We start from the raw sequence: 71,310 nt of genomic DNA, 5'->3' as shown, positions 1-71,310 counted from the left end.
TGCACGCGCACACGCCGGGAGCGATGCAATCTCCGTTCTCCGAGCAATCGGCTTGGAAGCGACAAGAGGGTGTTGCGCAAGTCGCGCCTTGCCACCCGATAAAACAATCACAGGCTCCTCCTCCTCGACACGCCCCGTTGACGCATGAACATTTTGTGTCGAATTCGAGGTGAATGCAAGAGTGTAAGTCGGGGGCAATTACGAATCCATTGTTGTTGTCGCACGCACACGTATAGGTGTTATCAAACGAATAACAATCGTACTCACAATCACCTTTACCATTATTTGGTTCACATGGATCTAAGTTTGATAAAACTGTGGGTGTAGGCAAGAAACAGATCAATATTAATACAAAATATTTTAAACATATAAGTATAGTGATATACCCGTTTCAAAATACCATTCATTTGGATCCGAAATACCACGAAACGGAGCACCACCTCCCGAGCAGGATCTCAGCCCCACGACTGCTCCAGGGTCCATCAGTATGTAATACCGCACGCCATCTTCCAGAGTCCATACGACATCAGGCAGGTAAAATGTAAGGGTGTCGCCCTCTATCAAGACTTCTTTTGCATCGTGCGTGTCCAGCTCGGCAACAATGTCAGGAGGATCACTTATGGTCGAAAATATTCGAATCATTCTAGAAACTGATGGAGTATGAATCTAACAATTTAGAAGCTCCTGACTACAAGCGGTCTGCAGTTGTACTAATATGGCATACCTTCTGGTCGAATTTCACTCTAAATATTCGCTGATTCGAAGGTACTTGGTTACCAATGGGAAAATTTGTATTCTGCACCACGTCTGGACTTGTGGCTAGAAAGTAATGCGGTGAATATTATTTACGACAAGAAAATAGACGGGATATAGACCTCCTGAAAGAAGAGTTATGCATCGCTGCTCTGTGCTTAATCTGCAAAGTTAATTAATAAAAATGTAATCGTATGGATCTATAGTAACCAGCTGGTGTATGTTCTTTACCTGTTTGTATCCAGAGCCACAAAACAAAAAATGTGCTGACCCTCTTGCTCATTAGTAGGTGTCCAATTGACTCTGATTCCTTTGTTACTTCCAATTTGCTGAATTTGTGTTTGTTGTAAACCCTGAGGTGCCACCAAGTTTATTTCCGAAAGTCTACAAAATACAAAAAAAGGATGCCTGACTAGGTTCTGTCGTCTTATTCACATTTAAGCATCACTTTGCTGTTGACGTCTCGATCACTTCTATCGATGTGCTAAACGTCCCCAAGGGTGGTATGGCGATACACGCCTGTTCTTCTTTTATCGTCGTTTCGCTAAAGCGCAGTAGTGTTCTGCATGTTTCTCCGTCCGTCTCGCTTACGAGAATCAGAAACTGCAAAGGTACTTTACTGAGGGGAGTGTTAGACGAAGAGCTGATGAAGTCTTCGAGAATCAGAGCGACAGCAAACCAACCCGTTTGAGTCGTCGTGTACTCGATAGTGCAAGGTTTCTAAGACACGAGTCGAGACCAAAGTAGAAGACTAGCAAATTAGCAAACAGCTGAAACTCACGGCGACAATGGTGGAACCAGGAAGACCTTCGCAAATGTCACCGCATTCGAGCAAACTGGTTCCTCGTCTGCATCGCACTTCGTCTCCGTCTGGATCATCGACGTGGATCGGAATGCTGTAGCTGCAACCTTTGAGAAGACGAATGATTGGAGTATTGGCGGATATTGGTGAAGAATTAATTAGGCCGTTGTCAGGCCGAGGATTCAAATCAATTGTGGTGGGCACTGACCAATCGTCGCCTCCACCTACAATCAAGGCTGAAATCCAGCAGCAACCTTTGTGGCTACACACACATGCACGCTATTATAGATAGTCGTCTAGCGTTACTCTTACATTGAAACACGCGAGTTTTGGTGGTTCTGACCTGACAACAAAGGGTCCAGAACTTTGAAAGGTATACTGGAACGTGTATTCTCCTTGTGTCCAGTCTTCTAATTCACTATAGTCGGTGCAAAAGTAAGGAGCTGCTGATATCGTTCCACTGCAGCCTTGAACACAGTCCCACGACTTTTCCCCGGGCTGAAGAGTTTGTTTCCGAATGTCTTCTTCAGTACAGACGGGAGATTGAGAAGATCTTCTCCATGCTATTTTGTACGAAAACTCGACCTTCAATAACACAACAATGCAATCAGACTTGTCAAACTCTCTTCCAGACTCAACAATTCTGACTGTAAATCCAGTTAGTGGTTCTAATCCCGAACTGCCTGATGTGAGGTCAGATTGAGAAACGGGTTTCCATGTGATAATGCCTCCACGAAAATGAGAGCCATCAACACATTCCAGCAAGCAACTCAGTGACAACACAACAGCAATCCAGACCATGTTAGACGCAGAATGAAACTAAACGAACGTCGCATGATTATGTGATAGGCAAACTAGGGCGTGGCTAACACCACTACTGCAATGTGTTTGAGTAGGATGTTGTCTACCCCATCTCTGCCCCAACTGAAATTGAGCAATATATCTGAGTAAGTCGCGCACCGAACGGCCAAACAAAGTTTGATTTGGAATCATACAAATATGTTAGGCAAGGGAAAGGGTAAGCATCACCGAATGTAACGGATCGGACCTCCTTCGCTAATCAGCAACGCTTTCAATGTGTTTTGAAAGACGTACGAACCATCAAGGCATACGCCAATTAATTTTTTCACTCTGCGTAAAGACTCTGCTAAACAGTGACTCTGCAAATACACGTAATGCTGTAGATTTAAATAACTACATTTATAGGAGTAGGAACGTTTCGAGGCTTGGGGAGCCAAACGTTACAATCAAGTGCAACAAAATTATGCTCTATTGCATTTGCAACGAGGTAGGAAAATTATTGGAGACCAAGAACCTCTTCAATTTGCCGCCACGTTTCCTTCGCTATTAAATACACGTACTGTATATGCAGGGGCGTATCTCATGACGTCATCAGTGGGGGTTTCAATTGTTAGGCAGACGATAGTATCAGCAACAAATTAGCTAGAGGATAAAATGTGTTTTAACTTAATGGTGAAGTATGGGCTGCGGTGATATAGGTCTGACTCCGTACACAAATGTTTCTCCACGGCAGAACGGGATTATGGAATTCAAGCTTCACTATAGTGCTGAAACTTTATAACTATCCTAGGCCTATAGGTATAGTCTAAAAATACAAAAATATTTGGTAATAAACGTACTCTCCGATAAAACTATTATAGAGATCTTGAGAAACGAAGGGTTAGAATTTTTAGGTTACTTACTAGAAACAAGACCTCGCAAGACATCACCTCACTTTATAGAATTAACATTAGAAGTTAATTTAATGGCAAAAATTTGGGGTCTGTGCCCCCATACCCTCTATAGCTACGCCACTGCAAGCTGGCAGTCGAGAGAAGCAAATTCGTGGTCCTGCTAATTGTGCAGTCGTTCTAAGCATCACTGTGTAGATTTATAGATCCTTGTGCATGTATATCGTAGATGCATATGTCCGGTAACTGCTTTGGAGCTCAAATTATTTCTCACGTGCACTACAACACACGGCAAGTTGGCAGCACACGCTATTCGTTACAAACTTTGCAGCACTAAAGACAATACTAAAGCATGATCGTCCCAGATTTTCTGGTTCCTCCTCTGGAGATCAGTCTTGCACAATAATTTATTGCATGATAAGGGTCCCTAGAATAGCGTTAGTGCTTTCTTAATTATAATTGCAATTAAACTCTTAGTTAAGTCTATAACCACAAATAGTAGTCCAGACCTAAGTAATTCGATGGAGACAATATCATGCATAATAATTAATTAATTAAAAACGTTACATAACGTTTATCTAAATATATATAAGAGAGCTGTCTGTGTGTTTGTCTGTCTGCCTGTGTTTCTATGCACTCGCGTATCTCCATAACGACGAGTCGCAGCGCTACCAAATTTTGCTCGCGCACGCCGAATCTATCGATCTCAACAGTGAAGGTATCGTCGTCTTCCAGAGTTTCTTGGAACAACGCGATTTCTTGCCGATCAAACCCGCTTTCATTCTCTCGCAAATTTCTCTAAAACGACTCAGTGGATCTCCACCAAATTTAAACTGCCCACTCCTGACCTCGGACTGTATGCACGAACGTGTAGTTTATTACCAGTGACGACGATAAGTGCAAGATATTTTCGATTATATCCGGGTCTTTAAAAATACGCCTACCTTTGTTTGCCTGTGTACGGCCGTCTAATGGCTGCCACGTTCGATACACCTGTTCCCTGCAACGGCAGCAACGTCTTGGAAGTGACGACGTCCCAACAGGACCGTCGAAATGGCTGCGAGACGAGACGTATCGTCTATACGGGAAATTGATTATCCAGTTGAGTAAGTAACTGCACGTGACTTCCAAGTTTCTGCTGCCCGGATATACTGGTACGCAAAACTATAGACGGGAAATTCGCTGATAGTTGCATTTGCCTTCAACGGGGTATTAACTAATTAGCACTTTCCAGTTCATTCGAACGCACGCTCACACCAGTACCGTCTAGATCAGACGAGGATCTACCCTAAGGCCCGACGTTCCGGGCGCCAAGGTTCTTAGGGGGTCTGCCACTCATTTCCCGGATGTTTCGCGGCAATGTCTAGGCGGCAATCAGTTAGAGCATTTTTGGACTAGAGCTATGACGCTAGTGTTGATGACTTTGCTAGGAAACATCCGCGTAGAATGGAATTAAAAACCATAGTGATGATGAATTTTTATCATATGATGCATGATTCTTGCTAATGGTATAGTCGTTGTCGCATCCGATCGTTGTCGCATCCGATCGTTGTCATCGCCTTTTATAGTCTAGTAGTTGTAGTTGAGATTGACCGGGCACCGGGCACCGAGCACCGGGCACCCGGGCACCGGGCACCGGGCACCGCGCACCGGGCACCAAGCAAAATTAAACGCTGGATTCACGCCTGTAGATCGACTGTACGTGTCGTCGTCCTTCGCAACGCTTTCAGCGATCGAAGATTTCTTGCTGATTGAATCAATTGATCAATTGATTAATTCATCAAGCCACTCTTGCGTTTCTCTCCAAATTCTGATTGCATTTGCACCAAGACCATGCCTATCTAAGCACACGTTTCCAGAACGGCCGGGACACTTGGGTAGATTTTTATTTGTCTTCAACGGGATATTAATTAACTAACAACCAACTAGTCAGCCCGGGCGAAGAACGGGCTACTCGATCTCACTAGCTTACATGGTAAATTAGCCAGCAACGCTACAGTACTCACAACCTTACTTACCGGTAACACCACAAGCATATCATCATTTGCTACTTGCAAGAACAGAGTCTGACTCCAAAGGTGTAATCCGGGCACTTACAAACTGAATGTATAACTGGGCATGCGCAACATTTTCTTCTGTTGTGTAGTAGTTTGTTAGTTTTGGGTGCGATATGGATGCCTTACCCAATGGCTTTTACCGAATTGAACTTAACAGAACGACGTGGGAAGTTCCAGAACGCTATCAGCAACTCAGCCCCGTCGGTATCGGCGCCTACGGGCAAGTCGTGTAAGTTCTTGCTTCTAACAACTTTATTCACTAAAACTTTGCAAACCTAATCGTATTCGTTGTATTCGTATTGCTAACAATCGCTGATTAGGCAACGTGACGACATTTTTGGCTTAGGGAACGTGACGTCAAAGCTAATGGTCGAAATTACCTAGACACACACTTTACACACTTGCGCGACAACTTGCGCTGTTTGACATGCAGTATACGGTTATTCGGAGGTGTCAGTCTTCATGATGCTATTACAGGATCTCTTTGTGTTGTAACAGGTCTGCTTTGGATGTGGAGACGCAGACAAGTGTTGCAATCAAGAAGTTAGCGAGGCCTTTTCAGTCACAAGTCCACGCCAAGCGCACGTACCGAGAACTAAAGCTGTTGAAAGTGATGGACCACGAGAATGTGAGTCCAGTGGTGTTGTTCATCTGTAGGGCATTTTCGTGGAGTATGTTTATGCAAGGAATAGAAAACTCTACATTATATTACATTGTACACACAAGTTGAATGGTACTTTTTTAATCATGGGAAGTACTGAACATAAAGTACGTCAATGCTGTGTGTGATTACATGATTATTGGTTTTACTTTCTATTTCTATGCTTAAATAATTAAGCGTTTAGAAACTTGGAGTGACAAGACAGACTTAGATCTTGCAATTTTAATTCAGTCATAGACAACCATCACCAATCCTCGTTAATCATCGTCAGTCATTGTCAATTTTTTTAATTAAAAAATTATTTGTATTTTGTAGTTTATTGAGGTCGACAGGGTTAGGTGATCATTTATTGGTGCAAATTGTTCTCATTAAGTACAGCAAAATGTCTTTATTATTGATATTACAGTGTTCTCACCAGTACCATCATTTTGACAGTTGGGAGAGGGAATGGACGTTTGGAGCAGGGAAAACAGCATTTATTGACAGTTGGGAACAGAATTGGAAGGCCTTAGCAAACATAGTGTGGGATGTTTTCCTACAAGATCCATCACCGATCGTAAGACATTAGTGGTCTTGATGCTTTTAAAGTTGCTACAGAACAATACATATTCTCATTTCAGACACATCCGGTACAGTACAGTAGTCTAAGGGAGTGCATGGTCTTCTTGTTGGTGTTTGAGGTGAATTCCTGTTGACCTTTCACACAAGAGGTGCTAATGAGGCTGTGGTTGCAGCAGGTGTTCTACTTAAATCTCATGTTTTGTACACCCTTATTCTTTTAGGTCAGCTCACAATTCCAGTTTTAATTAATTAAGTCAATTTGTCATTGTAATAATCTACTGTATTACCTGTCTGTCTGTCTGTGTTATGTTTATATTAAGTTCAATGAGGTTTATTCAACAATATTTGAGTGGCAATTATAATGAATAGTCTACCAATCGTGAGTAACTATATACATGCTGCCATTCTGACTCTAATAGTGATATGATGATGTTATATTGATGTTTGGTAAAAAATTCTGGCTAGAATGGTGGATATTATGTTGCAGGTCATAGGGCTGTTGGATGTTTTCACTCCTAATTCATCTCTGGACGATTTTCGGGATTTGTGAGAGTGTTCCTTCTGTGTCTATTTGTGATCGTTGTTTTGTTATGATGTATGTGCAGATACCTTGTTACAGCACTGATGGGAGCCGACCTGAACAACATCATTAAATTTCAGTCGTTAAGTGATGATCATGTTCAGTTTCTCATTTACCAGATACTCCGTGGTCTTAAGGTCAGGTGATAGAGTGACTCTTGAGGCACTTAAATTTTATTACAATTGTTGTATGGCATGTAACTTTCGATGCATAATCAGGAGACTGGCACGTAGTCTCAGGAATCTATTGCAAACATGGGTGGGGCTAGTCTGTATTGACACCAGATTGAAAGAATCTTGCATCCATATTATGCTACTGGTGAGTCACATCAACTTCCTGGAGTAGATGCTTCTTGTTTTTGTGGTGTCTTTCACCCAAAGCACTCAAACTGTGAGGAAGAGTTGTTGCATTTTGAGCAGAGATTGCAGTTTCAATGAGAGCAAGGGATCCTTGCTTTAATTAATTGATAAATAAATAAATAAATGCCCTTTAGTGCTATTTGTCCAAGAATGATTTGCTGATGATAATGTGTACAGATGGTTTGCTTCATGCTGAGCAATGAACGTAGGCAGAGTTTGTGAGTCAAGTTCTTTTGCTAAAGTAGCTACGGGTGGCCTTTCTGTGCAATTGTGTTATCTCAAGTGCATGAGCAAGAGTCTGTCTGTCTGTCTGTTTGTTTGTTTGTCACCACAAAATTGCCAGGTCTCAAATGTAGGCATCACTGAGTTGCGAGTGTCAACAAACTGTCAAGAAGAGAGAGAAACCTAATTTATTTTGCTAAGTGCTGGACATGTCTCACAAGCTGTACAAATCACTTACTGCCTATGCTTATCAGTGGCCCCCTTGTTTTCTGGGTGCTATTGCTTGGAAGTACACTATAATGCAGTGTTCGAAAAAGTGGTTGTCAAGTTGCCATTTGACGACTTAACTGACTTATTGTGGTGACCAATTATTCCAGCGAGGTTGCCATCCCGACGACTAGAGTCACTCAAGTTATGGTGGACCCAGTGAATTTTTGTTATTATGGTGTAGAGTAGAATAGTGAAGTTGCTCAAGTCAATCTGGGGTGGCCGTGCCTCTGGAGTCTTGGGATTTCGTTTACCTACCAGAACAATCAGTATCACTATTTGATATTTATGAAATATATGTAACAGTCCTAAACTCCTTGGTGACTGAAAATTGTGAGGTTGCCAAGATGACAATACGTCTGCCATAATTTCGAACACTGAGAATGGCAGTGCACAGGCGTATGTACTCTAGAGAGCGCTCATTTTGGGGTTATATATAAAGTATAAGAGCCTGCTTTCGACATTGTACGCAGCTGCTTAACTGTGACAAGTAACGTTGTTGCAATGCCCGAATTAAGTACTTTCCATTATACAAGAGATGTAATTCTGTGTGTTTTCTTTGTTCAGTATGTTCATTCAGCTGGTGTAATACATCGAGTGAGTTGTCACGGTTTACTATCATAAATATCTCTGTATATACACTCGTGTTCTAACAGGATTTAAAACCAAGCAATATTGCAGTCAACGAAGATTGTGAACTGAAAGTAACTCACAATTTCATTAGCAATGTTGTCAGTTGAAATTACATTTTCCCCAAGATTTTGGACTTTGGCCTGGCTCGAGCCACAGATGACGAAATGACCGGCTATGTGGCAACAAGATGGTACCGAGCACCAGAAATCATGCTCAATTGGATGCACTACAGCCAGAATGGTAATTAATCGTTTGAAGCTTAGCATCGCTTTCGTGTGCGCTTAGCAGCCGTCGTGTGCCACAGTTGATATTTGGTCGGTCGGTTGTATCATGGCTGAGCTGCTGACCGGTAAGACATTATTTCCCGGATCAGACCACATTGACCAGTTGTACAAGATACTTCAGCTTGTTGGCACACCAGATGCCGTGTTTATGAAAAAGATCACCAGCGACTCGGTAAGCTACAAGTACTGACTACACTACAATATTACAAGTGTGTGTGTGTGTGTGTGTGTGTGTGTGTGTGTGTGTGTGTGTGTGTGTGTGTGTGTGTGTGTGTGTGTGTGTGTGTGTGTAAGATCTGCGTTCCTACTCTAGGCTCGGTCGTACCTCCAGTCTCTTCCAAGCACGCCGAAACGACCGTTCTCCGAGATTTTTGTGGGTGCAAATCCTTTAGGTACACAAGACATGCTTATGCAGCATGGCAGGCAGTCTCTGTAAAGGCAATCATATATCTTACAGCTATAGATATTCTTGAACGGATGCTAGTGCTGGACACAGACCAACGGATTTCAGCCATTGATGCATTGGCTCATCCATATTTTGCAAAATATTCAGATCCTACTGATGAGGTAAGCTCAGGCTACTAATAATTAATAATTTCAATATTAATTTAATTAGTCAGTCACTCTAAGTTTTGTGACTACTTCAGTTGCTTCGAACACTGTGTGTATGTATGCATGTATGTTAGTCGGATACACTCATGCATACGCGCTCACACATGTACACATGCCGGAATACACTACAGTAATGGTTCGTATTCCCAACCAGCTTGCCACTCTTTACAAATTATCTCTCACAAGTTTGTGTTTCGGTAGCCAACGTGTGACCCATACGATGACTCGTTTGAAAAACTGGACGTTACAATACCTGAATGGAAAGGTGGTAGCTTTATTTACAAAATATTGTCGCCGATATCAATTTTTATCAAATACATTTAGAATTGGTATACAAAGAGGTTGTGGACTGCATTGAGAAGAAGATGGCAGGCAAGGTGTCTGGTGCATTACAAGCTGGAGCTGTGGCAATGGATATGTGATCTTTTTGCATCGTTTTATATCATAATTCGTGATACATGGAATCGTAGACAGTCTATCTTAGCATTTTTATGGTTCATGTGAACCAAATCATATTTGCCTTTTGCTTCTGCATCATGGCTTTCGTTTCATGATAAGTGCATTGTCGGGTGTGAATACATGATGTGTGTGCTGTGTCACTGTATATGAGCATAAACAAGGGATATGCATGTGTGTGTGCGTGCACACACACACGCACACACACACACACACACACACACACACACACACACACACACACACACACACATGCACAGACACAAGCATGCGCACGCGCACACACACACACACACACACACACACACACACACACACACACACACACACACACACTGGATGGCTTTCATTAGTGTTGACAGTACCACAAACGGTGCAAAGACTGGAGTTAATATCCTGATGTAAAAGAACATAAAACCATCGGCTGACTGTTGGCAACTTGCCGTAGATCTAATTTCCATCGTCCCACCCACGTTCACATTATGATCTGAGGTTCGGGAACAGATGCACTGATAACTTTGTGGGGTAGAATACGGCCACCATTGATGTAAAGTTCACCACCGATCTCAACGTCTTCACCAAGAACAGAAACATTCTCCATACGAACCTAAAACAGATTGGCACTTGTGTCAGTGTCCTCTAGTATGTAAATGTAGATATAAGGGTGGGTGTGTGCGTGGGTGCTTTTTGCATGCATGTTTGTCTGTCTGTCTGTCTGCTTGTCTGTCCATACACATTTCCATAAATGAACTATAGCACCACAGCAGTGTCTGTCTATCTGTCTGTCTGTCTGTCTGTCTGCTTGTCTGTCCATACATATTTTCATAAATGAACTATAGCACCACAGCAGTGTCTGTCTGTGCACGTGCACGTGTGTGTGTGTGTGTGTGTGTGTGTGTGTGTGTGTGTGTGTGAGCGAGTGAGCACGCATCCACGTGTGAGACAGCCAACATACCCACTGTCCTACCGTTGACCTCCAGCCGATGATCGAACTATTGAGCCAAGCGTGAGACTTGATCCGTGCACCTCGAAGAACAGTACACTTCGATATACAAACCCCTACAATCACCTAAGCATAGTACCACAAACAATAACAACCCTTGCAAATAAATTTCCTTACCATCTTCTATGACAACATCGGGTCCTAATACAACGTTCGGACCTATTCTGCAGTTGTTTCCAATTTTCACTGTGTCATCCTATGTGTCAGTAATCACATCATATTTTAAGTGTCTATAGCAAGCACATACTGATTACGAAGGTTTACCTACCACAAGAACATTGCCCACAACACCGTCACCACTATATAGCTTTTGGGGGTTATGATCTTGTAATGACTTGAGATACAAACACATGCCAGTGAGAAAGTCCTTCGGTTGACCAACATCCATCCAGAATCCTAATGGCAACAGCGATGACATTACAACAGGTAGAATACAATTGATGAATGGGTGCATGCAATAAACGTGTAACAATCATTAACTGATCTAATGATCCTAGGGTTAGGATAATTAATGCACATATTTATTGCTTCTGCTCTTTGATATTAAAATTCAGTATACTGAATATAAATCTGTTAACAATAATAATTTTTTATTTGTGTAATTAATATTAACAGAGTTGGTACTGAATATAAATCTGTTAATTAATATTTATTTTTTATTTGTGTAATTAATATTAACAGAGTTGGAACTGAATGTAAATATGTTAATTAATATTTATTTCTTATTTGTGTAATTAATATGTTTGTCGTGCTCAACCAGATCAGTCTGGTTTGTAAAGTCTATTACAAGTACCGGAAGCAAACCCTGCTTCAGAAGTACTTAGACCATCACGGCTGTCTAGAAAGAAGACATGACTTTACAAAGGATCCGAGTAGATCCCAGAAGCACTGTTTTCTGTAATATTAACATAGAGTTGGTACTGAATATAAATCTGTTAATTAATTAATTATTTTTTATTTGTGTAAGTAATATTAACATAAAGTACCAATGTAGATTTTTTAATTAATAATTTTATATTTGTGTAATTAATATTAACATAAAGTTGGCATAAATCTGTAAATTAATAATTTTATTTGTGTAATTAATATTAACATAAACTGGATTAATAATCTTTATTTGCGTAATTAATATTAACACAGAGTTAATCTTATTTATAATAGTTAATTAATTAAAACAAACTGTCAGAAAGATACCGTTCAAGTCAAATGCGTAAAGCTGTCCTCCTTCGGCCATACGAGGAAATACTTCCTTCTCAATAGAAGTCGGTTTCGGCTACATTTCACATCACACATTCTACATCACTTAGTCTGGTTGATAACACGTAAGACACATTGACCAGTTTTTCATACCTCTATCCTGTCCAAAATTGCAGGATTGAATATGTATATTCCGGCATTTATCTTGTTTGATACGAACACTTGGGGCTTTTCTACAAACCGATTTATCCGGCCATTCGGTTGATACACTACAACGCCATACTTCGAAGGCTCCTCGACTCTGGTAACCTGAAATGGTTCCATTATATCAATTAAAATAATCGATGTAATACATGTATTAGTATTAATGGTTTTGTGTAGCATACCACTATTGTGCCCTCTTTCCCATGTGATTTGTGAAACTGAAGCATTTCTTTGAATGGGAAGTTGCAGATGATGTCACTGTTCAGTACGAAAAATGGCTCAGAATCGGTTGTGAGGAGCTTGCGAGCAAGTGCCAGAGGACCAGCTGTAGAAAAAACAAGCACACACACACACACACACACACACAACACACACACACACACAATTTAAATCAATCAGCAAACACCACATAAACAGCCTCACTACCTGTGCCCATGGGTTCCTCTTCATGAGACATTGAGATCGTTATTTTTAGCTACAACACACCAATCACTATCACCCCTATCCATCACCGCGTATACCCCAATGTCATCTCAACTCTTTTCTCGTGCTCTTTCAGCTCCTTTTCCATAAGCTCAGCTCTGTAACTAACTGCCAATATAACATGGGACACTCCAGCCTGCACAGAATCGAGTCGCTAAGCCATTTCGGATAGAAATTGTAATAGTAAGCTTGCAGTCACCTCAACCAGGGCCTCCACCTGATGCATGAGCATGGGCTTGTTGGCAAACTCTACGAGGGGCTTTGGACGAGAAAGTGTCAAAGGTCGCAATCGCGTGCCATAGCCTCCGACGAGGATCAAAGCCTTCATTGTGCGATCAAGTGATTAACCCCGCCCACAGTTTGATATCAATGTCTTTACTTGTATGCAGATTAGCACGTGAACGTGAACACACATTTTGCTAAGATCGTTGATAGCATCTTAGTACATGTGCAATTTTTAAAAATATTTGTGTGTGTTAGCTACTTCATGCACGGAAAAGCTGCGTCACTTCTTACTGATATCAATTAGTCTCGTGCCTAATTTATTAGCCGTGACATTTTACCTGCGGCATTGTACTGTCGCCCTGCAGCATTCCAGGACAGCGGCTGCAATGGTGAGCGGTGCAACACTACTCTATGCGTTGCTGCTCTTCGTTCTGGTAAGCAAGGGACGAGCAGAGTGTTCTACAGGTGAGCACCAAGTCACGTGAAACGGCGGGTGGTTCCGCCCACCGTCTTTCCAAGCTATTTCGACAGAGTTTGGTTTGCAACACGTTCTAGGAACGTATAACGACACTGCAACTGGCAATTGCACCGACTGCGATCCAGCCTGTGTCGTAGATGGAGGAACATGCGTAGGTGGGCGTTTGCTTACATTTGCAGTTTCAGTCAAACTTTTTCGAGATTGATCGTTCTAAATGTTTCCGTTTGTGCAACAGGTCCAACCGATAAAGACTGTGCCTCTGTCTGTGGAACATTCACGGAGGTGATGATCGAGATACAAATTCCTACGCTATGTGCCGTTCTGTAGCTTTATTAGTATTTAATAGGGGGATCCAGAAGGTGTTCTTGTTATTCGTGGTGCGGGTTTGGATATAACAGACGAAGACGCCTTTCAGCTCTTCAAAATGAAGGTTTAGTCAGAAACTATTACGAAGGCGTGGTTTGTCGCGTGACTCTGTGTTGGATCACGTGCAGTCGGCAACAATCACAATCGTCGAGAATCTCCAAGCTCATGATTCTCTAAGTGTCAACGAAAGTCTAGCAAACGTCACTCTTCCTACGTACAACAATATCACAGGAGGTAAGACCCCAACAGGTAAATCCATTTCACGCATGTCACGTGATCGACTTTTTCTCACTATGCAGTCTTGACAATCACCGGCGACGATTTCATCTCAAATTACACGAAGGTGCGTACACAACGTTTGTTTTGGTGCTACACGTGTTGTAGATGTCTCGCGTTTTAGTTGCTTCAATCTGTCCGATTTAATAGTTCCGCTGATGAACCCAGCCTTGAATCTCGAATGTAAGTGACGTTATCATGTAAATGTTTAACTTTTATGTTTCAGAATATAATAATTTACAGGATTTTAATATAGTAAAATGTAACTGTAACTGGGTTATACCCTGAGGGACAGTATACAGTATTTTACTAAGTAAGTGGTAAGTATGCTAATCGTGTTATTTGAATAATTACAATTTGTGTTTATTTACTCAATATAAACAGGCGAGGAACCAGAATTATTTTGTAATAGGGGTGGCTCAAAGACCTTCCAGCATAGCCACTCCTATTTCTGACATTTGAGAAAGGCGATCCAAGTAAACATATTTATAGCATTGAACCTCGTTTGCTTAGGAGATTATGTACTCTAAGCATTTAGTCAAGGAAGGCCGAGGGCTGGCTGGCTGGCTGGCCGGCTGGCTAGGCAGCTCAGGCCCGGTCAGGCCACCCCATTGATCAGTGCCTGAATAAAGACACAGATTTCTTATGGAACGGTATGCAGGTAGCTACTGGTGCTATCTTGAACCAATGTGTCCATGCGCAAACAGATACATTTTGCAGTACTTTGTGGTGCCTTTTTCGTACTGTACTGATTTTTTGAAACAGTGTACTGCATGGTTGTGTGTTTTGTTTGTGTGTGTGTGTGTGTGTGTGTGTGTGTGTGTGTGTGTGTGCGTGTGTGTGTGTGTGTGTGTGTGTGCATGCATGCATCTGTTAAAGATTAAATATCATAGATTTACTGTTGTAGATTAATATCAATCACAATAATATATAAGGTTGCATTATTATTAGATATTGAGTTACTGCTATTTGATTCTACTACTAGTATACAGTTGTCTTATTCATTGATTCGTATTTATAGTGTTCTTATCCTTTGAGTAGTCTCTAAGAGCTGTAATAACCATTGGATATTTTTCTATTGTGTGCTGACAATGATATGACACATGCAGCTGCCAAACTTTACAATTTTTGTAATCACATTTCTTTATGTTAATCCAGCATCGAATTTACTATTTATGATGGAAAATCTTCAAGTGATCCTGTATATGCCCATGTTACTGTGAAAGGCACTAATGACAATGTTCCAAATGTTACTGTTGTTTCTGCCAACGAAGTACAACAAGAACATATACAAACATGTGGTGAAGCATCTGTAGTGGGTTTCTTGTATGTAGGCACTTACTGAAGCATCTAATGAAAGTGTCTTGGTATACTCAAATGTAACGATTACTGATGTTGACCACAACGAAGTGTTTATGATGGAAGGAGCCAAGGTTAGTATCAAATTCCTAAATTAAGTTAATCACAATGTTTGTAATTGTGTTTTCTATTAGGTTACTGTTCTTGATGGCATTCCCGGCATGGATATATTGACTATCAATAAGTTACTTTACTCATCGATTACAGTAAATGACACCCTAACTTCAAGTTCAGTATTAGTACTGAATGGTTCAGGTAGTATTTCAAGTTACATTGATGTTCTGAAGACTTTGAGGTAACAATTTTCTTTCCCTGTTTTGTACTGAATTTGATCAATCTGTGTGTTAGGTATCGTAATACACAGGATGAACCGCCTGGAATTAAGACAATCCAGCTCATCATATTTGATGGAATTCACGACAGCGATCTTGAATCTGTGAACATCACAATTAATCCTGCAAACGACAACAGACCAATGGTGTTTACTTCTATACAGATTTATAAATCCGTTTATTACTTTTTATTGGTTATTGTTATTTAACAGGTTGATGTCATTACATTGCGTGTGCCATATACTGAGGAAACTGACCCCATCAATATTGCCAGTGACGTCATCATCAAAGATGTGGACAATAACAATAGGTAAATATAGCAAAAATATGTATTGAGATATTTACTGTAGTGGTCAACTATATTCAGTGAACACGCGTTAGTGGAAGCTCGTGTTTTTATACTAACCAACACGACTGATAATGAAACACTGAAAGTTGTAACAACGGATTTAACAGTGAGAAACTCACACAGAATTGTCAGTAAATTTGTTTACTACTTTGTTTCTATGTTTACATGATTAGTTGACTCAAACTTACAACAAGAGTTCGAAGGAATTGTTGATTAAAGGCAATGCTACGACAGATACATACCAGAAGGTGTTGAGGACGTTAACTTACGAGAACCATGAAGACGAGCCAAGATGCATGCTGTCACGAATGGTCGAGATCACGGTCAATGATGGGAAGTAAGGACATGTGCTGACGAACTATGTGTTTTCTGTCTCAGCTTTTTTCTTTGTAGTCAAACTGGAAGTGACATTATCACTATTGATATCGAACTTATCAATGATAATCCACCTAAAGTGGAATATTTATTCAATAATATCTTGTTTGTTGAGGGATCGGCTAACAGTGCGTTGGCAAGGTCAATGCTGTTTGTAACTGATATGGACGATCGAGACTGTAGAGAGACGGACATCGTTAGTGCGACAGTTGAATTGGCAGGCATTCGTGATGGCAGCGATGAGACACTCACAATTATGGTTAGTTACATGTGTAATTAATGGAAGCTGTAGCTTAGACGTATTGTTTAGACTCTTTTAGGACCTAGTTCTGCTTTTGGTTCTGCTTCTGGTTCTGGTATGGATGAAGGCATCAAAGTCTCGCCTTCTAGTGGTACTAATTTGACTCTCTCTGGTAAATCATCAATTTCCACGTATCAGGTATACAGGATTATGCCAGTGCATTTGAAGTGGTGTGTGTGTGTGTGTGTGTGTGTGTGTGTGTGTGTGTGTGTGTGTGTGTGTGTGTGTGTGTGTGTGTGTGTGTGTGTGTGTGTGTGTGTGTGTGTGCGTAACCGGGTGTAGTGTTTTGTGACTGCGTTTGCAGAGCCGACTACGAGAGGTACTATACGAAAACTCTGCAGATGAACCAACTGTATCTCCAAGAACAATCCAAGTATCACGTACATGATTTCATATCTACGGTTGATCTTCTAATACTGCTTTTCTAGATCCAAGTTTCTGACGGTATCTACTCTAGTGTAAACAAATCTCTAACGCTTACGGTTGTATCCGTAAACGACAATCACCCTGTAATATCAACATCTCAAAAAATCTATTCTGTGAACGAAAAAGCTACTGTAGCGTTCGTTACTATCAATGTCACGGATGCGGATACCAACAACCCAGATGACCGATTGATGAACAGAGTCATGGTATCAATACGAGGAATTGATCATAGCCTTAAAGTAAGAGATCCAGTGTAACCAGTAACATACAAAATTAATATTCGTGTTTAATAGGAGACTTTAGCGATTAATGCGAACTTGTCTGCACTCACCAATGTTATTGTCAATGGCAGTGACACAGGTGTAGTAACAATAGATAGTACCAACGAATTTGGATTTGGAAGTGCACCAGAAGACTTCACAGCGGTGTTAAGCAAATTGCAGTACAGGAGTGAAGGTGAACCGGTCGTCGTTACCCGGCACATCGACTTTGAGGTACAGCATACAACCGGAAGGCTGCATATATATATATATATATATATATATATATATATATATATATATATATATATATATGACATTTTGTTGTTGTATTTAGATTTCTAGTAGCGGCGTCACCGTAGCGAATTACACCATTACGGTCACTATCAAACCTGTTAATGACAATCCACCAATTATAGACTTGGACGGTGATGCCAATGGAGTCGACTATAATGTGACGTTCGAGGAAGAAATGGAGTCGGTCGTGTTGTCTAAAAATTTGATGATCACGGACAAAGACATGCCGTCGGTGGACAATCGCGTGAGTGAGGCAGAGGTATTCATCATGAAGGGTGAGATTTCTACGTATTCAATCAAGTATTTAATTATTAGTGTTTTGTTATTATAGCTATGCGTGAAGACATGCTGTACATTTACAATGAGAGTTGCAATGGTGCATCTGATATTGATATCAAAGGGAACATGACCAACAAGCTAACCCTCAACAACACTGCAAACCTGACTGTCTACGCATGCGTGTTGGCAACCGTTCGTTATGATAACATGGCCGATATACTGAATTCTACATTTCCACGAACTGTGACCTTCACCGTGAACGACGGCCAAAGTCACAACAGTTCAGCAACTACCACTGTCAATCTGATGGAATTTTTCGATCCACCCCGGTTGTTCCCTAACGGAAAATCTCTTTCGTTCAACACCTCGTTTGATGAAGCAACGGCCAGTCCTGTGCCTTTAGTGAACGTAAGTGGTTGGACACTCGTAGACGACGACAGCACACAGCTACACAACGGTACTATCTCTATTGTCAATGTGGACGCCATGAACGACGTCCTGAACGTCACTAAGCCAGATCCTGCAATTGAAGCCAACTACAATGCAACGACGGGTGTTTTGTCGCTCAACGGCATTGCTGCGGTCTCAAAGTATGAAGCACTGATTGGCAATGTTACGTTCTACAACCTAAACAAGTGTTTCAAGAAACCTGAAACACGTACCATATCTTTGGTCGTCCGGGACGATCGCAACCGTTCGAGTTCTCTCGCGACTACATGGATATCGATCGTACCCTTCAACGATCCGCCCGAGCTTTCACTAAATGGACTGACGACGCTAACCTACACGTTCACTCGGAACGGAGACCGTCCCGATCTGATGCTAGCAAACATGGTGGAGATAGTCGACTGCGACAATGATACTCTAGACAACGTAAAGGTTACCATCGCTCAAGCTGGAGACTCTACGAGTGGCGAGGAAACCTTGATGTTTGACAACAGCGGGACGGATGTTGTGGTGTCCAGCAGCTCTATAGTCGACTTTGCGTTATCTTATAATTTGACAAACGGAACGTCGGTCGACGAATTTCAGCGCGTTCTCCGCACGGTCGTTTACAAGAACACAGCAGACATACCGGCCGGTAATCCGCGAGACATCACCATCACTATATCTGACGGGTCGAACTCCGTCTCGTCGACCATCCGTCTAACAATGGATCAACAGCCGTCGAAGCCGATTGTAAAATTGGGAGACGGTGACGACGCAGTGTATCGTGAAGACGGCGAAGCATTGGCTTTCTTGAATATCACGGGAGTCGACGTGATGCCGGGTGACACGGATTTTTTGCTGTCTGCGACATTAACTGTTACCAATCCGAAAAATGAGCTGGACGAGCTGCGTTTTTCGGGTGATCTGGGATCCGAGGCTTCGGTGTCTGGTCAAAATTCAAGTATTCTTACTATCACAGTTAATGGATTTAGCAACGTTTTGGACTCGAAGTTGGAAGAATGGTTGAAAATGGTGACTTTCAGGAGTTACGATCAGGCGCCGAACTACGCGAGAAACATCTCTGTCGTCGTCAAGGACTTTCCGTTGCAGCGTTCCAGTGCTCCGTTATTCGTTGTTGTGCAAATCGAGGCCGTCAATGATCAGCCTGTAGTTACCGAACCGCCTCTTATGAAGTCGGTGACGCTGAAGGACTACTTACCGCAAACGGTCAATAATCCGGGGTATCGTATTGATACCATAATCAACGGCAGTGTGGTGACGGACGTCGATGAAGTCGATCCCGTCGGTATTGCGATTATCAGTGAGTCTCAAAGCGATGGATTAGTAGGTCGGTGGCAATACTGGATCAACGATTTATGGAAAAACTTTTCTTCGCCTACAGACTGTGGACCCCTTTTTCTTCTGCCGTCTACTTCGGTTCGTTTCAAACCGTTTGCGAGCTCATCGAAAGCAGATGGAACGGCAACGTTCGAATATCGCGTTTGGGACAACAGCAGTAAATCTGTTTGTGATAACGGCTCTCTCCCGTTGACGGAAACCTCTCCAGTTAGTATAAAAACTGAGAACTTTTCTGTTGGTGTCGTGTATTCTAATCACGCACCGACCATCGATGCCAACTTGATAGCGAATTTCACGTTCATAGATGAAGATCTGGATGAGGCGGAAAACGACGGAGACGTCGTTTCTGCCGTCGTGTCGCAAGTCGCCGCCGACGCCGACGACGCGAAGGAAGACGTCGGCGCCGCCGTCATCTGGGTCGGTAACGAAAACGGCGTCTGGCAGTACCGAGTGAAGAAGAACGAAACGTGGACGAACATTCCGACTGCAGTGAATACCACGAGGGCATTCTTGATCGCTCCTTTATCTTACATTCGATTTCTTCCCGACCTCAATGAGTTCGGACGTCGATCGATCCGATTCAAGGCTTGGGACGGGTCAGAGTCCAGTCAACGCAACTTTGTTAACACGACGGCAAGCGACAGGCATTCTGGCTCATTTTCTTTCAATAATGCTACGGCCGGTATTGAAGTGAAGAGTGTCAACGACGCTCCTGTAGTGGATGTCTCTAATGTCAGCAGACGAGTATACAGAGAAAATGGAAAAGCCGTGTCCGTATTTTCGAATCAGCTAGCTATTTCTGATGTGGACAGTAAAACTTTGTCATCCGTAACTGTTACTCTGACCAGAAGCAAATTATCTGGAGGAGACTGTAAGGGGATACCTAGTGAGACAGACTCCGGTTCCGGTGAAGGTCCCGGACTGAGTAACAGCAGCAGTTCGTCGACAGGTGATTGTTCTGGCACTCACAGTGATTCGATCGAATCCGATTGTTTGAGCTTTACCGGCTCTACGTCAGGCTTGGATATAACTTTTACGTACACCGACACTTTGACGGTTTTGGTCAAGGCAAAATGGAATAACATCTCACGGAGTCGGTTTGTGGATTTTTTTAATACGATGGAGTTCTCCAACACCGCAAACGAGACGACCAATGTCAATCGTTCTATCACCGTGACGGCGTCGGACGGGAAGAATACATCCAAAGAAGCGACGGTCATAATGCAAGTTGAGCTTGTGAATGATAATTCTCCCATATTATCTGTGCCATCTAATTCTTTGGAATTTATCGAAGACAGCAAGATGACGTCACTCTTTATGTCAAATCCTACCATAACGGACGACGATTGCAATGAAATATTTTTCATCAAGAATGCACGGATTACTCTTTCAGGATACCAAGACTCGACCAAAGAGAATGTGACATCAACAAATGTGTCTGACAGTGGAACGGTTGTGCAAACGTGGAACTCTACAAGTGGTGTGCTGGAAATAACAGGAAACGCTTCGGTGTCTAGGTATCAAACAATTCTGGGCTCTTTGGTTTATTACAATGAGGTCTCTGAGCCCAATGGAGACAACCGGAACGTTACTATTTGGGTATTTGATGGGCAGTTTATGAGCAACGTCGAGGTGGTTACCATCTCTGTGGTTCTGATAAACGACCAGACGCCAGTACTTTTACTCGATGCGGACAACATGGCTGTCAACACAACGGCCGTTTTCACTGAGAACAACACGGTGGCGGTAGGCGTGAACGTGGCCAAGAGGGTGACGCTGGTAGACCCCGATTCTATATACACACGACCTGTGTGTGACATCATAAACATTGAAAATCCTCGAAATCCTAGTAAAGAGATGATATACTTGGAATCCGGACCGGTTGGTTCTGTAACCAATCAGTCTACAAACCATAGGATTACTCTGATTGCAGGCGACTCTTTGAGTGAAATTGCTGAGACATTTCAAAGAGTCAGGTACATCAACAAGGCTGAAGAACCCGATCCCACTCCTCGAGTAATCTGTTTCCAGGTTATCGACATGCAAACAAACGCTGGAAACGTGACCGTGACTGCCTGTTCGAACATCACAGTCTCGCTAGTTAATGATCCTCCTCAACTGACGTTAGAAGGTGATGTGGTGAAGTACGCGGAAGGTGATCCACCAGTCGATGTCTTACCTAATGTTACCGTGAGGGACGTCGACAACAAGTCACTTTCGATTGGTTACATTTATTTCAAAGTTTCAAATGGCAGCGTCTTCGAACCTGGACAGGATTTGTTAGTTCTCGACACGAGTAATACATTGGTCACAGAAAACTACAATGAATCTTTAGGAATTGCCACATTGTCTGGCCCTGCTTCGCTTGACGACTTCCAAACCGTTCTTCGCAGATTGACATACAAATATGCAACAGCAAAGGGAGACCCCGTGCAAGGAGATCGCGAGATTCGCTGCGTCGTCAACGACGGTTTGGTCAACAGCACTGTTGCAATAGTTACGGTCGACTTCACGACTGTCAACAATCGACCGGTTCTCTTTCTCGGAGGCACCTCCGACAAAAGGAACGTGACCGTGACGTTTACCGAAGAAAAAGGATTTATTGGAGTCGTCGAGGACAGCGTGACTCTGACCGATCCAGACAACACCGAGTTAAGCCACGTTATTGTCAATCTTACCAATGCTGATAAGGCAGAGTATTTGACAGCCATCAAATCGGGTGGAGTGAATGTAACGGGAAATCGTACTTCCGTGTTGCGTCTTGACGGTCCTGCTACGACGGGAGACTTTATCAATGTCCTTAAGACTGTCATGTACAACAACACAGACGACGAACCGTTGATGCAAACCAGGGTGGTCGAATTTACCGCGTCGGACGGCGATAGAATAAGCGAACTCGTGACGTCGACGATACGGATTGCGTTCGTCAACGATCGTCCGCGTCTCGATCTCAACGGTTCGGCCGTCGGTACGGGTTCGAGTGTGACGTTTGTGGAAAACGGTCCACCCGTTTCACTCGCGACGTTCAACGTTTCCGTCAAGGACGACGATAACAGCACTATGACTCAAGTGCAAGTGATCCTCGCGAATGTTTTGGACGGCGCCGACGAAACGATAAACCATAACGCGAATTTGTTGAATGTCACGAGCTCGGTACAAAATGATACGTACACATACGATTTTGATCCGCCTGCTAGTCTGTCGGAAGTTGAACAATTTATCGCCGACTTGACGTACAATAACGCTGCGGACGAGCCAAGTCTCGGCGACCGTCGGGCAAACGTTTCCGTGTATGACGGAAAACATCACAGCAACGTGGCTGCTGCTATTATCTCCATACAGCCAGTGAACGACGAGACTCCGACGTTTGATCAAACGCTTTACAACGCAAATGTGACGGAAGAAGCGAAGTCTGCGCAGGTCGTATCCGTCACCGCAACCGACGCCGACGCCGACGACCACAATATGAAAACTACAATAACGTACGAAATTTCGAGTAGCAACTGTAGTGGAAGTTTTGTTCTTAACTCGACGAGTGGCGAAATTCGCACTTCGGATAGTACTCCACCCGATAGAGACCGAGATATGATGGATTATTGTACAATCAATGTGACGGCGACCGACGGTGAACTCAACGGTACCGCAACGGTCGTCGTCCGTATTGTCGATATTAATGACAACGATCCTACATTTGTTTCATACCCGAAGACGGATGTTAATGTGAGCGAATCGAGAGAAGTCGGGGTTGAGGTATTTAACGTGTCTGCCACGGATATCGACGCTGGAGATAACGGACGGATCGAATACAGTATACGACCGCCGAGTTTGTTTTTCAATATCAGCAGTGACGGCAGCGTCCGAATTGTTCAAAGCCTTGACTTCGAGTACAAACGTAAATTCAATGTCCCTATTATTGCTAGAGATTTTGGTAACTCACCTCGATCGTCCAATGTAACGGTCGTCGTGGTCATTGTCAACGTCAACGAGCATCCTCCTGTGTTCGATCCGGTCGACTACAGCAGTACTCTGTGTGAGACTCCTGACACCAATGTTACTGTCGTCACGGTAAAAGCTACAGACATGGACGACGGTTCTTTTGGATTCGTTACGTACGAACTCGATCACACGATCTTCACAGTTCATATAACCTCTGGTCGCGTTTACAATATGAAACCGCTTGACTTTGAGGCTTCCAAGAGCTACGAGCTGACAGTGACGGCCAAAGATGGTGGAGACAAGACAGCTAATGCAACTGTGTTCGTCTACATCCATAACGAGAACGACAACTCGCCCGTTTTTTCGACATCGAAAATTGTTAACGTGTCCGAAAATGAAACAGTTGGCAAGGTTTTCTATTCCAGTTTAGCCACAGACAACGACAAGTGCGTCTATGATCAATGCGACAATGGTGAAAGCATCGACTGCGAGGATAGATGCATGAGCGAATCTATGGCCCCGTTTTCTGGGTCAGCATCCGGCAGTGGCTGTCAACCAGCTTTGTTGAACACTCTGTCGTACTCACTTATCAATTCGTCTGACGTACCGTTTGATATCAACAGCGACAATGGTGACATATCCGTTACAGGGTCTCTTGATCGAGAGACCAAAGATGAGTACAGCATTACAGTTCGAGTCACTGATAATAAGCACACAGTGGAGAAGAATTTGACTATCATGGTGACTGATATCAATGACAACGTACCTGTCTTTGAGAAATCGAACTACTCTGCTAACGTCACCGAGAACGTGGATACGGGAACTTTTGTTGTGACGGTCGTAGCCAATGATAAAGACATCGGATCCAATGGAATGGTAACGTATAGATTAGATGGTAATTTCTCATCTCATTTCAACATCAGTTCTACGGGGGAAGTCACTGTTGCAGTCTTAATCGATCGAGAAAGCATAGAAATGTACGATTTGGAGGTAATAGCTGAAGACCAAGGGAATCCAAGAAGAAGAAGCACTGCCACCCTCAAAATCAAAGTCAGAGATTTGAATGATAATACGCCCGATTTCGTTGATGATAAATATGATCGCAAGGTCGACGAAGACGACGGCAGACTGTCGTCGAATTCGAGCTTCAAGCCTCGAGAAATTCTTACTGTAAGTGCTAAGGACCCGGATCTTTACGACGGAGGCATGATTACCTACACGATCGCTAGTGGTGCTACAAACGCGTTCAGTGTTGATGCGACTTCGGGCGTTGTTCGTTCAAGCAAAGTTTTGGATCGAGAGGAGACGATCTCGTACTTCTTTGTCGTCGAGGCTCGAGATTCCGGCTCGAACGCGACGTCGTCGACTGTCAACGTGACGGTCACGTTGCTCGACCTGAACGACAACCCTCCTCGTTCTCTTTTAGAGAACACGACACGTACAGTGAGGGAAAACGCAACGATTGGGACGACGGTGTTCGCAGAGCTAAAAATTGAAGACAAAGACGAGGGTGACAACGGTCGGGTAGTGTTTAGTGAAGGAGGTGATTTCCCGGATAAGTTTAGGTTGGACAAAGACAATGGTTCGATCTCCGTTGCACGAGAACTAGACAGAGAGGCAAAGGCTCGTTACGAATTTAACGTTAATGCCGTCGATCAGGCTACGAATGTTACCGACCGACTTAACACTACTATTCGCCTCGTCGTTCGTGTACTCGACGTAAACGACAATTTTCCGGTTATTTCTCCAGATTCGAGCGGCGTCCGACTCGACGAGACGGCAGGCATTGGAACAGTCGTCACTAACTTTTCCGTTTCGGATCCGGACGTCGGCAATAACGGACGACTGAATGTGACATTGCGTCCGTCGGGAACACCCTTTAATGCCACTCTAATTGATGGAGAGGCCGTCGTCGTGCTCTCTTATCGTCTCGACTACGAGAAAAATCGTTCCCACAGTGTAGATCTTGTAGTCCAAGATGGCGGCGTTCCCCCGCTTTCCTCGTCGGCCGCCATCTTGGTAGAAGTTGTGAACAAGAACGACGAGCCGCCGTTTGTTGTGAATTTGAATGGTGATGATATCTTTTACATCGAAGGATCGAGCGATGTAGAATTGAAACCAGATTTTGACATTACGGACGCGGACGGGCCTGAATTCGCGATGCTTTACAATAGCTCGGTAAGACTCGTCGACGGAGAGAAGTTCGAAGTCGGGATGGAGCCGTTTAGCTGTCCAGCCGAAATTTCAAACAAAATTAACAAAATCGAAGGATGCGGCTTTAGTCCTATTGTTGTCGTTACCGACGAGGACAATCTGGTCGTGCAAAGTGGTGCTCGACTGGATGGAAACACGTTGTTTCTGGACGGCGTCGACGACTTTGCCGACTTAAAGGGTAACATTGCCGACGTTAGCGATGGTATTACTATCGCTTCGTGGGTGTATTTGGATACTCTTCCGAGCGTTGGAAACGAATTTGCGATTTTAAGCAAGCGACATCCTGTCGGAGATGGGCACTACTACACTGTCTGTGTGCTGCACGACGGAAAGATACGCGTTCGCACGACAAATACGTCAGGAACTCAGATCTCGGATCTGACGGGCGTTGGTTCTAAGTGTGTTGGAAATTACTGTATGATTGCTGTGATCATTAAGAAGTACGACGCCACTCACTGGATTGTTGAGGTGTTTGTCGACGGGGAACCCGCCGGTCGAGCTTTCGTCGATCCGATTGTCGACGACAGCGGACGGACGTATGTGGGTGCCACAGCGGCTGGCAACGACCCCCTGGAAAAGTTTCTGTCCGGTCAAATTCATCTTCTCTTCGTCGACGTATCTTCGACGGGTCGACTGGAGTTTCTCAAATGCATTAAGGGATGCGGAGAGGCGTTACGGACGAGCGTCGACGACCTTCCTGTCGGCTTGGCGGCAGCGTACAGCTACGATACTGCGACGCTGACTATTTCCGGCAAGGCGAGTTTCGCAGAATACGTTTCCGTTTTGAATTCGCTGGTTTATGTCAGTGATGTGGAAGAACCGTTATCCGGAACGCGAACCGTTAGCGTTACCGTCTCTGATGGCGCATTTGTTAACCAACTACCGGGAATTATTACCATCAAGCTTGCGTTGACGAACGACAATCCACCGGTCTTGAATCTGAATGGTCAACTCGGTGCCAATTTCTCGGTCGTGTTTAAGGAGGACGACTCTGTAGGCGGTGCCATAAATATAACTAACACTTCTGGACTGACTTTAACCGACATGGATCGTGGCGTTTATGCTTACACCGTTGAGGTTTTCATTCTCAATGCAATGGATGGGCCCAACGAGGTCCTCGCCGTGGGTGAAAATCAGATGTTTGTGTATAATAACAGCACTAACGTTTTGACTTTTACTGCTACGGTAGAAGCGTCGGAATTGCAAGATATCTTGAGATCAGTAACATACGACAACACGGCGGAAGAGCCCGACAGTGAGTCGAGAATTATCAGATTTTCTGTGAAGGATGGTTCTCGGCAAGAAAGCGAGCATGTTTACTCGATTGTTTCTATTTCATTCGTCAATGATCCTCCTGTTCTCGGCTTGTTCTCGATCGTGAACTATGATGAAGGAGACGGTCGCAAATCCGTCAATTTAAACCTAACAATTTTAGACAATGACAACGTTACACTGATTAATGCAACTGCGTTTATTACGTCAGCCCTTGATCTTCCTAGGGAGCGTCTCGATGTCAACACGACAGGAACAAAGATATCGAAGTCATACAATAATGCGACGGGAACATTGAGCTTATCGGGAGAAGACGATATGACCATTTACGAGACAGTTTTGAAATCTTTGACATACGAACACCTGGGACAAAACGACCCGACGCCTGGACCTAGAATGGTCGTGACGCGAGTGTTCGACGGTTTGACTTACAGCAATGATGTGGAAGCTATGATCACGTTTAGTGCTGTCAATGATGCTCCCATTGTTGACCTTAATGGTCCGTCCGTTCCTGGATTTTCTTTTAAAGCACGCTTTACGGAAGGCTCTCCCCCTACGAAAATCGTCAGCACAGACGCATATATAAAAGATGTCGACGACAAGGTATTGACGTATTTGAATGCGACGCTCACCAGTCGTCCGAACGGCAATGTAGAGAGGCTTAACATCACTATTCCAGCATCAACCACTTTGCAGCAAACGTACGACTCTAGCACGGGTGTGTTGACCGTGACGTCGACAACGGGAAATGCGTCCGTCGATGACTTTCAATCTGTGCTTCGAACTCTGACATATCACAATGCGGCGGACGAGTTGACGGGCGACGGCCGAAACGTGACTGTCGTTGCCAGCGACGGCAGGCTGTCGAGTCTAGTTGCTACCATCGCGATCACCATGGCGTCGTCCGACGACAAACCGGTTATTACGATTCCTTCCAATGCGACGGCAACCTTTGTCGACAGTTCTGGTCCCGTCAACATTCTTGCCGAGTATTCCGTTATGATTACCGATGCTGACGTTAATTCCCGTATACATTCGTTCCGCTTTATACTTCGACGGGTAGAAAACGTCACGCTCGAGAGTCTGTCCTTTACCGGCATCGACGATTACGTCGTCGTGGTGACGAAAGGTGTCGATTGGATCGACTACAATGTGACACACAATGCGAGCGGCATCGACCTTAATTCTGCAGCCGATTTCGTCGAGGGAGTTAAATATGAGTCGGAGATCGATGAGCCGGACGCAGGAATTCGTCGTGTGGTCGACATCAGAGTGCACGACGGAGCTCTCAACAGCGACTTCGTAAATGTAACGCTCAACATACAACTCATTAACGATCACACTCCACGATTCGTTCAGCCTGACGGCTACATGGGAAGTGTCAGCGAAAATGCGTCTCCACAGTCTGTCCTGCGCGTTGTGGCTACAGACCGAGACCGAGGCTCCGACGGTGTGGTAAGATACAGTCTTCGTTCCTGTCAATGTGTTTATCAAATCGATATGGGAATGAGTATCGATCCGATTCGAAGAGACTGCAGTGGTAGTCCGTTCTCTGTCGGGAACGCGAGCGGAGACGTCAACACAACAAAGTCACTGAACAGAGAGGAAACGAGTGTTTGCTATATTGCAGTGAGGGCCGTCGATCTCGGCAGTTCGAGCATGAGTGCGACGGTCAACGTGACGGTAACCGTGACCGATCGCAACGACGAGACTCCGTCGTTTAGTGACGACACCAGATTTGCACTCGATATATCAGAAATCGTCAAGGTCGGAGATGTGGCGTTTACTTTTACCGCTACCGACGACGACGAATTGTCGACTGCAAATAGCAACGTGGTCTACCGCATTGTCGGCGGCACCGGCAATAACACATTTGAAATCCCGGATGAAAAGGTCGGAAACGTGACCGTCACCCGGTCTCTAGATGCCGATTCTCCTAATGCCATCACGTTCTATACTCTCATAGTAGAAGCTGCCGATCGCGGCTCGCCGCCGTTGACGGTAAATGCGACGTTTAACGTTACCGTTACCGACGTCGACGACAATTGCCCGTATTTTGATCCGACGATGTATTCCGTTGCAATACAAGAGAATGCGACCGTCGGGACGGTTGTGCAAAACGTCAAGGTTTACGACAACGACGCCACAGAAGAAAACAGAAAATTTTCCACGAAGATCATTGAAGGAAACGTTGGAAACGCTTTTACTGTAAACGGAACGCTATTTGTGCTGAGTACTGCACTAGACAGGGAAACGACGTCGTGGTATCGAGTCCGAGTTGCTGTACAAGATCCGGCTGGCGTCTGTGATTCGGCGCATGCGTGGGTCAACGTCACCGTCCTCGACTTCAACGACGTTCGTCCATGTTTCGAGCAATCTTCGTATCGTTTTACTGTCGACGAAAACGTGGCGTTGGACTACACAGTCGGTCGCATTCTGGCCGTCGACGGCGACGAAGGATCCAACGGTGACGTCATGTACAAGTTGTCGTCTTCGACGCCTTCGGTATTTGCCATTCATCCCACATCTGGTGTTATTACTACTAACGGCAGTCTGGATCGAGAAAAGAACGAGTGTTTCCTATTTGTTGTTATTGCAACGGACAAAGGGAGTCCATCCCTTTCCTGTAGTGGCAACGTTACTATTTGTCTCAACGACACCAACGACCACAGTCCCGTTTTCGACCGCAAAAATTACAGTTTTAATGTCTCTGAGAACGACGGCAACGCCACTCTAGGTACCGTCGTTGCCCAAGACGACGACGCAACGGGGGATTTTAACGTTATTACTTTCTCCTTGAACGGAAACAGCGACAGCTTTAGTATCGGCGCGTCTTCGGGAACGGTGTTTGTGTCGAAAGAGCTCGACTACGAGACTCGATGTCTTTACGACTTTTCCGTCGTGGCAACCGATCCGACGGGACGAAAAGCGACGGCTCGCGTTACTGTCTCGGTACTGGATAAAAACGAGCATGCGCCGTCGTTCGTCGACAAGAATAAAACGGTCGATCTCCTGGAGAGTGCTCCTCCTGACGGATTCGTCTTGCGGTTGAGCGCCGACGACGACGACGTGTGCGACTCCGACATGACGGCAGTTAACAAAATAGACTACATCTTGGTCGACGACGCGAGTGGCGTGTTTAGAATCGCTTCCGATAACGGATCCGTGTATCTCGTCCGTGCCGTCGATTACGAGCACCGTCAATCGTATGTGATCACCGCAAAGGCTACGGATCAGGGCGGGCTGTCCAGTGTATGTAACATTACAATTCGGATTGTTAACGTGAACGACGTCGCACCGATGTTTGTAAACAAGTCTTACAACGCAAGCGTTAATGAGAATGTTGCATTGGGAACGGAGCTGTTTATCGTGTCCGCCGTCGACGGTGATATGCCGCCGCATAACGATGTTCGGTACAGTGCGAATGGTGCGGGCGCCGCCTATGTCGCCGTCGGCCGTAAATCTGGAATTGTGACTGTCAACAAGAGTATTGATTTTGAAGTGACCGGACGAGCGGTTGAGTTTGATATTGTAGCGTCTGATGGAGTGAGTTCGTCTTCTGTTCCTGTCACCGTGACGGTTTATGATTTGAACGACGAGCGTCCTGTGTGTACTGTAACTCCAGATGATGTGGTGCTTTCTCGAGCTCCAGCTTTCATAGCAAGAGATCTTGTAGTTAGTGATCCGGACACCGACCACGACGACATCGCGAACTCGAGTGTGACGTTGAGTGTTCCGCGGTGTGTGTTGGATCTTGTGAACAACACCACATACGGGACCCCGACTTTGAGTAATCAGTTTGGAGACTGTGGCGCCGCCCAGGGAGTAGAACTCACCTATCACATGCTCGACTTTGCTGGAACATATTATCCGGGTTACGGTTACAGTTTTATTGGAGGTTATTACGGAAGAGTTACGGATGACTTGGTGCCTAGGAACCTAGCCAACAACTTTATGATTTCAGTTTGCTTTGGTATGTACAGTGGAGGAAGAGGAACGTTGGTTGGTCGAAATTCTGTCAACGGCGACTTGCTGTACCGTGTAGTTGTTGATGCTAGGAAAGTTTCATTTGAGTACTCGGGTACGCAAGGAGCTGAGACCGTGGACATAGCTTTGCGCAATAACTTGGATGACAACACACTCAGAACAATGTCTCTGCTTATTTACTATCCGCGAGTGACCGTGTACACAGGGAATAATCTAGTTGGACATGGCAACATGCCTAACCCAATGCAGGATGTCGATGCGGGTCCGGTTTACGTAGGAAAGATGCCGTCGAACAGACTGGCCTTTAAGGGCTATATCAAGTCTGCCGTCTTACGAAACGGTTTTGCTAACTTTTTGCCGCCGTATTCGAACGGTTTCGGAGGTCTGACGGCGGCGGCGGACGTCTACCGATTTGACGACTCAAAGAAACAATACGCTCAAGTTCCTAAAGATCTCGCTGTTCACGGGATTGGCTCCGCCTTCTCTGTTTTCATCAGGATAAACGTGTCAATAAATGACGAGGGTTTTCTGTTTGCTAAAGGTGATGAAGCCGATAGATCAGTCTTGGCGTACGCTGTCAAGTATGATGCTGATCATGGCGGTAATCCGCATCTGGACTTTTCTTACATGTGTGTTGGCTGTTCTTCAGTTAAGCGCGAGACAGTGGATATTTCTCCTCGTCTTGATGATGGCTTGTGGCACACATTTGGTTTAGTCGTCGACCAAACAATAGCTGAGTTTTATGTGGACGACTCACCACCATACATTACCTTTCTGGAAGGAATAATTAATGATACAAACACGGGGCACGCGTTTCGCATCGGCGCCCATACGCGACCTGCGGACGACGACGATTATTTTGACGGAGAAATGTCGACTTTCGTTCTTCGTCCGGTCGTTACCAGCGTCGAGGAGTTTAACTGCTTCTCGTCGGGATGCAATGGAACAAAGTGCGTCTCCGACTGTTCTCGCTCTGACTCTCCTTGCCTGCCAGAGTCCGATCGTTGTGTGTACGACACGGTGAAGTACACCCAGTGCGGTATGAAAGATTTCGTCGATTTGTTGACCGTCGCCAACGCTCCGCGGTCGGCCACCGGTCACTTATATTTGAACGGCGTCGATTGGGTGTATGTGGCCGACTTGACGGCGTTTGGTGTGGTACCGTCACTTGTAAACGAGTCCACGATTTCTGTGTGGATTCGAGTGGAACAAGGCGACACCGGATATGTACTCAGTCAATATGACTCTATAAATGTTGTTCAGTTTGCTATTCACGTCGGGGGATCGACAATAATCGTCTCTTTCCCTACCGGTCGAGTGATGTTAAATGCGGGTACTGCACTAGATGTCGATGCCTGGATTCACGTAACGATTATTGTTTCGCGAACGAACGTGACGCTGTTAAGAGACGGCGTTCAACAGGACACAAAACTGCTTCCGAATTCGACCGAGACGTTCAACACAGACTACCCGTTTCGTATTGGCGCATCATTGACGGGATCCGGGGAATACACCGGTTTCTTGAAGGGCAGACTACGTGGGTTGATAGCAAGCACAAAAGCGGAAGATCTACATTTAATTCAGTGTGTGTCGGATTGTCGAGAATATCTACGGTACAGCACGTCGTACCTTGAGACATCCGGTTTATCTGGCCTCTCTGTGTCTGCCCAATCCGTCTCTAATTTGGATGGCGAGACGTCGACTTCTGGGATTGTTACTACAACGGGAAGTCTACGTTTCAGTGGCGTGGCGTCGACCGGTAATTATACATCAGCGTTGCGCCAAATCGAGTATATAAATCTTTTCAAGGGAACTCGAATGGAGCTGCGGAATGTGTCTTGTTTGGCGTCAGACCCGTTGCAAGCGTCCGACTCGCGTGTATCATCGTTTTTCGTCAGTCCCATAAATACTGTTGCGGCTACACTAGACCTGAACAACGGCGGATCGGAATCAATATGCAGTGCGATGTTTAAAGAGGACGAAGCGTTAGTGCGCGTGATCTCCGACGACGCGGAGTTGATCGACGTTGACAGTGAAGATCTCGACGTGTCGATGATCGAAATTCGTTTGGAGAATTTGTATGAAGACACCGGAGTCGAAGCAATACAATACATGTCCACTCTTAATGATCCAGCGATCAACGTTACGGTGGAGGAGGTAAACACGTCGTTTATTATCCTTTACGGTACAGCCAGTCACCATGACTACGAGACAGCACTAGAGCGAATCTTTTATATCAACATGGCGGATGAGCCGATCGCAACATCCCGACGTGTTTCCTTCGTCGTCTACGATTATCCGTACGTCAGCAAGGCAGTCAACTGTACTGTCGTTATATCTCTGGATAATGACAATAGACCACAGATTTTATTAGACCCACCCACTGGTAATTTCAGTACCGTGTTTACTGAAGACTCCGACGGGGTGTCGATCGTCGGCGCCAACGTGAGCATCACAGACGCTGATGTCGATCAGGTGGAGTTGTTCAACATTACTGTGTCTATTGTGGACGCCATTGACGAGGATTACCTCAACCAGTCGTCGACTTTTGCGTCTCTGTTGACTTTCGTGAGAGTAACCAATAGTGAAATCGTTATTCAAGGCCCCGGGTCGTTTATCGCATTCGAAAACGCTTTAAAACTATTGTCGTATCGTAGCACGAAGGATGAACCTTCGTCGCATACGAGAAGGATTCGATTTGTTGCGTTCGACGGTCGCCACTCCAGTTCTGCCGTCTATACCTTCGTCTCTATCGAGTTTCGAGATGATCACGACCCTGTCGTTTATCTCGGCGGAAACACAGTCAACAACAGCGTGTCTTTCCGAGAAGGTGGAGAGGCCATCGGCATCGCCGACGCCGCCGTTCGCATTACGGACGACGACACGCAGCCGACACAGATTGCTCGCATCGTGATCAGCGTGGTTGACTCAACGCAAGACGACAAACTGTCTAACTCGTCGGCTATCCCAAATTCTCTTCGAATCGAAGCAACAGGCCGTGGCGACATCGAACTGAGCGGCGACGGCTTGTTTGAAGACTACGCGACGGCACTGCGGAGGATCACATACAGAGACGACGGCGACGAACCTCGGCGGTTGTCCTTGACCGTTTCCGTTACAGTCTGGTGCAAGAAAAATGGATCGGTTATGTGCGGTATGTCTTCGACATTGATATCAATTGTTGCTGTGGACGATCATCAGCCCATGTTTTCTCAACCCGTCTACTACGCAAACGTCACCGAGAGTGCAGTAGCGGGAACGAGCATAGTCTACGTCGTCGTAGTCGACGCAGATCGCTTCACGCCGTCGAATCCCGAATTGTCTCTCACCAATACGTTTGACGGTCTCTTCCGTATAAATCAGAAAGGAAGACTCAATCTCAGTAGGATTGGTCTCGATCGCGAAACGACACCAAAGTACACCCTCGAGGTCACTCTGTTTGAATTTACGGATGACAGCGGCAGTGCTGCTGCTATTTCATCAGCGATGATAGAAATTAGTGTCTTGGACATCAACGACAATCCCCCGACGTTTGCTAATGCGTCTTTCACGGCGTCTCTTCCCGAAAACGCACCAATCGGCCATCTCGTTCTTCAACTATCAGCCAACGATGTCGATTCGACAGTCAATAGTGCTATGGTGTTTTCCATTGTGTCGTCGCTTGTTAACCTGCCGTTTAATGTAAGCGTCGACACGGGCCGTCTGACGGTGTCGTCATCTCTCGACTACGAACGCCAACGGAGATATCATTTTACAGTGGAGGTGTGTGATCACGACCCTTGCGTGCCGGAATTCAGCGACACCGCTAATGTGACCGTCGACGTCGTCGACGTCAACGACAACGCGGTCGACATACAGAATGTAAACAGAGTCGTCGTTCTAAGAGAGCCCGCAGTGTCGGTCCGGGTGGCGCCCAATGGCACTCTGGTCGACGCGGATAGCACGTCGTCGCTCGATCGTTTGGAGATCAAGATCACGTCACCGAGGATACCGACGGAGGCCGTCACAGTTGTTATACCGACGGATAGTCGTGTTCAAGCAAATTACAGTGACGGGCGGAGAACTGTGGTGATATCGGGACGGGCGACGGCCGCTTACTATGAAACAATTCTTCGCTCGATAAGATTCGTGGATAACGCCACAAATCTTCGCGACGACAATAGAACCGTTTCGATACGTGCAATAGACAGTGAGTCAACTCAGGCGCCATTTCCTGAGGTTGTCGTCCGTGTCGTTGTTTTAATACTAAACAATGATCAGCCGAGCATCGATCTGGATACCAGAGATCGGAATGCCAACGATTTCTCTGGTGTCGCACCTGACGATGTCGACGCTCCGGATACGTTGAGTTTCTCCTATTTGACTCGCTTTACAGAAGACGGCGATGCTGTGCGACTGTCTCATAGTTCCTTGGAAATTAGCGACCCCGACGCGTCGGCTGTCGTCGAGCGCGCCGTTGTGAATCTCACGAATCCCTTAGATGGAGACAGCGAGGAGCTCACAGTGGTAGTAACGTCTAGCATCGAGTTATCAATGGAGTCTACTAAACATGTGCTTATATTGGACGGTAGCGCTCAACACGACGATTTCGAGCGTGTGCTTTATTCTGTCCGTTACCGCAACACGGCCGTCCAACCGACTCGGCATCCTGACACCAGCTTTCGCATCGTGTCGTTTGTTGTTAACGACGGAAGGCACGACTCTCTTCCGGCTTACACGTACGTCGAATTGGATAACGTGAACGACGTGCCCGAGCTTCGGATTGGTGATAATGGCGAGGTGGATCATCAAGTTACGTACGTAGAGGGAAACCCACCTGTTTTGATAACATCTCAAGACCTTGTCATATTGGATGTCGACGATACTATGATAGAATCTGCTAATGTTTTTATTGACAAAGTCTACGATCGAGGTGATGAGGTTCTTAACGTTGATATTGGATCTTCAGGTCTTACAGTTACGGGAAATGGTGGCCCTCTTTTGTCACTTGGTGGATCTGCTACATTAGAAGTCTATGCCACAGTTTTGAAATCTCTGACTTACAAAAATAATATTAGGTACAGATTTATTTAAATTTGTATTTAAAATTAATATTTTTATTTATTTATTTTTATCTAGTTTTATTTATTTATATATATTTTTATTTAGTTTTGTTTATTTCATTTATTTTTATTTATTTATTTATTTATTTATTTATTTATTTATTTATATTTATTTTTATTTATTTTTATGTATTTTTATTTAATTTATTTATTATAATAATTGAAAGTATGATAACCGTGTTGACAAATATTTCTTCTTGTTCGTAGTCCTGGAATGCCTGTGATTCTTCCTCGTGAAGTCCACGTGTCTGTCAGCGACGGTGATGGAACAAGTAACGAAGCGGTCGCGTACATAAACTTTAATGCTACAAACGACCCGCCTCACGTTGATATAAATGGACCTTCAATTCCCGGCGTCGACTACAAGGCAAAGTTTGTGGAAGGCAGTGCCAGTGGCGTAGAGGTATGTACTCCTACCGACGGACAGACACTTAAACAGACAGACACTCAGACATAGTCAAACAGACAGACGCTTAGACAGACAGACACTCAGACATACTCAAATAGGCAGACATTAAACAGACCTACACTCAGACATACTCAAACAGACATAAATAAATATAAATTTATATATTTATTTATACATTGGGTAAATCCCACCGCTCTACATCCACTGCTAAATCTAATCTATTGTTTAATATTCTAGCATTAAACTGCCAAAGACGAACAGATAATTGTTCTAACAAATTACTAAACGCTGGACTAAATGAAAGTCTAGTTTTTGTCATCATTTTAGAGGCAATTATTCTTAGTGTAGCTAATTTAAACTAGCGGGTGTTCAAAAACCAAACGTTTCAATTATCAAAGGGTAGAAACATCCGCCTGCAGCTTCCACGTCCGCCTGGGATGAGCATCTTTTTCTTTCTCTCCAGCAAATGCAGCAGCTCCAGCCAAAGTTGAAGATGGTATAATGTACGAAGGCTGCATGGTATTCCAAATGGAAACATTAAAATAAGCAGGCTTGCTGTTTGTGAAATTGGAATGATAGACATCTCCATGACGATTGAAAGAAGTGCTCCTGCAACGCTCCTCAATGCGTGAACCAGCATCATCAACAAGTAAAGTGTGATAGATGATGTCTCGAAGAGCATTATGACGTCTGGATCGTAGAGAACCGTGACCACACCCAAGGAGATGATCTCCAAATGAATCAATTGTATGTCCGGACATACAACGTATAGCCTTGGGAAATCTGGAAACGTAGGACTTCTCAGCCAGAGTTTGACTTTAATCACAAATTCATGTGAAGCCATAGCGAGGCCTAACTTTGGGATCGGAATTGCCCGCAACTAGGCTGTGGCATAAATCGATGATACGGTGTTTAGGCGAGCATTATCTCGAAGGTTCCGAGATTCCTTGAGATTAGCGAAGATGGAACACTCTATCTGTGATTGTAGAGACTTCTGAGACATTGATGACAAGTCTGTAGTAACCTCCTTATGAAAATCTGCAAAAATGTTTCCAAATGACTGTGAGCTTCATCTTCTCCAGTTATTTATCCAGAAAGTGAGGCATCAAATGTTGTTGTGGTTGTAAAGTAGGTCGTACTAAATGTCTGAACATAGTTTGAGTAACAAAAATGAAATTGTCGGGCAGAATTGCAACTGGAAATGAAAGCTGCTGGTGCAGTTGTTTTTGCTTGTCTGAAACCAAGACTTCCCAAACGCATGGGTAAAATTGCCTGTTGCCATGCATAATTAGGTAAGAGGCATGTACACACACACACACACACACACACACACACACACACACACACACACACACACACACACACACACACACACACACACACACACACACACACACACACACACACACACACACACACACACACACACACACACACACACACACACACACACACACACACACACACACACACACACACACACACTCAAACATGTACTCAGACAGAGAGATACTCAGACATACTCAAACAGACAGAAACTCAGACATATACTGAGACAAGACAGACAGACACTCAAACATATACTCAGACAAACAGACAAGCAAACACTCAGACAGACACATTCAGACAAACAGACACTCAAACATATACTCAGACAAACAGACAAGCAAACACTCAGACAGACACATTCAGACAAACAGACACTCAGACAGACAGACAGACACGGTGGTAATTACACACGCTTGAAATTCTACAGCGACAACGATGTGAATCGATTATTGAAGGAAGACGCATAGTAACTCTTTTTGGGTGTACAGGTAACTAGTATCAACATAACAGTATCCGATCCAGACAGTGCCAACATATCTATGGCTGTCATCGAAGTGCGTGGCCTCGTTGACGGCCCAAACAATACCGTAGAATACGTTTTCACCACAGACAACTTGCCTATTGTCGAAAACAGATCGACACACGACGGCAGCGGGCAATACTTGAAACTCACCGGAGCCAACTCGCCGTCTCAATACCAGCAGTACCTCAGATCCCTACGGTACGTCAACGGGAAAGACGAACCCACTCCTGGCGTCAGAACCGTTAAGATCTACGCTATCGACGACAAAGAAGCACGAAGCAATATGCCCGTCACGAACATTACCATCGATCCAGTGAACGATCACGCGCCCAAGTTCGACCAAAACGTCTACCGAGGTTTCGTTATTGAAAATATGCCCATCGGGACGCCGATCGACGTCAATGTGAGTGCGACGGACGACGACCGACACGGACGGGATCGATTGACGTTTAGCATCGACGGACCGTTCGACGTCGACCCGTCAAGCGGCGCCGTCACTACCTCTAAGCAATTGGATCGAGACGTCGCGAACGGAAGCAACTACAGCGTTCGTGTGACGGTCCAGGATCATCAAGGTCAAACGATTTCCATGTCGTCTTCATCGATTGTGATCGTCGAGGTCCGAGATGTCAACGACAACGCGCCGACGTTCGATCAAAATTCGTACAACGTAACCATTCAGGAGGATATCGACGTCGATGTGTCTTTCTTTCAAGTGACGGCAAGCGACATCGATGAGAAGATTAACTCTCAAGTTTTTTATGACATCGAGATTGTCGGATCGGGATTGGCTGCTCCGATAGAGATCAATAATTCATCTGGAAAGATTTCGATTAGTCGGTTGTTGGACTACGACGACGGCGACAACGAATTTGTGATTGATGTTGTCGCGACCGATCGTGGATTTCCTGCATTGTCATCAAGTGCAAGAGTGAGCGTTTTTGTAACGGATGTCAACGACAACGCGCCGGTGTTCGAGAAAGAGTCGTACAACTCGAGTGTGCTCGAGAACGCGACTGACAGTTTTACGATTCTAACCGTCCGGGCGACGGATAGGGACTCTGATATGAACGGCATTGTTAGCTACGAGCTTGAACGAGGCAAAGACGTTCCGTTTCGTGTCGATCGAAATACGGGCGATGTTACTGTTGACGGTCCTCTGGATTACGAGACGACCCGGATGTATGATTTTAATGTGATGGCTACAGACCGCGGCGCCCCAAACATGTCGAGTACAGTCGTGGTACACATCGATGTTATCGACGTCAATGATAATGATCCAGTTTTTGAGCGGATGAATTATGTGATGGCCGTGTCTGAGGCTGCTCCGTCTGGCACGTTTGTGGCCAACGTGACGGCAACAGATGTCGACTCTATTTCTTACGGAACGATTTCTTATTTGTTTACGAGTGGTAGTTCTGTCGACGAGCCTTTTGAGATCACTACTGATACCGGAGTTATAAGAACGTCTTCAGCTTTGGACTTCGAGATGACAAAGAATTATAATCTGCGGGTTCGTGCGTCGGACGGTACTCGCTCTGCGGTCGCCGTCGTTGCCGTCAGAGTGCTGGATCACAATGACAACTCGCCGACATTCGACAACTTGACATATTCATTGTCGGTGTCGGAGAACGCAATGGTTCCGTCCAGACTTCTAACGTTGAGAGCTGAAGACGCCGACTCGGGACTATTCGGCTCGATATCATATCACATTACGAAAGGTAACGAGCGTAGACATTTCGACATTGGAAACGAGACTGGAGACGTAATGTTAATCGAGGGGTTAGACTTTGAAGTCGGCAAACAGTTTGTGCTTGAGATTGTGGCAAGAGATGGCGGTCGTCCGCCGTTGAGCGGTACCACGTCTGTGAGGATCACTGTTCTAGACGTAAATGACGTCAGACCTACTGTTAATATTAGTCGCGCTGAAGTGCGTTATGTCGAAGATTCACCGTCACTCGAGATTGCTGCGGATATTGAAGTAAACGACGGTGACAGCGAACAACACTTGATAGTGGAGGCCGTTGTGCGCATGACAAGTCCACATTGCGAATTAACGAGTCAATCCATTACAACCATGTGTCAGTCGGATTTCAATTGTCGGATGAGTTGTGGCGAGATTTTAGGAATCGATGGAGGAGCACACACACAAATCCAAATCTCTTATAGTTCCGATCGTCACACCATTACTCTCACTGGATCAGCATCACCGAGTGTATACCAACAAGTACTAAGAACTCTCACTTACACGCATGCGTTCGACGAGCCTCCGCCTGGACAGCGACGTCTGACTATCACAGTCTCGGACAGTCTGCACTCTGCGTACGCATCGCTTACCATCAATGTTGATCTTCGCGATGATCATCTTCAGCGGCTTACGGCAGGAATGTTAACGTTTGATTATGTAGAAGAGGGCGAGCCCATTATGGTGGGGGTCGGTGCTGATGTATCTGCGCAAGATGGTGATCGCAGTCCGCACGATTTGTACCGTCAACTTCGCGTGACGGCGAACGGCCTTGTCGACGGGACGGACGAAAGTTTGTCGGTCGATTTGTCAGGCAGCGCGTTGAGCGTTTCGTATGTGAACGACGACGGCGTGCGGAACGTTGAACAGGAAGGAACGGGGTCGGGAGACGACGGGATCGTTATGCTTCACTCGACGTTTGTTATCGAGTCTGTCACGTCGGTTCCTGCCGATTCTTTTCTTAACGTTTTCAAGACTTTGATGTACGTGAATTATCTGAAGGAACCGACCGTCGGGATCCGAATTCTCAGCTTGACTCTTCACGATCAGTTCAACGTGTCAAGTCCGCTTGAGCTGCTAATTAGTGTGAGGACAGAAAATGACCATCCTCCGCAGCTGAGCGTTCTGAACGCTTCGGTGGTGTTGTCGTACATGGAGGAATCGGGAGATTTTGGTGTTGCTCGGTTGGTAGGTCTTGGTATTAGTGATGAAGATCGTAATGATGCTGACAGAGTCATACATAATGCGACAGTCAGCTTCGATAATCCTCTAGACGGAGGTGACGAGGAAATCAGCGTGAATGTGTCCGGAACAAACGGTGTGACTGCCATCAATCGCGGTAAGGCGTACGTGAGAGTGTATGCCTGCGTGCGTGTGTGTCTGTCTGTCTGCTTGTCTGTCTGCCTGCCTGCCTGTCTGTCTGTCTGTCTGTCTGTCTGTCTGTTTGTCTGTCTGGCTGCCTGCAAGTTTGTCTTTGTGTCTTTGTGTCTGTCTGTCTGTCTGTCTGTCTGTCTGTTTGTCTGCAAGTTTGTCTTTGTGTCTGTATATCTGTCTGTCTGTCTGTCTGTCTCTGTCTGTCTGTTTGTCAATACATATATTTAATATTTCAACACTATTACATTCTAAATGGTTCCAGTAAGGAAAAGGAAAACATGCTACAACAATGTCCGGCGACCCTTATGTCTGTCTGCAAGTTTGTCTTTGTGTCTGTCTTACTGTCCATCGGTTTGTCTGTGTGCGTGCGTGCTTGTGTTTGTGTGTGCGTGTGTATGGCGCGTGTGTGTGATTGTACGTACAGTGTATTTGCATTATATGTACAGGAGTGTGTATTGTATTTGGTGCTAGTGCCAGCACCTGCTTTGTATCCATTAATATCGTCCACATATACTAGGGTATCCATAGGGCGACTAGCTAATGATAATCAACCATCGATTAAGTTTATTATCTTTACTACATCATTCATACAATTTGCATTGTTTGTCTAGGGAGCTCCATCTTTCTGTCAGGCATTTCAAATCTAGAAGCTTACCAGCGTGTGCTGCGCAGCTTGACTTATCACAACAATCGCCCCGAACCGACTGTGGGAACGCGACGAATTCAAATCTACGTTAGCGACGACAAACTAGTCAGCAACACCATCACAATCACGCTCAACGTCATCCTTCTCAACGACAACGGACCGAACCTGGTGACAAACGGAATGACACTCAATCATGCAGAAAATGCTGCGACTGCACTCGACGTCGGGACAGAGGCAGACATTAGGTTGACAGACAACGACATGGGAGATAGGGTGGCTACACTGACTGTACAACTGATCGACGGGGATCCTGTTGAGACCATTTTTGGTACCGGATTTAGTGGAACGTCGCATTATCTAACGTACGAAGGTTCTCGAGATATTCTAACAGCAGAGGTAAGCCGCTGAAACCATATGCTATTGTATTACCATTAATTTATACACCGCTTGCTAATGTGTAGGCGCGACTCAGAGGTTTGCAATACAGACTGTCTACCCTCTCGGGGGCCCCCGAACCAAGACGAGGAATCAGATACGTTCGTATCATCGTCACCGACGATGCAAACCGATCGGATATGACCGCTGTTAACATTTCTCTCACACTCGTCAACAACGTGGCGCCGGTTCTGACGGCGAATCGTTCCATAGTGACGTACGCGGAAGGATCCGGGTCGCTTTCGGTCGGAGAATTGGCGGGAATCGCGCTGTCGGACGGAGACGATAATGTCGAATTTCTAATGCAGAATGCGACTGTAACATTGTCGGAAGTGTTGGACCCTGATGAACGACTTACAGTGAGTGGATCGAGTGATGGCATTTCTGTCCGTTATGGTGAGTACGTCACTATACCGTATTTCTTCGATTGAAAGCTGCCTCGAATAATTGCCGCTCGTGTTTAAACGTTGCCGGTTGCGAAGTAGGCTTGAGTGTCCAGCCGGTCATCTCCCGCCGCGGCGGAGAAGACCGGCTGGAGACATTCGCCACTCAAACAAACCGCCGACTATCTTTCCTTCAATCAGAGTGCCGTTCAATGTTTTTGCATCCTCGATAGAGATGCACGTTGCTATTGGCTCTTTGCTAATGTAATTTCGCTCTGACGAAAGTACGTGTAGTCTCGACACGTGCCATCCAAGTCTACGAACAACATGTCGACTCTTTCCAGCTCTTCTCGTTGTCTGTCTCTCGTTCTAAAATGCTAGACTCAAAGTTTACCACAGAGGCCAACCAAAGGTCGACCGCAATGTACGCAAATCATAGCTCTGCATGTCACCCTGCATTGAGTGCAAATACCACGCTTTGTAGATGGTCTACTCGTTCAATGCATGCAACGTACGACACCGTGAGGGACTAGAAGTTGTTTTGCATGCGCTGCCTAGTCCTCCAAGTACGAAAAGGAAGACGAAGAGAAGACGACATGCAGGTGTAGCTCACACGCTAACGAAATGTGATATCAGATGGTAAAGGCAATTGACTACTCAGTTGCAAAGCCATTAGTAGAGAGCCAATAACGACGGGCATTGCTATTAGCAGTTATCGTAAATACACGTGCATGCACAAACACTAACCAAACGTGTAAAATCCTGATTGGAGGATAAAGAGGCAGCGGTTTCCTTTGAGTCGCGAATGTCTCCAGTCGGTCTTTCTCCGCCGCGGGGGGGAGATGACCGGCTGGACACTCGAGCCTAGTTGCGAAGAGGCTTTACTAATAAACGCCGTTCTCAATAAACGCCTCTCTCAAATAGACGCTCCATTTTATTTAGCGTATACACGCGAGTGAGTCCACCTTGGCCTAACACTGGCTTTCAACTGCATTGATCATTGCTACTTCGCTGTCTTGTGCAATTACTCGCTAACTACTGGACGACAGATTTTTCTGGATGAACTTATACTTTCCATGTCTCACAGTTGACGCTTCGATACTTAATTAATAATTAAAGCTGGTTCACATTATCTGACAATATGCGACGGAGACGTGACGGACAGCTCTCCGTCGTGTTCGCAATACGTGTACGTTCAGTTCCGATAATTACCATTCCCGCGCTGCATGATTACGTCATCCTCGTTTTGCGCTTCGCTGATTGGGTAACAGTACCTAATTATTTCTTGTTCCCGTACGTCAACTTCCGACGGAGCGGAAAAAATAGAATCGATTCTCTCCGTCCGTCAACCCTCCGTCAAGCAATCCGTCCGTCGTCCGTCTTGAGCGGCGCCTGATGTGGTTTGACGGATCGTGACGGGTAGCTCTCCGTCGCATACATTGTGAACCAGCCTTTACTAGTAAATAAACGTCGCTCTGGAATAAACGCTGTCCTTGTTAAAACGCCGCAGTCGGAAGTATTTAGCAAACATTACAAATAAACGCCGCGGCGCTTATTCGAAAAGATACGGTACTTAAAGATGCAGCAGTCGTTTGTTTACTATTTTGTTTATAACATTGCAGTTAGCGACGCTCAATTCGTGCTACAAGGCCCGGATACGGTGACCGCTTTCGTGTCGAGACTGCGACAGGTAACGTACGACAACGCCGCCGCCGAACCGACGGTCGGAAACCGCACCGTCGCCGTCCGAGTCGACGACGGTCGTCACGACAGCAATCTTCTCCTTATCACGCTCTCCGTCTCTCTCGTTGACGACAACCGGTTGGTCATCTCGTGTTCGGACGGCGAGAATACGACGTTTACGGAGGCGAGCGGCAACGGGTCGTCGACACCCGTCGCCGTCGCTCCGAATCTCGTCTTGCTTGACAGAGACTTAGATCACACTATTTCGTCTGCTGTCGTCCGACTCGTCGATAACCCAGATGGAAGAGATGAGAGTATCGCCGGTACGAGTATGTTTGGGTTGATCGCCGAGAATTTAGAGACTATGGTCAACGTGTCGTCGTCTGGAAAAGATTTCGAGTATCGTGCGCTTCTGGCGGCTATCGAATACGACAACAAGGCGTCGGAGCCGACGGGCGGCACAAGGTTGGTGTCGTTTAAGGTGTACGACGGGCGCAAGGTTGTGGAGTGTACTCGAAGTATTGAGGTTGTGACCGTCAACGATAATACTCCTGTGGTTGATCTCAACGGCGCATCGGTGGATGGAGTTGACTATTCGACGCGAGTGGATTTCTTGTCGGTTGATGCTGTTGCGGTCGCACCGGCGGCGGCGACGGTGACGGATGCGGATGGTGTAATTACAGAAGTGCAGCTGGATGTTGATGATCCGAAGGACGATGAGAGATTTGTTGTGTGCAAGTTGCCGTCTGCTACTTCATGTGTCATAACGTACGCCTTTTGTCATATGTGTTGACATTGTGTGTGTGTGTGTGTGTGTGTGTGTGTGTGTGTGTGTGTGTGTGTGTGTGTGTGTGTGTGTGTGTGTGTGTGTCACTGTGTGTGTGTGTGTGTCTGTGTGTGTCTGTGTGTGTATGTCACTGTGTGTGTGTGTGTGCGTGCGCGCGCGTGTGTGTGTGCGTGTGTGTGTGTGTGTGTGTGTGTGTGTGTGTGCCACTGTGTGTGTGTGTGTGTGTGTGTGTGTGTGTGTGTGTGCCACTGTGTGTGTGTGTGTGTGCGTGCGTGATGTATTTTTGTCTAGGATGGGCGCATGCGACTGCAGCAATGGCGCGGTCGCCGGGTCCAACTCCATCCTATCCACTGTACTGTCACAAGGCTATCAAGTCAAGTTATCTCAAACATATGGCGCAGATCCGTCACTCTTTGAGGCCGCTCTCAAGGATCACGTGAAATACTCACACAGCACGACAAGACCGACTGCACCAGAAACACTCCGACAGATCAAGGTCGTCGCTCACGACGGCACATTCTACAGCAAAGAAGCGACCGTCAACGTGACCGTCGTTTTGTCTAATGTCGTTCCGGTCGTCGACTTGAACAGTTTGGACGTGCGTGCTCGTTGATATCAATTACGCTCGTCTCTTATAAATATTTTTATTTAGAATCCGGGACTTGATGTTGACACAGTGATGTTCGAACCGCTTGATTTTTCGACGACACCCGTTGTGAGTTTGGTGAGCGGTGATGTTGCGACATTGGTGACGGATGATCATAACATCGCTATGGTGACGGCGACGTTGCTCGATGCACCCGACGGCGGAGAGGAGCGTCTTTCCGTAGACAGAACGAAAGTTCCGATGGGCGTCGACGTCAGCGGAATAAAGGTAGTCGTCAACGAATTATTATAATTGTTAATGATTGTAAATTAATAATTAATTAACACAACGTCTAAATTTGAATAGATTTGCACTATTTATAGTCTGCTACATGTGGAATGAAACACTAAGCACTAAAAACTTAGCCTTGGCTTCCAGACCCGTGTAGCGCCGATTCAAAATCGTCCTTGTGCTACACGGGTCTGGGAGGCCGAGGCTAACTAACTATTTGATCTATGCAATGAGACACTAACTAGAGAGTCTTAATTATAGAAAACTATTTTGTTAACAAAGAAAGTTACTAATGATTAGTGAGCTAGGCAGCCAGTGGCCACAGCTTGCTTGATGCCTCCTTCATATTCTAGATACTGTAAACTCTTCTTAGTTTTGCGTTTTCTCAAGATCTAATAATTAATAATTTTTAACAATAATTACTAATTATTTTTAGACATACTACTCTATTCTTTGTACATTGCAACACAAACAATGAAAGTAGTAGCAGCAGCAGTACATAGTAATAGTAATAGTGTATATAGGTTACATTACAATCTATTATAGATTTCATAGAGTCAAGATCTACCTAGTGAGGCAAGCCTTACTGTTAGCAATAAATAATAACTAATTATTTTTATTATATTAGTAGCATTTATTAATTTGTATTGTTAATAATTGTGTGACTGATCACTTGATTAGGTTATTGTGTATGATGTTACATCGAGAAGTTTGGTATTGCACGGCGAGGCTACACCAGCTGAATATTCCGCTCTACTCAGCACATTGCAGTACGAAAATGAAAACATGGTGGATATTTTCGATCGCGTACAAAGCTTGCGAACAAGGTATAGTGAAATCAATCGCTCCCCTCTGACGTTACAGCATAAAGTCACGTGATTTTTTTCAGAGAAATTCAAGTCGTCGCTGTTGACGTGAACGGCGGTACAAGCGACAATGCGACGGCTCGTGTGTCGTTCGATAGAGTGTGCCATACGAGAGGTCTGATAACTCAAGTGACGAGTCAGAAGCTTGTCGGCAGACTGGGCATGTGCAATCGAGTGGCGGAAAATCCGGGCATCTACATACATTGCACGTCTACGTGCGACATAACGTCACTCGTTCCACTCAGAAATCTGACGGTATGAACCTAGTATAAAGCTCAAATTGTGTGTGTGTGTGTGTGTGTGTGTGTGTGTGTGTGTGTGTGTGTGTGTGTGTGTGTCTGTGTGTGTGTGTGTGTGTGTGTGTGTGTGTGTGTGTGTGTGTGTGTGTGTGTGTGTTCGCGATACGCGGCCACGTCTTTTGTCCGTTCGCAACCGAAATCGGCACACACACTTGGCACGCGAAGGGAAAGGTTTACGTAAAAAATTACAAAAATTATGCACCGGGTTTCCTCTCGAGGGGTCGACCCACGCGTAAAATTTCTCGATGAGGCAAACGCTACACATTCCAGTTTATTTGAACACATGCCCACACTAGACGTGTCGTCGTCCTTTGCAAAGCCTCGAGCAATCAAATATTTCTTGCCGATGGAACTTACTCTTCGCTTTCGTTTCTCTCCAAATTCTGATTGAATTTGCACCAAATCCAACCTACATGTTTTCTGTACTAAGCACTACGCGGGGAGTTTGTCGATTTCTATCGATAAAAGCGCGAAGACAAGATTCGAATTTATTTAGCACATCCGGGACCCCGCAACAAAGATTGCACGTGACGTGTCCACAGACTGCGTCTTCCGTCAGTAGGGCGGTTATAAAGAAGTAGAGATATAATATATAGAGAGAAATATATATATAAGATATATATATAGAGAGAGAGATATAATATATATATATATATATATATATATATATATATATATATATATATGTATATATATATATATATATATATATATATATATATATATATATATATATATATATATATATATATTATATCTCTACTTCTTTATAACCGCCTTACTGACGGAAGACGCAGGACATATAGACGCATTTCGCACTTGTATGTGTGGATACCATGATATCTTGTGTTTTTGCAGAGTGTGTCTGGGCGTATAATCTTGCAGTCTACCCTAGTGACGACCCTGGCCGGTCTGGAAAACTTGACGACGTACAACGGTCTTCAGATCTACTCAAATACTCGCCTCACAAATTTATCCGGACTCTCCAGCAACGTCGATTCTCCGTCCTCCGAGTTTTCCGTACTAAACATTCAAGGGAATACCGACCTGACTGATATCGCAGAGCTGCGAAGCTTGACGTCTATTACAGGTCGGTTTCCGTGGTTACGGATGAAATGTGGCTGCAGATCGATGGTGGTTTGTGTTTGTTAGGAAGTGTAGAAATCGGTGCTAACAAGCTGAGGTCACTTTCCGGATTGGAAAATTTGGTGTCGGTCGGTGGCCGCCTCGCCATATTTTATGAACAGGTAATGCAGGAATGCTTAAATTTCTTGACACTTAATTAATTACTCGAGGCACGGAATCGTTAGGGTACAGTATTGCGCATGCGCTCATTGTCACAAGAGCGGGTGCCGTCATTGGATGATTAGAGGAGCTGAAGGCTTAGCACTATAGTGCTTCTTCATTGGTAGCAAACGCTGTTGGCATTTAATGCAAACTCCGAAATTTGACACGCATACGCAGTGTCTTACGGTCACGATCTCTCGACGTATTTTTGCTCGTTTGACTAAGAGTCTGTGCCAATGACAGCTAGGCTCTTGCTAGCATTCACATTCAACATGCAACTTGTTCTGAGCTCTTTGCCAAAATCATATTAAACTGGTAGTCTTAGTCTTAGTCAGACTCCTGCAGTGTTCCACCGATACTGGTATCGGTATCGTTGTCAATACCGGAGTTGGATAGTAGCATCGGTATCGGTAAAAATTTGCTTGCCGATACCTCGCGTGCTGATTTGGCACATCAAGGGTTAACGGATGTGGCCTCTCGTGCCAGTGGCATGTTGTCTTATTGCGGCCTCGGCAGTAGACAACAGTGAGGCATCGTGTAAAATACCATGCTCAGAAAGCGTTTCGAGAGGTGGGGTAAGCTCAAGTACTTACAATACCTGCACTCTGACAAGTTTAGGCTGCTGAAGGATTCAGAAAAGAAGTGTAGACATTGGTATCGGTATCGGCAAAACTTTTAGTATTGGTGGAACATGCACTTGTGATCGAATCACTTTAAACGCGTTTTTAATGTGTTTATGTACTGTTACACGGATACTAGCTGCCGTCGTTTTTATAACAATTTTTTTGTCTGTCAGAGCATTACGGATGTCGATGAGTTATTGGCTCTTCGGACTATCGGCGGATCGCTGTCGGTGTTTCTAAATGAAAAACTACGACACATCGACGGACTGGCTGGTTTGAACAAAATCGGTTCGTACGTGGCGATTCAGAGCAACGATGCGCTGTGCTACTTTCTCAACAGAAGCATCGAGACACACTTCACAGTAAATCACAACATTCGTATCAGTATTTACTAATAACAGACCTAACGTGATGATATCTTGTGTGTAGGCAATTGCTTCTGGAATTATCGCCATTAGGAACAACGCGGCGGCGTGCGGGACGCCTCGCGGATGCGTGACGTCGCCGTGTCTCAATGGCGGCAGTTGTAGCGACACGTCGGGAGGATACACGTGCTCTTGTCCGATGTTTTACGACGGGGTGAGTTGCGAGGCGTTCGACGACTGTTCGAGTAACCCGTGTCAAAACGGAGGAACGTGTACGAACTCCGTCGACGGTTTCGAGTGTGCGTGTCTTGACGGATACGACGGCCGTCGATGCGGCGCCGACGTCGACGAGTGCGCGTCGTCGCCGTGTCGGAACGGCGGCACGTGTTCGCACGGAATCGACTATTATAACTGTACATGCTCGAATGGTATAAGCGGCGCTAACTGTGAGGTAAACATCGACGACTGCGGCGCCGACTCGTGTGCGAACGGCGGCACGTGCGTCGACGCCGTCAACGGATTTGAGTGTGTGTGTCCGATCGGCTTTACGGGAGAGAGATGCGAGAGTGAGATAGACGAATGTTTGTCTAATCCTTGCTTGTCGGGTACGTGTGCGAACGAAAAAGGGTTCTACGTTTGTCACTGCGATCCCGGATATACGGGCTCTCAGTGCGAAACGGAACTACGGGAATGCCAATCGAATCCGTGTAGGAACAATGGGACTTGTAATGATCTGGTGGGCGAATATATGTGTCTGTGCAAGCCTGGATTTACTGGAGCTCTGTGTGAGGAAAACATCGACGAATGTGAGAGCAATCCGTGCCGCAATCGGGGAACGTGTGTCGACCATGTCGATGGTTACACTTGTCGATGTATTGATGGGTACACCGGAGAGCAATGCGAAACGGACGTCGACGAATGCGCGTCGATGCCGTGCCGCAACGACGGGACGTGTTCCGACGATTTGGACGGGTATCGGTGCGCTTGCTTGCTCGGTTTTACGGGAGACAACTGCGAAGTAGACGTCAACGAGTGTTCGTCGTTTCCGTGTCAGAACGGCGGCGGATGTAACGACGGAGTGAACGGATATAATTGCGAGTGCGTGCCGGGTTTCACGGGTTCTCGATGCGAAGAAGATGTAGATGAATGTGCGTCCAATCCGTGTCTGAACGACGGAACTTGCACGGACAACGTCGCCTCCTACAGTTGTTCCTGTCTGGATGGTTTCACTGGTGATCAGTGCCAACATGCCATGACAATCCAAGACAAATTCAACGCTTGCGGCGTGACATCTGGAATCGTGAGCCTAGTTGATGCCTCTACGGACGCCTTTGGTAGAGCAACATTTAACGGAAGCGAAGTTCGACGAACTGCAGTGACATACAGTGAGAATACAACAGGGTACGTCTTTGCTGCTGACGTCTGGCAACAGCCGGGAAACAATGGTACAGTATTACGAGTGCCCACAGAGAGCCCGGATGATTTAAGCATAACATCGAAGGGAGACGGAGACAGGCTCGAATTGGAAGTCGGAACTATGACGGAGTCGTTTGCATTGGCGTCGCCGCTGGATGACGGCGCCATGCACAGATTCGTTGTCGTGGTAACGGACGTCGAAGTCGAGATATTCGTCGACGGAAAACGGATCGGACGTTCTCGATTCGGCGCGTCGTTTTCCGGCTTGGGCGCGATAGAATTGGGAGGCAAGAACGGCGGCGGTGATTTCGTCGGTTTTATTGGCGATGCGTCGGCAGCAGAAAACGACTTCGTCAAGTATAACTCGTCGTTTGCTATATGCGTGAGTGGTTGCTACGCGAACGCATGCGCTAATGGCGGCGTGTGTATCGACGACTACAACGGACGACACCACTGCGTCTGTCCGGCGGATTTTACGGGAGACGACTGCTCGACGCGTTCGGATTCGTTAGACGAAACGAAGACTGCAAGATTCTACGGCGTTTCTTATCTCGAGATAAACAACACGCTCACAAGGCTTGCGACCAATATCTCGGTGTGTGTGAGAACCAAGTGCAAAGCTGGCTTGATTTATTATACACGTCAACTGCCGGCAGACGCCGTACCGAATCCTAAAGACTATTTTGCTATCCGCCTGGTCGACGGCAAAGTTGAGTTCTCATTTCGACCTAACTCCGTTGGTATTTTGACACTCACCAGCGAGCAGAACGTCGACGACAACCAGTGGCATTGCATTCAAGCAGTCAGAAACGGCCTGCAAGGGACACTTGTGGTTGATGACAAATCCAAGAGTCAAGTGGCCGGCGGTGATTTTGACTCGTTGGATGCGACGGGTCATGTTTGTGTCGGTGGCGTCCCGGATGTCGGCAAAGTGATCGAACTCGGTAGCTCTACGGGTTTCAACGGATGTATCCGGGACCTGATTGAAGACGGTACACTCCGCGATCTGCAGCAGCATTTGTCTTATCGAGCAGTAGGCTTCGGCCACTGCCAAGGACCTCGTACCTGCGACTGACTGCAGTAGACTTTGTGCTTAGGCAATTTTGCGTAGTGCGTAAATACGTGACCGTAAGCTATGTCGTGATTATGTGTAGTTAGAAATATAAGCAATTAGCAGCAACCATGCACTAGCAGTCAGAAACGTGGAGTCGTTGCATGGATTTTTTATCATATGGTCATCGCAATCGTGCACGCTGTTGCTTACGGTACCTTACAGCCACATGAGATAAGAGATACGACTGGATTTAGCTCAATGCACAGAGGCGTGGGAATGGCATCCAGATTGGGGGCAACCGCAATGCGCGGTAACAGCATTGTCTAAATTGAATGTAATCTTCGTCGACCGATTGTCGCACATGCACATTGCACTATAACGTCATTAGGTATACTAAAGACTTTATTTTATTTATAGTGACCGTACTACGGTAGGCTGCTGATTGACCTGTGGTTCCTACGCTTAAGAACTCTAAGCTTCATGGGCGTGTCTGATGCAAATCTAGTATATAGTGGTGTCATTCTAAAGTGTGTAAGGTGTACGTTAGTCGAAGCTTTTTCTAATGTCGTGCTAAAAAGTGATATTATTACCCGAGGCCCGGATATCCGGGCTAAGGGTACAGTAGTCACTAACCGACGACCGTACGACCATATTTATACTCGAATAGCGCAGATAATGAAGCTATTCCGATCAATAGACGAACATGATGTTATCATAAGGCTCCACGTCTCTTTGTTCGGTAGCTGCCAACAAGAATTCGGCCATCGGGCGTCCATCCTGTACATGACGTTTAGTCCTTTTCTTCACCTAGCGTTTTAGCACATAGAAACAACGCCTAGTCTACACTTGCACGTGCATGTTTTCCACCAACAATTAGAGCAAAGGTGCATTTTCTTGTTTCACAGTGTTCCTGCATAGTGGTTTTGCAGTCTGACAGCTTGAATTTTCGGTGTGCGTGGCTGAGCGGCCGCGATGTCGTTGCAAAAATTACTAATTTAAAATGTCGTCTTCAACAAAAATTTGGCGCTCTACGAGAATTTGCGAAGGGGGACGTGCATTGTCCATGCATGATAGTGCGTCTGTTTGTCGGACGAAGCGACTGACCTGTAAGTCTACGCAAGTCTGGAGACGCTTTGCAAACGAATGCATTGAAAACCTTAGCTGAGACGAGTGAATTGGGCTAAAACCTCAGTATGCAAAATATTATCACGTGACGAGATATTAATTACATACACCGGATGGTTTGGCACTGTAATGTGCTTCTCTATTCATTACCGAGACCCAGATATTCGAGCTAAGGGTATAGTACAGTCGTCTGACGTACGACCGTATGACCGTATTTTTATATGTGTAGTAATTACGTAAGCGGCAATATTTTAAATATATACAACAACAATTTGAGTAAATAGAAGTGCAAGAATTAATTAAGTTTGAACATTTTAGTAATAGAGGGATGTATTATAGCAACTTCTCGTTTCCAAGCTTTGAAAATACGTTGATTGTCATAAGCAGGGAAAAACAGTGTAAGCAGGAAAAACTTTTATTTTATTAATCGAGAGCCATTTAGTAAAGTCTATGGCTGCAGGTAAACTCTACGGACACGAGGAGCCTTGAGCAAGTGCAAATCTAGTAAATGACAGCGAGTGCGAAGAGTTGGAGTCAGATAAAATCATCTTGGACATTGTAAGAGTCGAAGGTCAAGACAGATGACGATGGTAAGTTCGAGACACGCAGCGACAGTTTAAATAAACCAGACTCGTCCGTTCCAATCCCTAGCAACACCATTATAACTCGCTTTGCTTTTAGCTTGCGCAAGTCTTGGCATTCTAAATTTGTAGACTTTTACTAAAGTATTGAACTTACAACAAGTGCATTAAATTTCTCATTGTATACCTTCTGTATGTCTATATATTGCAGACAGATGCGCGCGCGACACACACACACACACACACACACACACACACACACACACACACACACACACACACACACACACACACACACACACACACACACACACACACACACACACACACACACACACACACACACACACACACACACACACACACACACACACACACACACACACACACACACACACACACATGTACGCACGCACGCACGCACAATGGTGGGACTCACACAAATATTGACCGTCAAACATTGGGGTCGAAAGTTTTCTAAAACACATGTTGTAGAATTTTTAATTTAACTTTGCTGCCCTCCGTAAATTTTGCCAACCCCACCCACCCACCCACCCCGGACATTTAATTAATAATGACCGGTCCCTAAGACCTCTAACTTCAATTTTAGATCCACGCGACGCCCCGCTCTTGAGCTACGTCACAAATCCATACGCCTGTACGTAACACGTTTGTTGTAGATCTTGCCTGCTGCTTCAGTCAATTGTCTGGACTTTTGGGTTGCGAATTGATTCCCTACCGTCCATGCAATAATTATTACACCTAAACAGTCGTGTATAGGTATGTCCGGTCAAAGCAAAATTGTGGTTGGTCACGAACACCAGTCGGTTGGTCAATGACAGATGACCGATCGTTATATTCCACTCTGCAGGTATGTGCGTGTATCACTTATTTCTGGTGGGGACAGTGCGCATGGGTATGAGGCTAGTATGGCACAATACAACATTTGCTATGCCTGCAATTTCTGTCAAACTCACGGTTTTGGACACTAATTGTTCCATCATTAATTCTAGGATTCTGCGAGTTGAAGAGTCATTTTTGCTGAAGGACATTTGTTGCATGGTAACATTTGACGATGAACGATGTCTGATGTCTGTGCTCACAGCATCAGATATCGGAACTCGCTATGGAGTCAATGCCAGATGACAGTGTTGGATTACATTTAGAGTTTAGCAGACATCATATACATTCGAAAAATGGTTATTGCAAACACCAATAGAAACAACAAAGAAGTTTTATCCAAACATGTAAACATTTTTTGTGGGAAAATAGAAACTTTAGACAGTCTTTATGCTATCTAAAATGAAGAGTTTCTGGTGTGGCCTGATTATTTTTATTTCTATTTATGAAACGGTAGTCCAATGTGTTGATTTTAAAATGCTAATTATGTTTGTCACAGTTTACAGAAAGCAAGTTTGTTATGAGAAATGAAGTGATGCATGAAGAACAGTGTCAGCAGCTGGAAGATTCTGACTTACTCTCTCACTTCTCAGTCAATTATGGGTTAAATTATAGGAGTGTTGTAAGCAAAATCAAGAACTTCAAAGTCACTGAGTGCCTACCATTTGACGTGATGCATATTCTTTTGGAAGAGCGATCACCAGAGAAATTAGGTTAGTATTACACAGCATCTTGCTGGACTTGTACAGCTTTATCAGATGTTTTGTCTAGATTGCTCCTTCAACACTGCTTTTCTCAGAGGTATTTTACACTTGTAACCCTGAACCAACAAATTAAGTATGCAGATCTGGGATATAATGAAGGCAAAGATTGCCCCACACAAATAACAAGAGACGCTATAGATCGAGATGACAAGTTAGGTCAGCGAGGTACATTTGTATGAATATCAACAGTTTTTCTGATTCGGTAAATGAATTGATTTGTTGTAGCTGCTCAGTCATGGTGTCTGGCAGTGAACCTTCCAATTTTCATAGGTGAATGGGTTCCAGCTGATGATGAACACTACTATTGTTTTCTGACATTGCTGGTAATATTGGCGATATGTGTTGCAACAACTGTGACCACTGATGATGCTTGTCTTCTGGCAACTATGATTGAGGACCATCACCACCGATTTTGCCACTTATATCCTGGCAAAACAATAACACCTAAAATGCATTATATGGTTCATCTGCCAAGTCAGCTTTTGAGTTACTTTTTAAACATGTTTAATTAATAAATTAACAGATTTTATATGCTTTTTCAAGTAGAAGTGTTTGCTTTTGGTGTTTTGTTTATGCCCCCACCATATACCAAACATTTGTTCCTTTATTAGTTGAATATTTTATCGTGGACCTCAATTATAATAATTGGCAATGTGTGTGCAATTGACACTATATGAAGATCTCATTAGTGAACATAACAATAGAATGTTTGTAACTGTATGTCACACTCTAAAATCTGAGTAGCTGCTTATTAAGTAGATAAAGCTTGCTAAAGGTATTATGTTGCCCAGAAACTCAGCCTCTTTTTGAGGTGGACATAATGTATTTGCCAATATACTTGAGGACAGCTCACCAGAATATTTTACAAATAATTTAAGTTCTTTTTTACAAACAGGTGACTGAGGACTGTATCTATGAGATTGATTCAAATGTGATTTATAAAAATGATCAGCTTCATGGGTTACTACTAAAGCACAGGATACCATTTTTCAACGCTTGGGATCATGCCTCCTCCAGTCACTCGCTTTCATTTTTCTAGATTTACTTTCAAGCTGTTTCAGTTTGTTGGATTTGTTTACCGAAAAAGGTTCTGTTTGTTGATTTTGTATATTACTGCCATAATGTTCACAGATGCTCAAACGTCTTCCTCGGTCTTTAATTTTTATGCAATGAAAAAGATTGCTTATCGCTTTTTTTCACGAACATATGGTTTTTGCCAACTGGTGCACTATTAACCTTGGGCATGCACAGTGTCAGATACCAGTCTTTCACATCTAAGGTGTGGGTTAATATTTGAACTCGAGTTACTATTATTTCAAACTCATCGGATGCACAGGTTACTGTTCGGGTGCAGACTATTATTCAGAAGTATGGTAATATTTTTACATTGTAAAGTTGTAGTAATTCTCTGAATTTAGGTTAGATAAAAATTTCCAACACAAATATAGTTGATATTAATTACTAACATTACTATTGTCATGCTAGCTTTGGACCTCTACGGACTATGTGGTGTATGAGATTTGAAGCAAAGAATGGACACTTTAAACGTCTTGTGAAAGGAAATTTTAGAAATATTCCTTATTTACTGGCTAAGCAAGCACAATTGTACATGTGCCATCGCTTGTTGTCAAGTCCTGATGGATCATCATCATATCTAGCAGTGGAAGATCTTATCCACTCTGGTATATAAATTGACTGCTTGGGAATTGATTGTAGGTTTATGACTTTGTTCATTTCTTCAGGAACTACTATAGACTTTGTGAACCACCCCTTAGCAGAGCAGCTCTCAAGATATCTTGGTTCAAGGAATCAAACTCCACTGTGGGTTTTGAGGTGTGTGGTTATTCTTGTTTGTCACAGCTGTAACTGCATGAAAAGCTTTGTTCATGTGCAATAGTGGTAAAGGTCTTACCAGGCGAAGTGTTATATACAAAAAGGCTCTGTAGTGAAGATTCCAGCACTTAATCCAGATATTGACTTCACTTTTGCTACAGTTGATCTCATTATTGTGGCAGAGAATGAGAAATATTTTGTTGTTCGCTGTCTTGAGATCTGCTCTTTCAATGATCACTTTTACTCATATGAAGTTCAGCCAAGTGCAAAGACTACACTGGTTTCATGCAATTCTCTTATAGAAAATGAGTCATTCTGTATCAGAAAAGTTGGTGACATGCTGTTGGTGACTGAAAGAATTGCTGTTTTTCATCACATACCTGGACTTTAGATATGTAGCATATTTTCTTAATTGTATGAATGGTGTAAACAATACTTCATATGTGGCTTAGACTTCTACGTACTAATGTAAAAAGCACCAGTTGCAAGTGTTGTTTCTAACTGAGATTGTTAGAATTTACACATTTTTCTTGTTTCAAAGTAGAAGGTTTGATTTAGCACACTTCTTGTAAACGTTTCAACACATCAGTACTTGTTACCAACAGGCATCATAATTTAACACACTGTGTTAGTTTTGTGGTTGTTGTTTCAACACAGGCACGTGTTGTTTTGAGGATAATTGGTTAGCTTCTAAATATAGATGTCTTGTTTCTACACGTGTTTCTTTATTCTTAACACTTTCTTTTGCATCAAAACATGCGTGGTCGCTTGTTTTAAAACACAATTTTTTACAGTGTAATTATATTCTAAGACTTTTATGTAGCTAAGATCATTACCAGCGAAGCAAAATTGGCAAGAAGTTTTGTCTGCTAACATCTATTCGTAATAACTGAAGCAATTACAACGCCAACAACTAGTAACAAACATTGGCTAGACAAACAACAGAAGGCAGCAAAAGATTAAGCACTAGTTGAGTCTACACGCATTCCTCGCGTTTCCAATACGCAGCAAGAAAGAGTTTCATAGCCAGCCGCACTCAGCCACACTCTAACAGCAAACAATCAGAGAAATTAATGTAAGTCGCAATGCAATATGAGTTATATAGATGTCTGTGAATAACTCACAGTTGAATATCTCTTTGTTGGACTTACAAGCAGTTCTTGATGAGAGCCAACATCGACCATGCAATAGAAATTCCAACGTAATAAGTAGTGCTAGTAGCTCCCGACGTGCACGATTCGGTTTCTCCAGCACAAACGCTCGAATGCTTTCGCCTCTCCAAATCGTCACACTTAGAACGAAGTTTTTGTGAGTCGCCGACTCTGACGCTAAAGCAACAAGTCGATTACTAATGCGCACTCATCAGTCACAGTAAATGTGCACAAAAATACGCTTTAGGCCAGACCAGTTAATTAGCTTACTTGATGTTTAGATCCGCAGTTTTTTAACTAGACCGAGAAGAAATAAAATTCGGTGTGCTCATGCGCAAATGTAATATGCTTGCTGTGAAAACATAATATGAATACGTGCAGAGTATATGAATATGTAAGATATATATATATATATATATATATATATATATATATATATATATATATATACATATATATATATACATATATATATGCATATATATGCTGCAGTTCGAATAATTACAAGAAGCCAGGTGACCTATTTCATCCTGACTTCTTGGATGGCAGTTCAGCTTTCTTTGACATTACAGTCCGTAACTCGTTATTTCCCCGGTTCATTGCTATTGCCGCCACTCACCCTGGACAAGCAGCAGATGCATGGGAAAGAGAGAAGGATCTCAAACATGATGATGATGTTTCGCAGGCTGGATCACAATTTTTTCCACTGGCTGTGGAAACTCTTGGATTGTGGTCTCCTCAAAGTTTGGAAACTTTGAAAGTTATTGCCAAGAGAGCTGCTTACCACAACAACATTACTACCAGCCAGTCTGTGTGCCAGCTACACGAACAGTTATCTGTGTGTCTGTGGAAATTTAATGCTCGTTTAGTTTTAGATCGTTTATGTTTAGATTGTGATGACTTAACTGGCTTGTCTTTTATTTAGTGGTCTAGACATCTATGTATAGTTGTACTTGAAGAAATAATATATGATTATATATATATAAGTATATGTGTGTGTGTGTGTGTGTGTGTGTGTGTGTGTGTGTGTGTGTGTGTGTGTGTGTGTGTGTGTGTGTGTGTGTGTGTGTGTGTGTGTGTGTGTATCAAGCGGCTGTTCCGTTTGGTATCAGTATATCATTTGTGTAGCTACTGACCATTTTGTATGACATGCACGTTTTTTCGTAGGCAGTGCAATGAGAACTGCATGCGCATGTTGAAAATAGCACACCGACTTTTACGTTTACTTCAGTCCGTCGGGTCTAGATATCCGAGCATTAAAAATATTTGATCTCACCAGTTTGCGATGTTGTGGCATTGACTTGAGCTATCGTAACCTTGTAGACGTCCATTAGATCCGCATGTAGGCTGCGTGCAAGATAGTTTGATGTAATTGATCTTGCAACTGCCCGAGAGGGATAGTGCTCTTGCTCTGTCGTCAAAAGAACTTGACTGTGTTTGGTGTTCTAATAGGGCAGCAAGCCAGTCCGGTGACGGGAGAGTATTCGCGCACCCGTCGATGTTTAAAACTCGGCAGCTGGTTAGAGAAAATGTTCCTGCAGGGTGTATAGTAATTATTGACGAGAGAGTTTGACAGAAAATGCTGCTAGTGGTTGAGCGTAATGGACATGATGAAAATACTTGGCGACAAATCTAATGAGTAGATAACAAATGTTTTTTGAAAATATTGCAGTCGAAGAAACATTAGTTGCATTGAAAATTCAATACAATCTCTTTCATTATTTAATAATGTTAGTGGCGACTTACCAAACAATATAATGATACTAATGATAAGAAATAATTGATTATAGCAATAAAATAGATTAATAGGGATGACAATTTTTATCTACGGCAAAACACCCAGAAAATGCCAATAATGATGTCATTCCGTAAGTGAGTTGGTTGAACAGTCGATTATCATATCTATCACATACAAACGACATTGGATCGGGTCGAGGTATCGTCGAACGCGCATGCCAGTCAGGTTGGGATAGGCGGAAAGCTGGTTGGTTTGACGTTCCCAAAATTTCTACATATATAATAATATTGCTAATAATATTAATATCATTTATTAATTATTATTAGTTTTATAGATTACTACTGTCTAAATAGACGTAGCATGCATGTAATGGTTTAATTAATTAATTAAGCATCTCTAAAACAGACTGTGTTTTCCCATGCTCTAGATGGACTCTACTAAACACGAAGACATAAGACAATCAGTTATGACTAGGGTCATAAGACAATCGGTTATAACTAGGGTTGAGACGAATGTATGAAATAAACATCGGATATTCGTTGTGACATTATTTCCGGAATCCGCCACTACTATATATATATATATATATATGCAGAATTAGAACGTTGATTAGAGCCGTTTCAACTTTTAATCTGGACAATACGTAGAGTTGCACTATAATTATAGATAAAATCCCAATATACTAAGAAATCAGCTAGCAACGACGTCTAAACTTGATTGTTTCAAATTTGACGAGGCTTAATTCTTCTACGCATGCGCAAAATACAATAAAGGTTCAAATATTGGATGACATATTGCGAAGGCCAATATATTTGAATATTCAAGAATTTGTCTCAGCTCTAGAATACAACTGCCTCTTGTAGTTGTAGGTTCTGGATAAGCTGCACTCGAGTCTGACTATAGATATATATATATATATATATATATATATATATATATATATATATATATATATATATATATATCTTGCATATTGCATTAGTTCACAGGGCTTCCAGTCGGGGATATGTTTGTGGCAAAACACTTAATGTCTGTCATTCTGTAACTTAGTCGGTTGATCAATCAATTATCATGTTTCGCACACCAATGACAGTCATGCATGCATTGGCTTATCAAATTTATATCTCGCTCCTCAATTGGCTTCTGTTGAACATTATCGTCCAACTCAAAAACCCTTATATGCATGCATTTGTAGTAAATATCAATTTAGATACTCCTCCATTACTGCAGAAACCTATGTACGCCTCTGACTATCAACGAGAAATTATATGCAACCAAAAAATTTACCAGTCAACACGATAATATGATTTTGAAATGATGACGTCAAATGGTCGAGCATATTAATTAATTAGTGCGACATCCCTCGTATTGACAACTGCATGATATCAACTACTGGATTTGAATGCTTACGTCATAGTTGTTGGTTTGGTAACGAACTGTTGTGTTTGAAATGCATCGTGGACCAACCAAGGCTTTGCACATGAAGTTCATCCAAGACTTGGTGCATCTGGACGACAGACCTGAAGAAATCTTTTCATGCAGGTCGTTGAGTATACTGTTGGCTGGTCGAAAAACTCGAGCTGCGTACTCAGGAACAGTATAACCGCTCTCGAAATTGCACGCATGCAGTTGAGGGTAGCTGCATTGATTGATGGGCCCGAGGTCGTAGGGGTTGCTCGAATACGGGCTGTATTCGCTTAATCGCATTGTTCTTGCGTGTTGGCCGAGGTCTGATGCCATCTGTGTATGCTCAGAAGCTCTTCTGGAGTCGATTTCGCTAGTGGCGAAGCTTGTCAAACTTGTAGCCATTCGTACAAGATTTTCTGCAACACTGTGGTGCGTCGACGATCCACCCAGTGCAGTAGAGGTCTCCGCTAAGCTGACCAACGACACTGCCATGTAGACGGACATCCACAACATAATCACACGCATCACGGTGAATAGAGCAACTAAACTGTTTTCGACTTGAAGGTCTATCTATATATGCATGACGAACAGACTCTATGTTGAACTTCCTGCATCGAGAGTGTAGTATAGGTTTCGCAAAATGTGTTGACTCGGCATAATCGTTTTAACAGGAAAAACAGAGCGTCACCATTGGATGAGTCGTGGTCTGCACCTCCGCTCTCACTCTCCACCTCCGCTCCCACTCTCGTACGAGAAAGGTTTACTTCATAAAATAGTAGATAATGTGGTGCTAAGACCGTTTCGACTTGTTGGCACTCACAAAAATGGTCGGTTTACAACAGCGAGTTCAAAAGGTTAGCTTGACGCCATGATGGGGTCTGGTACCCGAGCTATTATTTCAGGTATTCAACAGAGCCACTAAATCCCCTGTAGACTCCTGTACATCAGTTTTTTAAGCTTTTGAAAGTAGCATATCACATTCTTTTACGTTCTGCTTTGTGCCCTGTTTGTCTAGGTTCGTTTTACGGCTTTGTTGTTTGTAGATATGAAAACCCGGATGTGCAAGCATGCAACAAGTTAGAAAGCGTTCATCGGATGCTAAAACTACCATGAAAGCAAACAGTAACAATAACTCACCGAATGATGATTGCAATTACTACTAGAACCGGAAAAATGATGACGTAATCGTTTCTACCTTGAACTCAACCGCCTACTGCAACGTAAACCGGATGATGACTGCACGCAATTTGACGCGGATGATGATGACTCAACCGAATGATGACTAGGATTTGACCGGATAATGATGACTCAACCGGATCATGACTATGACTATTAATTAATTAATAAGTAAAGTAGATAATGGCTACGCAAAATGGATGAAATGAACCAGACGTGCAATTGACAGACATTGTATAAAGGAACGCATCTGTAGCACTAGACTCATACTAGCATTTAATTGTTGCAGTTGCTTGTTGGTGAAGTCTAGTTGGATCTCAGAAGAACAGGGTTTGTGTATAATATCTATTGAATTGGCTTTTATCGATTAATTAATTAACTAATTCAAGCGATGGAGTTCGAAAGAAGTGACGACGAAAGTCTTGTCTTTGAAGCTGTAGTTCCCGCTGCGAATGTTCGTTGCCTAGATTGGAGAAGCTGCCCGTGTCAGTGTCAGAAAGAGGGTGGTGAATTGACTGCGTTTCAACAGCGCAGTTGGGCGACTTTGCACGACACTGCGGAAGTGAGGCAAGATGACACATACCTGTTTCCGCGCAAGCAAGGGGTTACACGCGAGGATTATCCAAGAGGCTACTACCATCGTTTGTGTTACCAAAATTACACGAACAAGACAAACCCTAGACGTCTGCAGAATAAAAGAAGGAAAGGGCAAGATGAATCCGTGCCTGCAACAACAACGCCTGCTGCAGGAAGCCAAGTGTGTACGAACCCATTGTCATCGACTGCAGTCACTGTTGATCAAGGATCTTCTCCGTCAGCACGAACCACTCGCCGATCATTGCAAAGACTAATTTCTCGCTTTGTTTACTGTGTCAGAAACCGAAAAAATACATTTTCTATTGCCAGTATGCGCTCTAGCCACTTCCGTTCCTCTTTTGACGTCATGGCGGGTACGATTACGCCTCGATATCTTCACGAATGTAGCTTCAAAAATTAAACTTTTAATTTGGGGCATAAGAACATTAAGAACAAACAAAAAATGTAATAAAACAATTTTCGATTTTTTCATGTCAGTTACCCTTTAATTGCCAGATTTCAGAACAATTGCTACAACAAAACTGTGCCTCCGAAACTTAAAAACTATATGTTGTTATTTAAAATTTTTAAATATAGGATTTTATTGACAAAATTTGTTAGCAATGTTTATTAAAACTCATCATATTGCAAGAAACTGCTACAAAACTACCACGAAAACTTAAAATTTTGTTGTCATAGAAACAATATTGTTGTCTTGACAACAATGGCTTCAGCCAGGGGCTTAGCGTGACCTCTAGGAATAGGATGGGGCTAAAATTAAGGAGGTAATACTCAAGCGACCGGGTAGCACTCTCCTTTGTTCTTTTTTGAATGCCAAAATATTCGAATATTCGAGCATCTGTCTCAACCCTATAGACATGCACGTGCTACTGGCCCTTGTAGTAGGCGTGTTCAATATATTTTTTCTGGCTGGGGAGGGGTGTGGGGGTGAGCTGCACAGACTCTGACTTGATCTCCCATACTTGCATTTATATTATATATGACAAGGACTGAAGTCTGTCACGTTTAAATTTTTTCAAAAATAGATGAATTCAGCTTTCATATCCATGCATTTGTGATAAATAATTTTACAACTCTTAGAGACACTTCTGATCACTGCAGAAACATATATAGTAATTACCGCTCTGACCATCAACGGGAAATTACAATCAAGAAATTTACCAGTCAACACGATAATATGAGTTTGAAATGACGTCAAACCGTCGAGCAAATTAACTAATTAGTGCAACATGGAAATCGCTCTACATACTGACAGACTGCATATGATATCTATGGCGCGCCATGTGTGGCTCATTGATGTCGACGTCGGCTCATACATGATAAGAAGAACTAGGAGTAGGCGAATCAGGATCTGCATGGCTCTACTACAGAGTAGGTGGGTGGTGGTATCAAATACTAGTTATGGGCGTGGTCAGCGCAAAAGAGAATCCAGAATGATCGGTAAGAACAATAGGTCAGTGGATGGTCCGGCTATTAAATTTTCTAAATTTTAATTTTATGTTTTTATTTTTAATTTTCAATTTTTTTACTTTTATTTAATTTTTTAATTTTATTTTTATATTTTTTATTTTACATTTTTAATTTTTTACTTGCATTCGTTTTTAAATTTTTTGTATTTATTAAAAATTTTATTTTTATTTTTTATTTTTATTTTAATTTTTTGGTAAAATTGTTTTCATCTTTTGATGTTTGATTCTTGTGATCTTTAGATTTGTTTTCAATTTGATTTTTAAGCACCTATGTGCTTAGAACTAGAAACTTGAACTTGCAGTTCGCTTATTCAATTTCCAACATGAATAGAAAATTGAAATGACCGAAGACACTAGACACAGCGAGAGTCTCAGCGGGGCTTCCATTCGAACGCACAAGCAGGTGTTTGTTTGTAGTTTACTTTCCGTCACGTGCCAAACCACGTTGGCAGCTCTTGGCAGCGGACAACTTCGCTCTGACACACAACGTTGTGCCAGTGAATACCGCGGTCCCTAGCTGTGTAGGTACGTGCATTGCACACAACACTCTACCTTTGCCGTAGATGAACCGGTTGGAGGGGAAATGCTACGAATATCTAGGTACCTAGCTAGATAGGCTCGCCGAGTTGGCAACTGCGGTGACGAAGTATACACACTCGTTTGTGTTCTAGAAAAAATCGAAACACAAATAAAACATTGAAACCGTTAACCTATAGCTCTAAACTACAAGTAGTAGACTGCGCGCTTTCACGGACACACTCTAGGTAGTACACGGTACCGTACAAGGGTGGGCGTGGTACTCTATAGCAGGTCAATTTCTTCATTTCGTCGGACACGGAACTACCAATTGTGTTTCTATCTGCCACAACCCAAGTTGCTGGTGTCTCCTCGTCACACTGCTTGACTGCAGATACGAACGGACGCGTCGACAATGACAGCCCACAGATCATCGAGTGACACAGTAGAACTCTACAATCATTGTCTAGCACTATTGACTCTAGTAGCTATACCTAGCATTGACATAGTAGTTTAGATAGTAACTAGCTCTAGCTAGCTGTAGCTGACTAGCTATGACCATGTTCTTTCAGTTGTAGCCGCACACTCTTCTACGTTAGTTGAGCTAACTAATTGAGTTGAGTTGAGCAAATAGACTTTAAATAGAGTTCAGTTGAGTTGAATTCAAATAGAGTTCAGAAGACGTCGAAAACGATGGACATGTATGTCTGTTTACTTGGTGAGTTGTGCGACGTCATGCAAATGAAGAAATGTGACCTGCTATGGAGTACCACGCCCACACTTGTACGGTACCGTGTACACTACATCTAGAGTGCCCGTGAAAGCGCGCAGTCTACTACTTGTTGTAGGATGATGGTTTCAATGTTTTAATTATCTCTCAATTTTTCCTAGACAACGAACGAGTCTGTATACTTCGTCACCACAGTTGTAGTGCTGAGCCTATTTAAATATTAGTAGCATTTTCCCTCCAACCAGTTCATCTACGGTAAAGGTATCGTCTTGTGTACCTACACAGCTAGGGACCGGGGTATTCACTAGCACAACGTTGTGTGTCAGAGCGGAGTTGTCCGCGGCCAAGTGCTGCCAACATGGTTTGGCAAAGTAAACTAAAAGCAAACACCTGCTTGTGTGTTGGAAATGTGATCTCCTGAGACACGCATTCGAATGGCAGCCCCTGAGAGCCCCGCTGTGTCTAGTGTCTTCGGTCATTTCAATTTTCTGTTCATATGTTAGAAATTGACTAAGCGAACTGACGTTCAAGTTTCTAGTTTTGAACACATAGCGTGGTTAAAATTCAAACTTTAAAAAATAAATCTAGAGATCGTAAGAATCAAACATCAAAAGATAAAAAACAATTTCACAAAAAATAAAAAGGAGAATAAAAAATAAAAAATTAAAAATTTTAAATTAAAATTTAAAATTTAGTAAACACAAAATTTTAAATAAGAATGCAAGTAAAAATTTAAAATCAAAATTTTAAAAATTAAACAATTAAAAATTGATAATTGAAAAATAATAACATAAAAATTGAAATGTAGAAAATGAAATGGCCGGATCACCCACTGACCGCTGAGCTGTCTAGATACGTACTAGAAGCGATGTCAACTATGTACTTCGCGCAAAACAAGCAAGTGCGTGAAGCCATGTCGATCAACTTTCATACCTACATGATTAGCTAATCGAATTAGCCTTATCCAATGAAAAAGGATCCGGGGTCTTACGTCACTATGACGTTCTCGAAAGCTGGAGCAATTCCGGCAAAAGCTCCTCCTCCTCGTGTGATTCACGTGCGTTTAGCTCAGCGACTGCGCGGAAGAGCCTGGCTTGCGAGGCTAAGAGTGAACCGCTGAGACCGCCAGCTGGCATCAATGTCTTATTGTCTGGCACGCCCTTCACACCGACAATAGTGGAGTAAAGAAGGAACAGAAAATAGGTGGCCGAGATCTTCATCGACCAGGTGACATTTAGCATCCTGATTTACCAATGGAAAACCTGCTTTCTTTGACTTGACTGTTAGAAATTCCCTCCAACCCAGCTACATCGTTGCCGCTGCAACCGGTGCTGGTGCCACCGCATTGGCGAGTGAAATGGAAAAGATGCCTACCATGACGATATCATTGCTGCTGCTGGCGGAGAGTTCTTCCCTCTGGCTTTGGAGACCCTAGGTTATTGGACACCTTCAAGCTTGAAGACTGTAGAGATCATCGCGTTGGAGACTATCACCTGTAACACAACATCCCTTTCTCAAGCCTTCCAGAACCTCATTGAACAATTATCTGTGAAACTCTGGTTATTTATTTAATGCTCGTTTAGAGCGCGGTTGTATACTATGCAACTGCATTCTTCTAGTGACTCTCTTTGGGACTTGCTCACTTAGTATATGTTGATGTTTCACACACGTGTATGTGTCTAAAAATAAAAAATAAAAATTTAAAAAACAAAATATAAAATATATAGCTTGATATACCATAGGTATCCGGGACACGTGGATCAGCCTTTAAGGCTTTTGATCGGACACTTCGAGACCCGGTCTTTTGAGTAGCGTTATAGTAGTTAATAACGGTATATCTGCAGTTACATTGCTTAAGTCCCAAATTATATTCTAAAACTTTTAAGTAGCTAAGATCATTACCAGCAAAGCCAAATTGGCAAGAAGTTTTCCCTGCTAACATCTATTCGTAATAATTGAAGCAATTACAACGCTGACTACTTGTAACAAACATTGGCTAGACAAACAACAGAAGGCAGCAAGAGATTAACACTAGTTGAGTCTACACGCATTCCTCGTGTTTCCAATACGCAGTAAAAAAGAGTTTTTTTTATAGCCAGCCGCACTCAGCCACACTCTAACAGCAAAAAATCAAAGAAATTAATGTAAGTCGCAATGCAATATGAGTTAGATAGATGTCTGTGAATAACTCACTGTTGAATATCTCTTTGTTGGACTTACAAGCAGTTCTTGATGAGAGCCAACATCGACCATGCAATAGAAATCCCAACGTAGTAAGTAGTGCTAGCAGCTCCCGACGTGCACGATTCGGTTTCTCCAGCACAAACGCTCGAATGCTTTAGCGTCCCCAAATCGTCACATAGATTGACAGTAGAAAAAAGCTTTCGAGTTTCGCTGTCACTGATGCTAAAGCAACAAGTCAATTACTAATGCGCACTCATCAGTCACAGTAAATGTGCACAAAAATACGCTTTAGGCCAGACCAGTTAATTAAATTACTTGATGTATAGATCCGCAGTTTTTTAATTAGATCGAAATAGAAATAAATGCGATGTGCTCATGCGCAAATGTAATACGCTTGCTGTAAAAACATAATATGCATACGTGCAGAGTATATGAGTCTATAATAGACGTGTGTGTGTGTGTGTGTGTGTGTGTGTGTGTGTGTGTGTGTGTGTGTGTGTATATATATATATATATATATATATATATATATATATATATATCAAGCGGCTGTTCCTTTTGGTATCAGCATCATTTGTGTAGCTACTGACCATTGTATGAGGCATGCGGTCTAGATATCCGAGCATTAAAAATATTTGGTCTCACCAGTTTGCGACGTTGTGGCATTGAGTTGAGCTTAGGTAACCTTGTAGACGTCCATTAGATCCGCATGTAGGATGAGTGCAAGATAGTTTGATGTAATTGATCTTGCAACTGCCCGAGAGGGATAGTGCTCTTGCTCCGTCGTCAAGAGAACTTGACTGTGTTTGACGTTCTAATAGGGCAGCAAGCCAGTCCGGTGACGGGAAAGTATTCGCGCACCCGTCGATGTTCAAAACTCGGCAGCTGGTTAGAGAAAATGTTCCTGCAGGGTATCTCATTGCTCGCGTGACAATTTGACATAAAGTGCTGCTAGTGGTTGAGCGTAATGGACATGATGAAAATACTTGGCGACAAATCTAATGAGTAGATAACAAATGTTTTTTTGAAAATATTCCCGTCAACGAAAGAAATATTAGTTGCATTGAAACTTCAATACAATCTCTTTAATAATGTTAGTGGCGACTTACCAAACAATACAATGATATACTAATGATAAGAAATAATTGATTATAGCAATAAAATAGATTAATAGGGATAACAATTTTATCTACGGCAAAACACCCAGAAAAATGCCAACAGTGATGTCATTCTGTAAGTGTGTTGGTTGAACAGTCGATTATCATATGTCTCACATACAAACGACATTACTAACTGACTTTACAGGCACTGCCAAGCAATAATTATTAAGCTAATTTAATTGCATACTTAATGTTTCAACAACCAATCATAACATGAGAATTCCGTCACGTGACAAACTAGTTTGTCGGGTGTCCCTAGTTACCAAGTTACGGTGGCAACTTCGTTTCCGGTCATGTGAACCCTACGCATAATAATTATTGCGCGCGTTACTCCACCACGTAAGGCGAAGATGGCCTAGCGTCGAGACTAGCATTGACATACGTTACATAACCAGTTATCACGTTCGTTCGCTGTCAATTTGCCTGTCGCCAAATACATCATGGAAAGATGCCATTACCAGTCAACACGATAATATGATTTTGAAATGATGACGTCAAACGGTCGAGCATATTAATTAGTGCGACATCCCTCGTACTGACAACTGCATGATATCGACTACTGGATTTCATTGCTTACGTCATAGTTGTTGGTCTGGTAACGAACTGTTGTGTTTGAAATGCATTGTGGGCCAATGGTGGCTTTGCACATGAAGTTCATCCAAGTCTTGGTGCATCCGGACGACATAACTGAAGAAATCGTTTCATGCATCTCGTTGAGTAAACTGTTGTATTGTTGAAGAGCTCGAGCTACGTACTCGGGAACAGTATAACCGCTCTCGAAATTGCACGCATGCAGTTGAGGGTAGCTGCATTGATTGATGGGCCTGAGATCGTAGGGGTTGCTCGAATACGGGCTGTATTCGCTAAATCGCATTGTTCTTGCGTGTTGGCCGAGGTCTGATGCCATCTGTGTATGCTCAGAAGCTCTTCTGGAGTCGATTTCGCTAGTGGCGAAGCTTGTCAAACTTGTAGCCATTCGTACAAGATTTTCTGCAACACCGTGGTACGTCGACGATCCACCCAATCCAGTAGTGTTCTCCCCAGGCATCTCAAGACGTGGCGGCCCGCCACGCCTTGGCTAGATTTTACAAGGACACACCCAATCCCGCCATCCCTAGGCCCTTGGCTAACGCCACCACGCCTTGACTTATGCCCGCCACGCCTTGATTTATGCCTGTCACGCCTTACTATCTAGGTGTTAGGCAAGAAATGGGAGACCAGTGGTTTGGGTTCTCGTCTAGACGAATAGAACATCTGTTGTTGTTGTGGAAAGTCCAAAAGCAACGTCATAGAGACCGCTATGTTCAAAATATACTTATGACGTTGTTTCGAATCCGATCCCACGTCATTTTATGGCGTATTCGCCCACATTCCAATCCTTATGTGAGTCACGCCCTCGGCAGCCGTTTGTGCCGTGCAGTCGATATTGATG

General features: G+C 43.9%; 6 protein-coding genes across 7 annotated transcripts in view; 2 read left to right on the top strand and 4 right to left on the bottom strand.

Moving 5' to 3' along the window:
- LOC134197716 (uncharacterized) overlaps window positions 1-2,356 on the bottom strand; it is an 11,066-nt gene extending 8,710 nt beyond the window's left edge. Inside the window, exons 1-9 of the mRNA XM_062667063.1 lie at window positions 2,204-2,356; window positions 1,899-2,140; window positions 1,535-1,817; window positions 1,202-1,473; window positions 985-1,137; window positions 876-916; window positions 725-819; window positions 387-666; window positions 1-315 (exon numbers count right to left, since the gene is read on the bottom strand). The exon at window positions 1-315 is cut by the window's left edge and continues 426 nt beyond it. Coding sequence (XP_062523047.1) covers window positions 1-315; window positions 387-666; window positions 725-819; window positions 876-916; window positions 985-1,137; window positions 1,202-1,473; window positions 1,535-1,817; window positions 1,899-2,140; window positions 2,204-2,356 — 1,834 coding nt within the window. The remainder of the gene's footprint in view (window positions 316-386; window positions 667-724; window positions 820-875; window positions 917-984; window positions 1,138-1,201; window positions 1,474-1,534; window positions 1,818-1,898; window positions 2,141-2,203) is intronic.
- A 3,011-nt stretch (window positions 2,357-5,367) lies between these two features.
- LOC134197575 (mitogen-activated protein kinase 14-like) lies at window positions 5,368-10,086 on the top strand. The gene is made up of 12 exons (XM_062666923.1): window positions 5,368-5,532; window positions 5,802-5,931; window positions 7,013-7,071; window positions 7,131-7,242; window positions 8,521-8,550; window positions 8,610-8,657; window positions 8,712-8,826; window positions 8,891-9,042; window positions 9,184-9,262; window positions 9,328-9,437; window positions 9,684-9,747; window positions 9,807-10,086. Exons 1-12 carry the CDS (start codon window positions 5,417-5,419, stop codon window positions 9,902-9,904), a joined length of 1,113 nt encoding a protein of 370 aa, XP_062522907.1. The 5' UTR covers window positions 5,368-5,416; the 3' UTR covers window positions 9,905-10,086.
- Window positions 10,087-10,321: 235 nt separating this feature from the next.
- On the bottom strand, window positions 10,322-13,173 carry LOC134197576 (mannose-1-phosphate guanyltransferase beta-A-like). Its single transcript, XM_062666924.1, has 10 exons — window positions 13,025-13,173; window positions 12,881-12,961; window positions 12,769-12,817; window positions 12,525-12,667; window positions 12,292-12,447; window positions 12,136-12,214; window positions 11,210-11,337; window positions 11,059-11,137; window positions 10,894-10,997; window positions 10,322-10,545 (listed from the first exon to the last, which is right to left on the bottom strand). The coding sequence occupies exons 1-10, from the start codon at window positions 13,151-13,153 to the stop codon at window positions 10,414-10,416; spliced, it is 1,080 nt and encodes a 359-aa protein (XP_062522908.1). The 5' UTR covers window positions 13,154-13,173; the 3' UTR covers window positions 10,322-10,413.
- A 4,342-nt stretch (window positions 13,174-17,515) lies between these two features.
- Window positions 17,516-52,673, top strand: LOC134197715 (uncharacterized). Its single transcript, XM_062667062.1, has 17 exons — window positions 17,516-17,551; window positions 17,606-17,806; window positions 17,910-18,144; window positions 18,201-36,402; window positions 36,655-36,850; window positions 38,674-41,791; window positions 42,438-42,868; window positions 42,934-43,303; window positions 44,913-45,741; window positions 46,052-46,358; window positions 46,413-46,634; window positions 47,319-47,464; window positions 47,527-47,758; window positions 48,661-48,892; window positions 48,955-49,049; window positions 49,886-50,074; window positions 50,142-52,673. Exons 1-17 carry the CDS (start codon window positions 17,516-17,518, stop codon window positions 52,566-52,568), a joined length of 27,468 nt encoding a protein of 9,155 aa, XP_062523046.1. The 3' UTR covers window positions 52,569-52,673.
- A 5,874-nt stretch (window positions 52,674-58,547) lies between these two features.
- On the bottom strand, window positions 58,548-62,575 carry LOC134197497 (uncharacterized). Of its 2 annotated transcripts, none has more exons than XM_062666832.1 (4): window positions 62,050-62,575; window positions 60,178-60,533; window positions 58,875-59,078; window positions 58,548-58,797 (listed from the first exon to the last, which is right to left on the bottom strand). In XM_062666832.1, the coding sequence occupies exons 1-3, from the start codon at window positions 62,569-62,571 to the stop codon at window positions 58,898-58,900; spliced, it is 1,059 nt and encodes a 352-aa protein (XP_062522816.1). In that variant the 5' UTR covers window positions 62,572-62,575; the 3' UTR covers window positions 58,548-58,797; window positions 58,875-58,897. The 2 variants fall into 2 exon arrangements, with proteins under 2 accessions (XP_062522816.1, XP_062522815.1); XM_062666831.1 differs by having other exon boundaries at window positions 58,902-59,078.
- Window positions 62,576-68,634: 6,059 nt separating this feature from the next.
- Window positions 68,635-69,710, bottom strand: LOC134197645 (uncharacterized). The gene is made up of 2 exons (XM_062666991.1): window positions 69,364-69,710; window positions 68,635-68,940 (listed from the first exon to the last, which is right to left on the bottom strand). Exons 1-2 carry the CDS (start codon window positions 69,636-69,638, stop codon window positions 68,751-68,753), a joined length of 465 nt encoding a protein of 154 aa, XP_062522975.1. The 5' UTR covers window positions 69,639-69,710; the 3' UTR covers window positions 68,635-68,750.
- Between the last annotated feature and the right edge of the window lie 1,600 nt (window positions 69,711-71,310).

Source organism: Corticium candelabrum, chromosome 22 (genome assembly GCF_963422355.1).
Source record: "Corticium candelabrum chromosome 22, ooCorCand1.1, whole genome shotgun sequence".
NCBI lineage: Eukaryota > Metazoa > Porifera > Homoscleromorpha > Homosclerophorida > Plakinidae > Corticium > Corticium candelabrum.
This window is presented reverse-complemented; position numbering and strand designations above follow the sequence as displayed.

Excerpts from the sequence above, each read along its gene's own strand:
- LOC134197645 (XM_062666991.1), bottom strand. The coding sequence starts at position 69,638 with ATGAGATACCCTGCAGGAACATTTTCTCTAACCAGCTGCCGAGTTTTG. Across the intron at positions 68,941-69,363 it reads TGCCACAACGTCGCAAACTG|CATCAGTGACAGCGAAACTC; the intron begins GTGAGACCAAAT and ends TTGTTGCTTTAG.
- LOC134197497 (XM_062666831.1), bottom strand. The coding sequence starts at position 62,571 with ATGCGTGTGATTATGTTGTGGATGTCCGTCTACATGGCAGTGTCGTTG. Across the intron at positions 59,079-60,177 it reads TGCCACAACATCGCAAACTG|CGTCAGAGTCGGCGACTCAC; the intron begins GTGAGATCAAAT and ends TTGTTGCTTTAG. Across the intron at positions 58,798-58,901 it reads GCTCTCATCAAGAACTGCTT|AGTGTGGCTGAGTGCGGCTG; the intron begins GTAAGTCCAACA and ends GTTTGCTGTTAG.
- LOC134197715 (XM_062667062.1), top strand. The coding sequence starts at position 17,516 with ATGGTATCAATACGAGGAATTGATCATAGCCTTAAA. Across the intron at positions 41,792-42,437 it reads TGTGACTGCCATCAATCGCG|GGAGCTCCATCTTTCTGTCA; the intron begins GTAAGGCGTACG and ends TTGTTTGTCTAG. Across the intron at positions 45,742-46,051 it reads GCTACTTCATGTGTCATAAC|GATGGGCGCATGCGACTGCA; the intron begins GTACGCCTTTTG and ends ATTTTTGTCTAG.
- LOC134197576 (XM_062666924.1), bottom strand. The coding sequence starts at position 13,153 with ATGAAGGCTTTGATCCTCGTCGGAGGCTATGGCACGCGATTGCGACCT. Across the intron at positions 12,668-12,768 it reads AGAGGAACCCATGGGCACAG|CTGGTCCTCTGGCACTTGCT; the intron begins GTAGTGAGGCTG and ends TTTTTTCTACAG. Across the intron at positions 10,998-11,058 it reads CGATGTTGTCATAGAAGATG|GGGTTTGTATATCGAAGTGT; the intron begins GTAAGGAAATTT and ends AGGTGATTGTAG.
- LOC134197575 (XM_062666923.1), top strand. The coding sequence starts at position 5,417 with ATGGATGCCTTACCCAATGGCTTTTACCGAATTGAACTTAACAGAACG. Across the intron at positions 8,658-8,711 it reads ACGAAGATTGTGAACTGAAA|ATTTTGGACTTTGGCCTGGC; the intron begins GTAACTCACAAT and ends ATTTTCCCCAAG. Across the intron at positions 9,043-9,183 it reads AAAAGATCACCAGCGACTCG|GCTCGGTCGTACCTCCAGTC; the intron begins GTAAGCTACAAG and ends TTCCTACTCTAG.